At 38.6% G+C, this 72,089-nt stretch overlaps 2 protein-coding genes across 2 annotated transcripts; both read left to right on the forward strand.

Annotated features, from left to right (window-relative positions):
- The first annotated feature begins 1,626 nt into the window (after positions 1–1,626).
- LOC134535374 (uncharacterized) lies at positions 1,627–14,912 on the forward strand. The gene is made up of 3 exons (XM_063374447.1): positions 1,627–1,632; positions 1,858–1,982; positions 14,678–14,912. The coding sequence occupies exons 1-3, from the start codon at positions 1,627–1,629 to the stop codon at positions 14,910–14,912; spliced, it is 366 nt and encodes a 121-aa protein (XP_063230517.1).
- A 27,180-nt stretch (positions 14,913–42,092) lies between these two features.
- On the forward strand, positions 42,093–49,978 carry LOC134535375 (uncharacterized). The gene is made up of 4 exons (XM_063374448.1): positions 42,093–42,115; positions 43,001–43,148; positions 49,041–49,170; positions 49,884–49,978. Exons 1-4 carry the CDS (start codon positions 42,093–42,095, stop codon positions 49,976–49,978), a joined length of 396 nt encoding a protein of 131 aa, XP_063230518.1.
- The last annotated feature ends 22,111 nt before the right edge of the window (positions 49,979–72,089 follow it).

Genomic DNA, 72,089 nt, shown 5'->3' on the forward strand with positions numbered 1-72,089 from the left:
TTTACAAATAACTTTAGCTATTCGAGGTACTAGGACAACACAAAGCATAAATGCCCATGTAAAAATCCAAACCTAGTATTACTGTTAACTCTTATTTCAAATAAATGTACCAATGTACAAATATGTACCTGTAATTTAACATGAATATGTATGTTTCATTTTAAAAAATAAAAATTTACAATGCCTAGAAACACCTCAATAATAGACAAAAAAAAAAAAGGGCGAATACGCTAATCCATCTAAAACAAGCCAAAACCAGCAGTTGCCAAAAGTTTAATGCAAAAATTACATAGAGAATTCCATTGAAGGAATTATAAAAAAAAAATATATTACAGCGCAGACAAACACAGGGGGCTGACAACGACGAGACAGTTACAACAATAGAGTTCAGTTACTTAATTTACGCAATCACCTTTGGCATCGGCTGATTTAGGCAATTTTATGTATGTTAGCATATTTATCTTTTTTGTACGCTTTTAGACGTTTTACTGTGACAAACGTGTAACCATCAATGGGATATATAAAAAAAGATATGTGTAAACATCTAACCTGGTAAAGGGCAAATTCGTGTGTTCTAACGTAGGAAATAAACTAGGGCGACGGAAGACTACCATATCGGAAGACTACCATAATGACAGTATTCCGCCTGGCCTCTTCGAAAAAGGCGGAAAATTACCATAACGGAAATATGCCATAAGTCCGAAGGACGTGACGAAATTCTGTCATATTTTCTTACACCCTCCATGGAATGAGTACAGCAGCATTGTCCTCGAAGTAGTGCATAGAATACTCGGTAGGTAGCGCTGTCAACACTCTAGCTGTTTCTCAGGTTATTTTTAAAGCGTACAGATAGCGCTTCAGACGGTGATAGTTGCAATAAAAAATCATATCCAGATCGCGGACGAGAAGAAAGAAATGTTTCCCAAAATGTTATATAGCTAGCACTATATAATTATTACGACGATTAAAAAAATACATGTGGTTCCTAGTATTCCATTCTGCCAAAATTTCTTATCCATTCTACGGAATGAGGAAAACGGCCTTACTCGTAAAATTGTAATGTAAATAGCTTCATAGAATTTACATTTTTGCACACTGGAATAATTAAAGTAAAGTCGGTTTACGGACGATAGTTTAACGTGACAACGTCATAATAAAACATTGATGATATGATTGCATACTTTTATGAACAAAATTGAATCATTTTTATTGAATTATCACTATTTCGTATGGATACAAAGAAGGAGTGAAATGAAATCTACAATTTAATTGATAAATGTACTTTTATTTGCACTCATTAATTCAAATATGTTTATTACTTTAACGAAGAGATTATTTTAACTAAAACTTTTATACATGTCTGCTATTTAACTTCTTCCAATCTGTATTATTCTGTTAAGGATAGGACGATGATAGGAAAAGTAGGAAACGAATGGGAGTGTTTCAAGTTTAATGTGCCTCGAAAAAAGTCAAAATCGATGGTTGTTCCAATCGAGTGGAAGAGGGATAGATGCGGCGCAAGCGTACAATGAGCTTAACGGGACAGAGCGTAACGGGACAGAGCGTAACGGGACAATGTGTGTAACGGGACAATGCATGTAACGGGATAATGCATGTAACGGGATAATGCATGTAACGGGACAATGCATGTAACGGGACAATGAATGTAACGGGACAATGTGTGAAACGGGACAATGTTCGTAACGGGACAATATGCGTAACGGGACAATGAGACATCTTTTTTCGTGCGTGCAGCCGGCGTTCATCGATTTATTAGACGTTGTCACGTCAAAAAAAAAAATTATTTTCAATTTGACGTGTTGGCACGCTGTGACGGAGGCGGTGTTGGTGTTTCAGTGCTCGGCCAGCGTGCCGCAGCGGCTGGCGGGCGTGTTCCGGCCTCCGGAGGACTGCGCCGTGTGCCGCGGCCTGCGCCAGATCGACAGAGTCGCCAACACCTCGTGGGCGGCGCTGCGGCAGAGGTCAGTCAGCCACGTCCAGCGCGTGACCTCTGGGTGTCCCCGCCCCCCTACCCACAACACCCTCTGCTTTCGAAACACACTTATATAAATATATTATTTCAGGCCGGACCCCATTTATATATATATATATTATTTGATGCCGGGCCCCATCAGAGTCCCAACTCCCACTGCAAGCATCAACTCAGCCCGACCCCACTGCTCCATGTTCTGGTTTCGTCCATCGATGGTAGCGAGTGCCCACCAGGGCTCGTTTTTCACTCGCCAACAGTACTGTGGATAGTGGCAGTTCAGTGCGACTGAACTCTGAGAAACAGCAGTGAAAATGTCTTCGAAAATTAACCACAGGTGCGGGGCAAAAATAAGGGTTGGGCCGGGGGGGGGGGGGGGGGGGTTTGTCTGTAAAGTAGATTTACGGACGATAATTTTACGTGATAACGTCATAAGAAAACATTGATTAAAACTGCATACTTCTTAATTTTTAAATATTATTTACAGTTTGTGCATATTTAATTTAAATAATTTGTTTAAATATAATCACGAACAATTAGTTAAAAAGTCCACCTTAACCTGTTTGATATTATGGAAGATTTTCTCGCACCGTGGTTGGCCGGTTCTTGCACGCTCGGCTCAAGCGGAACGTGACAATTTTTCGTGCTTGCAACCGGCGTTCATCGATTTATAAAACGTTAAAAAGTCAAAAATACTACTAAAGAAAATTCACCTGTTGTATACCACACGTAGAAAGTTTACAACAACATGTAACTTAGGTTCACACTTCATAAATTCACAAATACTCCCCCAGGCATATAATCCCGTTAGGGTGTGGTCCTGGTTAGGAGAAAGAAGGGTCTTTTACATGCCTGACACTGTTGCCAGTGCCCAACATGGGTTCCAAGAACCGGGAAATAGATTCGCCATTTCCAATCGCGGCATGTTACTGCCGAGCGCGTGGCTAGGTCGAGAGGTTGAGGAGACCCATCCCAACTTCGGCCCCGCCGACCCGCCCCCAGCTCCACCGTGAACCCCCAGACCACCTACAGAGCTAGCCCCCATTTAATTTTTTGCAATAATAACCATAGCCATGAATAGTACAAAAGTTAAAATATCTTTTTGTAGTATTAAAAACTATTTTTTTGGCAACTGATTTCCAAAGGAATCGTTTGTGAAACCGGACACTGTTATGGAAGTAACTGTGTTCAAAGAAGGGAATCTCAAGTCATGCTCACACAAGTAGCTTGGCTTCTGGGCTGTAGCCGTGTCCTACCAGTTACCCACCGTTACCCACCAGTAGGTAACTGCTCCCTGATGACGGCGACTGCAATGTCTGCCGAAACGTCGGTGAATTATTCGCCAAGGACGCGGCCACAACCCAGAAGCCAAGCTACTTCAGACAATGGCCGTGGAAAGCCCGCGAACATTATTCACGCTCACGCAACCATCGTTGAGTGTTTCGGGGCACCGTGTACCGAGAGTGTTAAGGGCTCCGCCTACCCGGGCACACATACGGTGTGCAGAGCTTCAGGAAAAACAACGCGATGTCAAAACTACTCAAGATATCCGGGTGGAGTCTGCTTACGAAAAGCATTCAAGAGTTCGCCGAGGACCGAAAAGTACTTTTGATTTCGGATTAAAGTTTTGAACTGTATTTTTATTAGAGTTAAAATGGCTAAAACCCATTTTTTCAGAGTAATTTTTTAGGCATGAAAAACCCACACAGACCCTTGGAAGCACTTAAGGGACTTGCATTACACCTCTATCTTCATTTCTCCGCAACATAATGTTACGGTCACCGCTCAGATTTCAGTTATCCTGTGACGACGAGAAGACTGCGCGCCAGTCCAGAGGAGACACCGCGCTGGAAGCACCAGCGAGCGTCGCGCTTATCATCCAGCCTCACTGACACACATGCACCCCTGACGAGGCTGGCCCCTTAAGGATGTTGCGACGCTTCGATGGTGACGAAGACAAGCGACTTGAACCACGTCGCGGCATGCCGTCTCCTGGCGGTTCCCGACGTCATGCCGGGGGAAGTTCCAGCCGCTCCGTCTCACCAGCAACTTTCCGGGGCCCCGGGGGTGGAAGGGTGAGAACTTGGTGGTGGGTATTAAAAGCGAGCGCGCCGGGGAAGGGGGTGGTTTGACGCGACACCTGCGCGGAACAACCCCTTCTGGCGGTTCTCCTCGCGTGGCCGCAGCCATCGGGCAGGGCGCCACGTGCGCCACCCCTCACCCCCCTCACTCACTCACTCACACCCTCACCCATTCCACGGGTTACCCTTTTCTTTTACGCCGCCATAACGCAGTAAAATTATATGGTTTACCGCAGGCGGGGAACGGCGGTGAGGTGTTTTTTTTTCTTTCTTTACTGCCGTGGCGTGATCGTCCCTGGAACCCACGAGACCAGCGGCGGCACGAACAGTCGCGACGGCTTCATCGCGACACTCACCCTCAACGAGGCTACTCCGGACAAACAACCCGCAAGCCAGGCTACTCCGGGCAAACCGCCTACAAGCCGGGCTACTCCGGACAAACCACCCGCAAACCAGGCTACGCCGGACAAATCACCCGCAAAAAACCAGGCTACTCCGGACAAACCACCCGCAAGCCGGGCTACTCCGGACAAACCACCCTCAAACCAGGATACTCCAGGCAAACCACCTGAAAACCAGGCTACGCCGGACAAACCACCCGCAAACCATGCTACTCCGGACAAGCCACCCGCAAACCAGGCTACTCCGGACAAACAACCCGTAATCCAGGCTACTCCGGGCAAACCACCTGCAAACCAGGCTACTCCGGACAAACCACCCGCAAGCCATGCTACTCCAGACAAACCACCTGAAAACCAGGCTACTCCGGACAAACCACCCGCAAGCCATGCTACTCCCGACAAACCACCTGAAAACCAGGCTACTCCGGACAAACCACCCGCAAACCAGACTACTCCGAACCAACCACCCGCAAGCCGGGCTACTCCGGAAAAACCACCCGCAACCTGTACAGTGGTTGATTATTTTTTTTTGTTTACGTCGAGGGTTTTCGTCGGCGGGAGTTAATTACGGCCGCGCGACGGTCGACAGTTGTTGGTCGACCACTCGGTCGATGTCATCGTGCATGGGGCAGGTTTGTTCAGCGCGGTGAGGTCGGTAGAGGTGGGTGGAACACGTGTGCAGGGATGGAGAGAGGGGGTTGTTGTATCTCCACCGGGGTCAGTCCGCACATACGCCGACAAACCTCCCCCCCCCTCCCTTACGGTTTCATCCACCGACATTAATCCACCATTATCACATGAATACCACCTCCCCAACCCCAAATTTCGAACGAGTAAGCCTCGTCACGGATTCAATTAGCTAGTGGACGTGCGACTCCATGATATCAAACATGCAAATTTTTTTTTCGGCGGTCTCAAAATTGTCCCAGAATAAAAATAGGAGGGGTATTGTGACGTTTCGTGTGTCTGGGTCAAGCGGTCCCCTGTCACCGCTGTCCGGGAAGTACAGATAACAACCAGATAACACTGACAAGTTCTGCGGCGCCCGTGGTCTGTGGGCTAGGACGATTTAAATTTTTAGCCGGGGACAAGGGTTAAGAATTCGAGTGAAGCCATCTTTCGAACTATAAAAAAAAAATCAATGGCGTTGACACCAGGTGCAGACTCATTTTATATATAACTTTATATATATAACTTTATATACGGACATCCAACCGTGTGTTAGATGTACCCATTGCATTTTTGATGATGTTTTATTTATCTCCGGGCAACAACCATTGCGTTGTTGATGCGTTATTCATCTCCATGGCAATGCATTCTTCTCTGTTGATGCCCCAATTCACTTAAAGACATTTTTATGACAATGACTGTTGCATTTGTTAATTATTATGCCACCAAATATATATTTTCTTGGTTTAATCTTATAGCAGTAAAAATTCGAGCAAAAATTAATCATTAGGATTACTTCTGTGACAATTTGCAGCTGCAAATAAAGTTCAGTTAATATCCAGTGGCGAAAATTTTGATCATACAAGAAAAAATGCACCACATGAATTTCGCGCGGGTGTTGATAGTTACGAAGGTTGGGCGCTCATTTTTACACCCATATTATTACTCTAAGTGAAAATCTGTTGAAAATATCGGTGACTGAACAACAATTGAAAGGAAGGCATCGAGATAAAAATTTACCGATAGCCTTTAAATTAAATATTTTTAACGAAACAAAAAAATCAACATGCCATGTGTGGTGTAAGCGAAGTCCAAAAAATTCTCGTTATCTAGAAAAATATAAATAGTTTTCCACAATTCGAACATTTTCCACGTGTATCGTGTTAAATTAGCGAGTTTTAACTAATGTTTATTTTCGTTTAAATAAAATAACGGTACGTTCTCATTCCATTATAATTATTGTGCAAGTAATATGATTATGGTGTCTTAAAAATATCTCGCACGTGGTGCACGAGGATAAATGATGGTGGACGGTACCGAGATAATCGTACGCCATGAGATTCCTTTGCCTCTAGTTATCTGGCGGGAATGCTGGCTGGACCACTTTGTCAGGGACGGGGGAACTATCCCCAGGCCTCTTCATCGTGCTCGTAGGGGGGGGGAGGGGTGTAGGGGGTGGTTCCCCCCTCCTTCTTGTGACCCCCGCAGCACAGATCCTCATTTTCCCCAGCATCCCTCCACCTCCCCACACCCCGCAAGTGTCGGGAGTTACAACCCGAGAATTAGCTTCCCCTGCGAGAGGGTGGCTGCGGGCCAGATCCTCTATCACGCCGTGTGCCAACCCCCAGATCTCCCCTCCACCCCCTTCTAGTCCTCCCACCCTCCTTCTCACCTCCTACCCCCGGAACCCACCGCAGATAACAAAAAAAAAAAAACACTCTCTCGTTGGCTTTTCGCAGGTTCGCCGCGCCTTGCCAAGTCCAACACTTGCCGATAAATTACCTGCCCCGCCTCTCTCCCCTCCTCCCCCACCCCCCTTCTTATTCACTCGCACCACACACCGCCCTTGATTAGTACTGGGGAGGAAGTGGCTACCTGGATCGGGGCCCAATACAACCCCCTCTGCTAAAAAAAAAAAAAAAAAAAACTTTTCTCGAACTTGCTTGATTTCGTGCGGGCTCTTTGCTGTTCACACCCGAGTTCACGCTTGATTTCGTTCACTGCGCGAACTAATCCCCTGGCTGATTACAAAAAATGAAAGTGAAATGGTTTATGGTGTCGCGCATAGTTTAGTTTTTCCTTCGAACCGACGGTGAACTTTCGAAACGAAGTAAATGGTAATGACTACGGTTAGGTTTTCCTTCTGTGAAAACCCACAGAACGACTAGTTATACCAATCAGCATTTTCGTGGTACAAAAGTGACACATAAATAATTTATTATAAATGCTACGTTTATTAAATATGTTAATATTTAAGTTCTTTGAAATCCATATAATAAGTATGTTTTATTTGAAATCCAACCAACATAACAAAACTCACGCAGTAGCAAATGCATACGTATTTCTATAGTTTTGTATCCAACCTATTGATTCTGTTTCATCTATTGTTGTATTATCTCCGCTGTAGATACACCCCTTCTTTAAGTGTGACAACGTGACCCGGTATGCTACTGATATCTATAGTAGTTGAATGACCCCCCCCCCCCTCCCCCAGTCATCGATAAGAATGGCGAGACGACTGTAAACCAATCATAAAATTAATGCTATGTTAACTATTTTTTCAGTCCACATTGCAACCAAAAAACAAAACAAAAATAAGCAAAATTTTAGGGTCTTTTTAAATCCTTATTCTAGTTTCAGTTATGAAACGGCTCTGTCCATAATGGCACGAATTTCAATCTGAAAATAACCTCACTTTCTCCAGATTCAACTTCAGGTGGATTACATATGTTTCATTGTTTGTTACGCCGAACGGACTAAAAATAAACTCTTCGCACTTTATGCTAACAACTAAGCTGTCCTTGACGCCAAAATTATTTGTTAACTTTCATTTTTCATCTAACCTTGAACGTGATCGGCCTGCGTGTGGCGTGACTCTTATCATGACTGGGGAGGCTTGGTACAGTACCCGTCAAAAGTCAGGATCGTTACGAAATTCGTACAGAACGTTTCTTTCCTTAAGAATTTGGTGCAGTTTTTGACGTGACAACGTCTAATAAATCGATGAACGCCGGCTGCACGCACGAAAAAGTGTCCCGTTACGCACATTGTTCCGTTACGCTGTGTCCCGTAACGCTCATTGTACGCTTGCGCCGCATCTATCTCTCTTCCACTCGCCTGTTATAAAGTGAAGTGAAAAGGTAATGTGGTTTAAATTGCTTATTACAACAACAATTTCGGCAATTAAGGTTAATTATTCTTGCATTTTAAAAATCTGATTACTATTATAATTTCAAATATTTATTATTTTTATTAAAATAAAAATGATTCAATTTTATTCATAAAGTATGCAATCATTTCATCAATGTTTTGTTATGACGTTCTCACGTTAAACTATCGTCCACAAATCGACTTTACAGACAACCAATTTTTTTTAGTAAAATAACATTTTATGACTTTAAATTATTGAAGTCAGTTAATTAATTTACGAGTTATGAAATTATACAATATTGATAAAAGTTGAAATTTCGTGCATGTTATTATGTAGAAAAAATATGTGTTCACAATTATTTTTACGCTACGTTAGTGTAATTTATTTTAATTACATATAGATATGTACTGTAAATAAATATTAAAAAATGAAAAAAAAAATTGCATTATAGTTTTGACTGTTGAAATTAACTTTTGAAGAAATATCAGCCTTGAATTTTTCCATATTGTTAAACATATATTTTTTATGCCAACTGAACCAGTGAGACGGAGTTTCATGTGCTCTGTTGAGCCAGGAAGAAACTTAGGAACACTGACAAACTTATCTCATTTATTAGAATTGTGTGAAAATTATATATATATTTTAAATTTTGTAAAATTTAAACTAAGTACTCTTAAAATATTATTTCAAAATAATTTTAGAAAACTGTATGATTTTCTTTTGTCGTTTAGATAGTTTTGTGAAGAACATATCAAGAGGTAATTATAAATAATACAAAACACTAAGATAAAAGAAACATTATCGTGTCCACATGTTTTTCTACATATTAAATAAAATTGTTTATCTTGTAAACTAATAAGCCGATTAAAATTATTTGACTAAATAAAAAAAGTTCTTTATGAAAACGTTAAAGGAAAATGTATTACAAAAACATTCACGTAATGTTTAGGGACAGAAACGTTTTGTACGAATTTTCGTAATGGTCCTAAACTTTTGACGGGTAATGTAGTCTGAATTGCGTCTACTATACGCCACCTCTCATAGCCAACCATTTTCTTCCTCCCAGCACTCGAAAGGGGAAAATACATGCCTGGAAAAAAATTTGAATGAACATGGGTGAGCATGGTCGCGTGCGCCTGCCGCTCGTGAGCTTCTGCAACACGCACTGCAATCATGTCTGGCTCGGTTGCCGCACGGGGAGTGGTCAGGCGTTCCACGCCGCACGCTTATTATAGCCTCGGCCGTCAGACGGTAGGCAGAACTGTAGTTATAAAATGTGCCCGTTTTATCTGGAGCAGGTCCAACATCTATGTTTGGCGTTTGATTACGAAGAGATAATAAAAAAACCTGCTGACGTCTGATAGGGCGTGTTTTGTCCCAAATATGTATTTTGAGGAAGAGTGAAAGAACTTCGTTAAAAATTATATATATTATTTGTTTTCACTCTGGTTCTTACCTTGAAAACAATTCAAGGAACGGAAAATAAAAAAAATATGAAATGATGAATTCCAAAATTAAGTCGTTTACTGTTATTTAAGGGACTTTTCTGTAAATTTATAACTATGGATCTCATGTAATGTAAATTTTATCACATACTTTGTCTCAGGACGAACAGTGTCTACCTGAGAAAGAAATCGGTACTATAACGTCTTTGAAAACTGACGAAATTTGCATCTTATAATTTTTAAAGAAAAATGTATTACAATATTATTTGAGTAGAACGGATTTAAATAGTAACGATGGGTATAATAGTAATTTAAAATATATATAGATTTGTTTTAATTTTGTCTATAAAGTGAGTACACGTCACCCATCACTCTCAATTTATTTGAGATCAGTCGAAAGCAAAGTCGATGTAGTGGAAATCCCCATTAGACTGCAATATGGTATTCCCGCACCAGCAGTTTATTTCTTGTAAATCGCGTCTGGAATATAAGCCATTGCCTAATTTTGCCTGGCCATTCAAGACGCGTTTGCTTCCCCAATGAATTATTGTGATCGGCGTGACGACAGATAAAGCTATACCTAAAAAAAATCGACCAATCACGACGCACAGACGATGTTACAGTTTTTTTACTTTCAGCTAGCCTCTAAATCTTGTCGCGAACATGAATTACCTATTTATCTATTTTGTCAAAGATTAATTTAGATAAAATTAATCATTTACATCAAATGGTTTACTGTGCAACCATTTGTGTTTGATTAGAATCGACCGAGAAAACGAGCTCTTCCAAACATCTAGAATGTTTGGAATTTGTAGATGTTTGTTTTCATGTATGTGAACGTTTTTGACAATCGTGATTAGATTTTCACGGAATTTGGTACTTGGCTGGATATGACAAATGTGTATGAGCTAAATCGGTCAATTTGTTTTGGTGTATTTAGTAAATACACACGAAGCTTTCCCATTCAAACGCATTACTTTAATAACTGGCTTGGAATACAAAAATCATGATAATACATGCCTCAACGTGAACCAAAGAAAATAACAAAGCAAATAAATATGAATGTATTTAATTTATGGGTTGGTATACAAACATGATAGTGTCATTGGTGAGAAAGAATAGGTGGTGGTATGTTCTTACGTAGCGCTTGTAATATTCAAGCGGCTTGAATATGCCGTACCTATTTGATCAAGGATTCAACTCTGCCAGGCTAGAAAAAAATATTAAAGTTTTGTAGTCGAGAGTCAATGAGGAGAGAAAACTATCCTAACTTCCACATTAAATCTGGTAAAATCACTTATGATACACAGTCTCATTGACAGACATAAAATGGAGTTATAATTAGTAAGTAGTTATAAATAATTTAGATCATAACATAACGTAACTTCACGACGTCTCAGTGTGGGGCGAGTTATAGTTTTTTTTGTAGTTTTTTTTTTTTGCAACAAGCAGTAAAGTGTCAACGAAATGCAACTGTAACTCTACAAGCTTGTTGTTCATTCTTAGTTCCTGACCTTTACATCTAATAGACACGAAAACATTTTTTTTCTTGTGAAAACCTTACTTATTCCTTTTATACCTCATAAGGGTGGGATCCCACAAAGTGGTAACAAACGTTTGTGGTTAATAACTTTATGAATTCTTACCAACATTTTACGGCTGTATTTATTAGTTTTGGAGATACAGTTATTAAAAAAAATAAAAACTTACTGCCTTTTCAAACTATTAAATGTCATTTTTATATAAAGGGAAAAGAAACGATACGTTAATCTACATTCACGTTGTTGTTTCTTAAATTTGTGACCGTGTGTTTTGGTCACGAGACGTTTAGTGTTAATTTTATACATAAAAAATATTTATGGACACAAGAAAAACATAACCTTACCTGTTTACCATGTGGAATCATCATCTTGTGAGATCACAAGTCATAGATAGGCTATTGCTGTGTGTTGCAGTGCCCTTCAAATAATAACATGAGGGTTCCTTCCAAAACAGCTTCAAACTCAGGGGTACCAACCGAAATCTTAGAAAAAAAATACAACCGGAAGGCCCGCCTGTGTATCGATTGTTTGGACTACAGTTAAGAACCTTCTAGAACTTTCTGTAACTATTCCAGACTTTCTATTTCATCTTAGAGAGTTGAGTGACAATAGGCGGGAGAGAGGGAGGAATTTAGGGTATAAATACTCGGCGTCTTAGGCAGTTCAGGATGGAGCAGAAAGGAGCATTAAGACGACGCTACCATGAATCAATGATATCAGAGAGAGAGAGAGAGAGAGAGAGAGAAAGAGAGAGAAACCCGAGAGTAGATTATTGGAGAGCTTAGCATAATTTTTGTGTTGGTTTTTTTAAAATGGGTAGTAATTTTTCTAAGTTTTATTTGTTTACTGTTGTACAAGGTTACTTGTAAATTTCACTAATGTTTTCTGACACCTTTGTCCTTGGTCTTTTTGTGTGTAATGTACCTGGTAAAGAAAATATAATGTTTTTGGTGCTCACAATACTCTGCACTTGTTCGCACTATCTGCACCTTCTGTGCTGATTACTTGGTGGCCATATTTGTTTTAGTGTAGTAAATGTAACTTAAGTCTTCAAAGCCTTGAAATTATTTGTAATAGAATATAGGATAATTTTTCAGAGATTTAAGAACATAACGCTAAAAAAACATTTGTTATAAAGTAACTTGAGATATATATCTTAAACAGTTGAAAATGTTTGACATAATTTTGTAATATATATATATATATATATATATATATATATATATATATATATATAAACTCACTGCACTTGAAAAACGTGATCTGATCTAATTTTTGGTGTTGTTTATTTAATGTTTTGCATATATATTTACAAGTGAATAAAATTAATGGAACTTACTTGTTTTGTCTTGGTTTTCTGTCATCTAAAGTTTTCAGAATTTAGGGTATTTACTCTGATTGTTTTAATATGTAGGTTAGGCCTCCTTTGAATAAGCAAGTGTGTACCTTGTGCTTGCAGTGAGTGTTTGGGACCAGATTGGACCGGCCTCAGTTTCTTATCTCTAGTTTTAATTATTCAGAAGCATGAATTTTTCATTTTTTTATGCAATACTTACCCCTATTACTTAATATCACCGAATTTTCCAGCCATAGTCTGGATTTCCTTGGTTTTTGGTTTGTAGCCGCGTCGAAGGTGAATATTTCATCGACATTTCGTTAGCAGTTACCAACTGAAGTCCTTGAAAATTCTCCTGCCTTCAAATACGCTCGCCTAACAGACGGAGTGTTTCTTTATTGGCTGCAGCTATGGGCCAATCGAAGTTTTCTTTCCTTCTGGCTGGCTGGTTGGTTTGGACTATCGGAGATGGACTTCCGTGATTGGCGGGCTACTGGCCAGTCAGTGGCCTCTTCTTTTCCTGTTGGCTGGGCTGTGTTGGCCAGTCGGAAGTGATCTGACTTTTGTTGAATGAAGTGGGGATATGTGAACTTCTGGTTATACCATATTCTGCTTAATTCATCTATGTTTTATGTGTGTTTTAATATTTATACTGCTTCTAAAACGTATATATTCTTGTATTTTGGGATATTGTCAGCAGTTACCCCTTTTACACATTAGTCTTTCCGCCACTGTCTCTCCACACTGTGACAGAAATATTGACGGAAAAATTAAAGATAATTGTAAATTTTAACATTAACACGAAACTGTGTCACTTAAAAATAGTGCTCACGGTAATACTGGGTTCGGTTTCTTACCGGGAAAATTTATGCTTTGTGATGTCCCAGTACCTACAATAGTTAAAGTTATTTGAAAACCGTTCCCTGAATAGCTGCGAACAAAATTAAGCATAATAGAACAAACAAATGCCCACATAAGAATATTAAATTTTTTTCCATGATTTAAAAAAAAATATGCTTGAATGAAACAATTATAAAAATAAAATATATGCGCTAATTTTTTTAAGACGTATTTCATATATGCAAAACATAACCACGGTACGAAGTTACGATGTCTTTCTTGTGGTATTAGAAACTATCCCTTGGCAACTGGTTACCGAAGGAAAGTTCTGTAAAGGTACTTAAACAATATATACATAATATATATAATTAGAGACCTGAAAAATTCGCGGATTCATTTCGTGATATGCTACAATTCAAATAATTATACCTTAGTGCTGGTTCACTGTTTATCTGGGGTAATGAGGGCCAATTAGAGACCCTCACTCACAGAAGTGTCGAATCACAGACACTCGGTCGAGACGACTCACAAGTCAGCAGCCAATGAACAGGTGGCATTTGCCCGAATGTGTAGAGTATAGTGAAGTCTATCCTGGAGGTCATTGAACCCGCGAATTTTTCCGGTCTGTATATATAATACACAGAGACCTGCAAAATTCGCGGTTTCGATGGCCTTCAGGATAGACTGCACATACCCCTGTACACTCGGACAAATAACGCAAGTTCATTGGCTGCCGACTTGTAAGTCGTCTCAGCTGGTTTGTATGTGATTCGATCCTTCTTTGGTTGAGGATTTATAACTGGTTGAGAATCGTCCAGATGAACAGTAAGCCAATAGCAAAAATTATCTAAGAGGTGTATGTGTTTGAATTCTAGCCTATCACCGAATGAATCCGCGAATTCTTCAGGTCTCTAATAATTAGAGACCGGAAAAAATCACGTATTAATTTCGTGATAGGCTGAAATTCAAACATGTGTACAATTCTGCTGGTTCTGCTATTGGCTCGCAGTTTAATTGGATCTCTCTGGACCAATGAGAGACCTATCGACCAATGAAGCGTCGAATCACAAGCTACCCAGTGGAGACGCCTCAAATTTTATTACCCAATGAACACGCGTGTTTAGTTGAGAAACGCAGAGGATAATTGAGGCTATCCCAGAGGTCATTGAATCCGCGAATTTTTTTTCCTGTCTCTGTATACGATGCATGAATTATGTGGCCAGGTACACGTCTCCCGGCCGGCCCGTGGTGGTGACCGACGCGACGCGCAACTGGACGGCGCAGCAAGTGTTCAGCTTCCGCTTCCTGGAGACGGTGCACGCGCAGTTCCCGCCGCCGGCCGACTGCCAGGCGCCCGCCGCCCCCGCCGCCCCCGCAGCAACCCCCGCCGCCATCGGCGAGGACGACTTCAACGCCAGCTCGCGGCCGGGACTCGAGCCCTGGCACATCAGCTGGTGAGCGCTGCTCCCTTCCCGTCCGCGCTTACTTAATCTATTGAAATGAAAACTTAGGGCGCGGTTACACGGGACCCTGAACAACTTCAGGTGAACATGTTTAAGTAAACACGTTTACAAACGCGAAAGTGTACGGTTACACGGTAGTTGCTGAAAAGTGTGTTTAGCTCTAAAACCGATTGTCTACTGTCAACGAATGACTGTATTGTTGATCTCTATTTTGTAATTGTATCCAGAAAACGCGGGATTTTCTCACTTGTTTATACAGCATTATCAGCAGAAATGGAATGTGTTTACATATTGCTCAATATTTTTTTTACGAATCGGGAATTCAAACAACATACACAGTAAAATTTTTAAACTTTTTTTAATTATTTTTTGAGCGAGAATCTCAGTTTTAAGAAAATTAAGGTCAGGATCAATTAAAAAAAAATATATATATATATAATTATATGTTGATTTTTTTTGTTGCATACGGTAAAATATTACTCGAACTTGTGCCAGAAACACTTTCCATCTTGAATTTCTGCAAAAGACTTTATATTCTAAACAGCCAATCAGAGGCTAATGTAGAAGATATGTCGATCTGAACTACTTTGCCAACCTGTTTAAGTTAAATGGGAAATGGCCAGTAGGTGTATTTGGTATGTCCTGGGACAGTGGCTGATGGCTGGGGATCCGGGGATCCGCGGCCGCCATCTTGGATTACGTCACTTCCGGCCGCCATCTTGGATTACGTCACTTCCGACCGCCATCTTGGATTACGTCACTTCCGGCCGCCATCTTGGATTACGTCACTTCCGGCCGCCATCTTGGATTACGTCACTTCCGGCGGCCATCTTGGATTTGACTTTAACCTTTGACCCCGACGACCATTTTGTTTTCTAGAACATTCCACCTTATTATGACGTCATGTCCGCCATCTTGAAAATCCTTATTTATTATCCGATTTTAATTAAAAAAAATAAAAATTAATAATTTAATTTCAATTAAATGTTACAATTATCTAGCACCACACTCCTATACATTACGTTTACATCATCGAGCGCCCCACTCTTCTACATTACGATTACATCATCGAACACCCCACTCATCCCTGTCGCAATTTTTCGTAACACCACCATCTTTTAAAATAAATTTATTATAAAAACAATAATCTAAACCATTATCGTCTGCTGGAGGCAGCCATCCTGGATTCCGCCATATTGATTTCATCCGATGATGTCATCACCATCCTAAAGCACCTTAGTGTATGTAAGGCCGACTTTCTATCCCGTACCAATGTTGTTATGAACCTTATAGACAAAATCCACAAAAATCCAGTCATTTTGTTGTTGTAACCACCATTTTTTCTTAAAGGCATAATCATTTACAGGTTTTAACTAAAATATATGTTATCAATACTATCGTTGTGGATGCGTTAGTTAAAGTAATGATAATTTTAAAAACATTTATTACTCCATCTTAGCTGACCAGAAATTTTTCAGAGTCCTAACTCACAAGTAATAATCTCTTATCATGTTTGCGTACCCATGTTTTAAAAGCTGCACGGAAGCAGATATTTTAAATGTTTGGGTATATATCCATCTCCCTCCCCTAAAATTTTTAATGAAAGAAAAAAAAACAAGCAGCTTTAATCGTTCACGAGAATATTATGCTACAAACAAAAATACCGATTCACATTTGTACAGTATTAGATGATCCCCTATCTTCACGAGCGAGACCACATCCGACACATAACATTTTACGTTTCAACTTAATGTGTGATCGCTACAGTGTATATGATGCAGTTACAACACTCACCTCAGCCATTACCTACTGTCGCTACGAGCAAAAGCCATTACCTACTGCCACTACGAGTTGCACTTCATATCAAATGAAAAAAGTATTTTTTTAAGTCGTGGCAAGAAGTCGAAGTAAATAAAATATCAAAATAATATTTAACACTATTTAATAAAAAAACACACAATCCTTCACACCATCTTCTCCCCCTTGTTAACAGAAGGCGTTACCGACCCTCTTCACAACACCCCGCTCCGCAGTACTTTCCATACTAGCATCAAATACTTTGCCCACACAACTATACAAGCACAACACAGCTCCAAAGTCCTCCACAGTCAGAGCGGAGGTGTTCACAGGTACATCTGAGATGTCTTCCCTGGACTCTTCGTCTTCATTCATCGCAAGAACTTCTTCCTGGCCGCTAGCCTCCTGACAGCACGCATAGAACTCATCCTCAACAATCTTCTCATAGGTGGCCCGACACATCTTACTAGCTCTGTTGATAACTACGAATGATACATCCTAATGCTGCAATTGTTCAACTGTCCCCACCCCTCTACCCTTTCTATTGCAGTCCTGTTCGTGCGTGCCAAGCACACATGTCACTGACGCACGGCCTTTGACGTCAGCAGACCTACCCCCTCCCCCTCATCATGAACCATCCACACCCCAAATAGCTGCGTCATTTAGACCTGTCGCCACGCGTCCCCAGCCTCTTAATACCATTTTAAGCACCTTCGACGAGCATCCCGACCTCTGGTAACTAGTGAAAAGTTTCAAACAGCACATGAATAAATACATTTTTTATTTATTTTAGACTTGCATTTATTAATATAAAAATTTACAACATTTCAAAACATTATAATTTATATGGCATCAGTAGATTTTATCCAACTGATTTTCACATTTATCGAATCCTAGCCACTTCACAAACAAGGCATCATCTTTCTAATCTATCAATTTTTCTATTTAATAATCGCTTGGGTACTTGGTAGGCTGAATTTGTTCCCCATAGAATCCGCCACGTATCACCAAACCTCGTAAATCTTCCAAGTAGTAACATCTCGGATGGTAATTATGTGTTTTAACAACACGGAATATTTATGTTAACCATTTATAAATACATATAAAATATTCAATTTTAGCTCTAAGTTTTACTACGCCTAGATTATTTGCATCAAAATAAACAGTTTCCAGGAGTGAGTTATCTTTTACATTAACAGGCACCATGCCAGTTTTTTTGTATTTTCTGTAACATGTAAATCCACATAATATAACTCCCTTTTGCTGCGAACTCCCTTCACATGACTTCCTTTAGAGCAGGAATAAATCATTCATCCACCCATCCTTTATCTCGGTGAACATATAGTTTAATTATTTATTTCGAACAAGGCTACAATACTTCTTGGCTACAAAGCTACAACCTACAAGGTTCCAATCGGCTACGAGTTTACAATACTACCAGGCTACAAGACCACGAGGCTACAAGGATACATCAAACACATAGAAAAAAATCTGGGTATAAAAATACCAACTCAGCAAATTTAAAGCCTACTGTAGAGCAGAAATATCCCTGAAATATGTATTTTATGCTTCCTACAAGACCAAGGGGTTTTGAACCATTACATATTCAGCCCTGGCTACAGGCTTGACAACAGACATTCAATGAAACGGGCACACATTTGCATAAAACATTCAACTCAGTAGGATACGATATCTAGGATACATTAGCTAAAATACTAAAGGAAACGATAGGAACCAGCTCAAGCCGGCTACAATGCCTCCAACCACATTTGGCTCCAAATGATTTTAGTTACAATGTAGCACGTACCCGCCACAATTGACGGCAAGACGTTATTATGACTCTCCATTTTGTTAGTCATTTATTACGAATTTTACATCTTTAAGTTAGAAGTTGTTCTACGAGAACCAAACCTCAGCTAGAAATTAGATTACAATAAATAAAACAAACTTTTTTATCCAAAGTATAATTCGGTTTTTCACTTTTATACACATGCAGACAAAACAAGTTATTGTTGTATGTAGCATACATTTCTTATTTCACGAAGTATAGAGCATATTTGTTTGGTATTGGGTAAATTTTCTTCATTTTTGCGAGGCAAGTAGAAGTCTTAACCTATCTACCAATAGGATAGAATGTTTCCATGTGGCATAATAAATATCTTCGGCTTCTAACATCTTACGTAAATTTTCATTACTAATACTTTTAAGACCTCTAAAGTTCCGTTTTTAATACCAGCCTCAAAGCCATTAAAATTGTAATCACCCCACTGACCATCATAAGCCTAATCTGAATAATTTAGTTTAATAAGTCGTTTCCATCATTTTGGTCTCAACACTTTATCACAGTATTCAATCTTGTGAGCTTCAAGTTCTTAATCATAGTTAGTTCTTGTAAGCTTCAGGTGAATCATAGCAGTCTTCGACCTTTTCAGCTTTAGGCTGTTCTATAGTGCTCTCAATTTCATGGAGGCGACTAGAACTTGGTGTAATTTTTTTAATTACCCATGAAAATGCTACTTTCTTCGTTAACTTTTAATTCCAAATAATTAACAAGACCTGGGATAGTACTATTAGAATCATCATCTTCACATTTCTCGTGATCATTATAGTCGTCTAATATTTTGCTACCATTTCACTTCCTTGCTTTTATAGACACACAATTCTTAACATTAACCAGACCTCAAGGAGGGAGAGAATCATGTTACAAACGAGTGTTTCACGGCTGTACTTAGCCTATTTAACGAATGAGTAATGGATATTTTTATTCAAGTACCACCTGATTAAAATGCGGAAATTTCTTATTTGGTGTCAGGAAATCACAATACAAACGGATATCTCTCAATATATTCCAAGACCAATACAAAAAATAAAACTCAATAAAAGATGTATGACTCAAGAAAATCTGGAAGCTCATTCCATTAAATTAATTTATTAACTCAGAATCATTCCTCTAAAAGAATACAGACGTGTTTTTTTACTAATGTGAACACACATTTTAAACACTAATACTCATATTTCAAACACAATTCATCATATTTCAAACACATCTCAGCATATGTCAAACAATTATCCACACAATTCACAAAAACCGCATATTTCAAGGCCAAGAGCAGAAGTTTGAAAGATGATCTTTTCTCTTCTAGAGCGACTCGTGATGTTACAATCATCTGGTTTTCGTCGATGCTATAGATGTTTATGCAGGCACGAGGATTCTGTTTCTCGAACAGAGGTATCTGGCGAAGTGGATTGGGAAACTCGTTGTTAGTGAAGTTGAACTTCCCCTCCAAGTCATTGTAGCACTGATTAACATGCTCAGATGCTCACCCGCATTTAACTTGACCAGAATTGCACACTTAAAACATATGTGCTCATCTAAGTATTTACAGATTGACCACCGCATATTTTTCTTTGATGCAGGTAGGTATTTCGATGTAGGAGCTAGCTCGAAGTGGATCAAGCTTGTTAATGTGTAGTTGTAGTCGCCATAAAGAGACCATCCGGACCCCTTTCATAATTAGTATTCTTCCTCTTTACATATCTTAAAGATGTATTCAGTAATGACATCCTCCACTTCACGAACTGCAAAGAGTGGAACATTCGTGGTTTTGAAGGCCCTCTTGTCTTCACACGTACCCATTGGCTTTTCACAATTGCACTCAAGCACGATGTAATACTTGAGTGGACCATCCTCTTCAATTTCCTCTAGAAGTTGGCTTATTAGTTTAACCTTGATAGAGTCCAAGTATGTACATGTGTCCTTGACAGAACTGGTATTATTTTCTACCACACAAGTCTTCAAGTTACCCCAGATTCCCACTTCTGCAATGATGAAGTCGTGGATGTTGGACAAAACCCGCCTCTGTCACCAGCAATGTTCGGCTGGTGCTTGGCTTAGGTATGACTACAGGCTTAAGCGCGGTCATTCTATGCTTCTTAGTTGATAGTGGATCAGGACCCTTGCACACTTTGGTATGTGCTTTCAACTTACCAGCCCTGGCGAACACTTTAGCATAGTTCCCACACGAATACATGTTATGGCTAGGGTTGAGACCGCAAGCCGTCTTCTCATGATGTGTGACATGGCTGGAGTTTTCGAAGGTTTTGAAGCAGAAGCTACACCAGGTGACTGAAGTCGTGAGGGCAGCACCAGTACATGTTGTAAGATATTACCGCAATTTATCACTGCGAGCAACCATCTTTACACACATATGACACTGCTTGAGGTCATGCTGCTGGTTGCCAGCACACTGACGTTCATAACGGTAGCAGTTATTAGCTGCCATATAGGTAGCAGGGCAGAAACGTCATTTCTGCATGGTTGATGTCATCACAACAATCGGTAGTCTGTGCTCAATGCACGGAACACACGAAGGAAGCCCGACGTACGGAGAACTATAACAGAAGTCTTAAGAAAACAATGTAGCTACCCATTACATGAAAATGTTTGCATACATAACTTCAAACCTACAAAATACAGCTTTAACAAACCAATCCTTAAGTTAGCACTACCTTACCCCGAAAAAAATCTAAAAAATCACTAAAATGTTAAAGTACTGTAACTGACAAGTTACACAGAATTATTAAAAAAATATTCAAAGTCCTGGTAACTGGTAACTTTTACAAATTTTTAAGTACATAGAAGCATTTAGCTCAAAAATATTCAAATACCACACAACAAATGTTTAAGTACAGAGAAGCATTTAGATGAAAATATTCAAAGCCCTATATAGTTACATTTTCAAACAAAATATTAAGTACACAGAAGCATTTAGCTCAAAAATATTCAGAGTCCACACAACTCCCTCTCCACACAAATGTTTAAGTACAGAGAAGCATTAAACTGAAAAATATTCAAAGTCCGCACAGCTACATTTTCACACAATAGTTTTAAGTACACAGAAGAAGCTAGCAGAAAAAAATGTTCAAAGTTCTGATAGCTAACAAAATTACTTAAAAGATCATATAGATAGCTATCTAAAAAAGGGAAAAAATGAATACACAGCCTCAAATCCACTCATTTACAAGAAAACCAAAAAATTAACCCACAAACTACAACTAATCATACTAACCCTCAATATAACAAAGAAGCCCCTTGCTTGAAACCAACCAAACATAAAAATTGTTACAATTTTAGCACAAAACGTAGCTCATGTGCAGGTTTTCATAACTCCTGAGTTTCGGTAGGTATGTGATGTGTGCAGGGGTATGGGGTAAAAACATGTAGCAACCATGCAACTAGTATGATTAACCTCTATAGCTTTGACCAAGTACAACCACTTTTGGCTTTGCCAATTAGAGATGGGGTCGCGAGGTACTTTCACAATCATGACTCATCTCTCAAAAATGTCTGAGAGCCTGAGCTATCCACAAAAGTCTCAAGCAATTCACGGCATCGTGGACCCATGAGTCCATCAGCACACAACCATTATCTACACACACAGTTAAACTTCTGCATGTCAATACTTGACATGGTAAATGTTATAGTTGTGAAAGGAAATAGTTAGAAAAATTGAAATCCAATACTTTTTTGGATTCAGAACATACACATACATGTGTGAAACTAAGCATGGGACTTGAGCGAAAACACTAGTTGCTCACGAAACATTTTGTGTAAATAACTTCATACCTACAAACCCACTTTAAATCCATAATTCATAGTGATAAATTATCAAACCAACCCACAACACCATCAAATTATTCCGCACATTAGCATGTTGCAGCTACCCCCACCACCCTTTGAATTCAATCTAACATAAAAATCACTCAAATACCACCAATGTAAAAATTACAAGTCGAAAAATTATGCATGAGTTCAAGTATGGAGGTGATCTCATCCATATCAGTATAGGCTCCTACACAAAAAGAAACAATTAAATGTATCACCCCGGCCACCAAATCATTTAGACCATCCCAAGACACATATAATATCTCTTATGCTGCCATTATTCTGAAAATCACAAGATTCTTTGTTTTTAACACCAGCTACATAGTCATTATCCTCATCATCTTCTCTGATATCATCGACACAGCCATCATCGTGATCAACATACTCATCCAGATTACTGTCATATTTCGTAATCTTAGGCGTCGAAGCTTCTTCTTTGTATTGAAACATTCTTTATAAGTGTCCATCAATTCTCCAAGTTCGAAGGCTCCGGAGAAATGGGCTGAAACATATTCTCACTATTCACAATAATGATACTTCCACCATCTTCGGTCTTCCTTAAACCTTCAACATCCTTAATTTCAAGTTCTTTGTCGAGATCAGAAGAGCTACGAACATTCATCCCAAGGAATAACATTCATCAGTGAGCATAACTTTACAAGTCTTACAATGTATTTTTAAGCTCTCTCTTAGAACAAAATACCTGTCACACCGATCAAAACTTAACATTTTATATAGTTGGTTTTTGACATCATTCCTTCTCAATGTAAAACCCCTGTCACAATAACAACACCAGTGACCTTTCCATGACGTTAATAACACCGATCCAGATTCCATATTAGTTTCTACGACAAATGTCAGAAGCAACCTGAAAGTTAAACGCAAACACTAAACTTAAATAGAACATTAAAATAAACTATCAGCGAGAGTTAATTCCGAATTTTAAATAATACATGGTTAAGTAGTTCCGCTTCTCACCAACATATTTTGCAACATGCCGATTTAAAGTAATTAATTATTTATTTCTAATGAAGTAAACCTTATACAAAGTACACAATATTAGTTAAGTAAACATAAATGTTACCCACATATGACTACAAATGTAGTCAATTCGGCAGCAAATGTAACCAATTTTCTCCATCTGTCTACAAATGCAACCCTGCAGCCTATGTATTCCGATCTTCACCCCACTTCGTTTCAGAGTATGATGGGTGCATTCATACTGTTTATAAAGCTATGTTATTATGTAGCATGCAGGATGTATACTTGGTGTTCACAAGAGAAGTAAGGATTTGATAGGTCTCAAGGGAAAGAAAATCAAATTTGTGTTGTCCTCGTAACAAGCTACATTTTGCTTCTATGTAACAAAATAGTGAATTTTAATCAAGTGTCATCGTTATTTTCATTTGTTTAAACTAACTGAAATTCTCAGCACATAACCAGTCACATGTAGAAATAATCTGACAATGGTGGATTATTACCACAGAATTCACTGAAAAATGCTATGTGAGAATCAATTTTATTTCTAAATAAGGTCACATTCGCCAGTTCTAAGAGTGAACATTATGGAGGATGTATACTTGGTGTTCGCAAGAGAAGTAAGGATTCGATAGGTATCAAGAGAAAAATCATCAAATTATTGTCAGGAAATAAAGCATAAGCTCACGAAAAAAAAACAATTCTGACACAGTAAAGTTGAAGCAAACTTAGAAATCCATCGAAATTTCACGTGAAAAAATAGGAGCACTCAGATAAAACCATCAGGGAGACGATGTCGTTTATAAACATCATATATTATCAATTTTTTTAAAAAAGTTCAAATTTAATCTTGCTTAAGCAAAGAGTTCACAAGCTGACTTGTGCCAGAACTCTCATGTTGCTTAAGCAAAGAGTTCACAAGTTGACTTGTGCCAGAACTCTCATGTTGCTTAAGCAAAGAGTTCACAAGCTGACTTGTGCTAGAACTCTTTGTTTAAGCAACATGAGAGTTCTAGCACAAGTCAGCTTGTGAACTCTTTGCTTAAGCAAGATTAAATTTGAACTTTTTTAAAAAAATTGATAATATATGATGTTTATAAACGACATCGTCTCCCTGATGGTTTTATCTGAGTGCTCCTATTTTTTCACGTGAAATTTCGATGGATTTCTAAGTTTGCTTCAACTTTACTGTGTCAGAATTTTTTTTTTTCGTGAGCTTATGCTTTATTTCCTGACAATAATTTGATGATTTTTCTCTTGATACCTATCGAATCCTTACTTCTCTTGCGAACACCAAGTATACATCCTCCATAATGTTCACTCTTAGAACTGGCGAATGTGACCTTATTTAGAAATAAAATTGATTCTCACATAGCATTTTTCAGTGAATTCTGTGGTAATAATCCACCATTGTCAGATTATTTCTACATGTGACTGGTTATGTGCTGAGAATTTCAGTTAGTTTAAACAAATGAAAATAACGATGACACTTGATTAAAATTCACTATTTTGTTACATAGAAGCAAAATGTAGCTTGTTACGAGGACAACACAAATTTGATTTTCTTTCCCTTGAGACCTATCAAATCCTTACTTCTCTTGTGAACACCAAGTATACATCCTGCATGCTACATAATAACATAGCTTTATAAACAGTATGAATGCACCCATCATACTCTGAAACGAAGTGGGGTGAAGATCGGAATACATAGGCTGCAGGGTTGCATTTGTAGACAGATGGAGAAAATTGGTTACATTTGCTGCCGAATTGACTACATTTGTAGTCATATGTGGGTAACATTTATGTTTACTGAACTAATATTGTGTACTTTGTATAAGGTTTACTTCATTAGAAATAAATAATTAATTACTTTAAATCGGCATGTTGCAAAATATGTTGGTGAGAAGCGGAACTACTTAACCATGTATTATTTAAAATTCGGAATTAACTCTCGCTGATAGTTTATTTTAATGTTCTATTTAAGTTTAGTGTTTGCGTTTAACTTTCAGGTTGCTTCTGACATTTGTCGTAGAAACTAATATGGAATCTGGATCGGTGTTATTAACGTCATGGAAAGGTCACTGGTGTTGTTATTGTGACAGGGGTTTTACATTGAGAAGGAATGATGTCAAAAACCAACTATATAAAATGTTAAGTTTTGATCGGTGTGACAGGTATTTTGTTCTAAGAGAGAGCTTAAAAATACATTGTAAGACTTGTAAAGTTATGCTCACTGATGAATGTTATTCCTTGGGATGAATGTTCGTAGCTCTTCTGATCTCGACAAAGAACTTGAAATTAAGGATGTTGAAGGTTTAAGGAAGACCGAAGATGGTGGAAGTATCATTATTGTGAATAGTGAGAATATGTTTCAGCCCATTTCTCCGGAGCCTTCGAACTTGGAGAATTGATGGACACTTATAAAGAATGTTTCAATACAAAGAAGAAGCTTCGACGCCTAAGATTACGAAATATGACAGTAATCTGGATGAGTATGTTGATCACGATGATGGCTGTGTCGATGATATCAGAGAAGATGATGAGGATAATGACTATGTAGCTGGTGTTAAAAACAAAGAATCTTGTGATTTTCAGAATAATGGCAGCATAAGAGATATTATATGTGTCTTGGGATGGTCTAAATGATTTGGTGGCCGGGGGTGATACATTTAATTGTTTCTTTTTGTGTAGGAGCCTATACTGATATGGATGAGATCACCTCCATACTTGAACTTATGCATAATTTTTCGACTTGTAATTTTTACATTGGTGGTATTTGAGTGATTTTTATGTTAGATTGAATTCAAAGGGTGGTGGGGGTAGCTGCAACATGCTAATGTGCGGAATAATTTGATGGTGTTGTGGGTTGGTTTGATAATTTATCACTATGAATTATGGATTTAAAGTGGGTTTGTAGGTATGAAGTTATTTACACAAAATGTTTCGTGAGCAACTAGTGTTTTCGCTCAAGTCCCATGCTTAGTTTCACACATGTATGTGTATGTTCTGAATCCAAAAAAGTATTGGATTTCAATTTTTCTAACTATTTCCTTTCACAACTATAACATTTACCATGTCAAGTATTGACATGCAGAAGTTTAACTGTGTGTGTAGATAATGGTTGTGTGCTGATGGACTCATGGGTCCACGATGCCGTGAATTGCTTGAGACTTTTGTGGATAGCTCAGGCTCTCAGACATTTTTGAGAGATGAGTCATGATTGTGAAAGTACCTCGCGACCCCATCTCTAATTGGCAAAGCCAAAAGTGGTTGTACTTGGTCAAAGCTATAGAGGTTAATCATACTTGTTGCATGGTTGCTACATGTTTTTACCCCATACCCCTGCACACATCACATACCTACCGAAACTCAGGAGTTATGAAAACCTGCACATGAGCTACGTTTTGTGCTAAAATTGTAACAATTTTTATGTTTGGTTGGTTTCAAGCAAGGGGCTTCTTTGTTATATTGAGGGTTAGTATGATTAGTTGTAGTTTGTGGGTTAATTTTTTGGATTTCGTGTAAATGAGTGGATTTGAGGCTGTGTATTCATTTTTTCCCTTTTTTAGATAGCTATCTATATGATCTTTTAAGTAATTTTGTTAGCTATCAGAACTTTGAACATTTTTTTCTGCTAGCTTCTTCTGTGTACTTAAAACTATTGTGTGAAAATGTAGCTGTGCGGACTTTGAATATTTTTCAGTTTAATGCTTCTCTGTACTTAAACATTTGTGTGGAGAGGGAGTTGTGTGGACTCTGAATATTTTTGAGCTAAATGCTTCTGTGTACTTAATATTTTGTTTGAAAATGTAACTATATAGGGCTTTGAATATTTTCATCTAAATGCTTCTCTGTACTTAAACATTTGTTGTGTGGTATTTGAATATTTTTGAGCTAAATGCTTCTATGTACTTAAAAATTTGTAAAAGTTACCAGTTACCAGGACTTTGAATATTTTTTTAATAATTCTGTGTAACTTGTCAGTTACAGTACTTTAACATTTTAGTGATTTTTTAGATTTTTTTCGGGGTAAGGTAGTGCTAACTTAAGGATTGGTTTGTTAAAGCTGTATTTTGTAGGTTTGAAGTTATGTATGCAAACATTTTCATGTAATGGGTAGCTACATTGTTTTCTTAAGACTTCTGTTATAGTTCTCCGTACGTCGGGCTTCCTTCGTGTGTTCCGTGCATTGAGCACAGACTACCGATTGTTGTGATGACATCAACCATGCAGAAATGACGTTTCTGCCCTGCTACCTATATGGCAGCTAATAACTGCTACCGTTATGAACGTCAGTGTGCTGGCAACCAGCAGCATGACCTCAAGCAGTGTCATATGTGTGGAAAGATGGTTGCTCGCAGTGATAAATTGCGGTAATATCTTACAACATGTACTGGTGCTGCCCTCACGACTTCAGTCACCTGGTGTAGCTTCTGCTTCAAAACCTTCGAAAACTCCAGCCATGTCACACATCATGAGAAGACGGCTTGCGGTCTCAACCCTAGCCATAACATGTATTCGTGTGGGAACTATGCTAAAGTGTTCGCCAGGGCTGGTAAGTTGAAAGCACATACCAAAGTGTGCAAGGGTCCTGATCCACTATCAACTAAGAAGCATAGAATGACCGCGCTTAAGCCTGTAGTCATACCTAAGCCAAGCACCAGCCGAACATTGCTGGTGACAGAGGCGGGTTTTGTCCAACATCCACGACTTCATCATTGCAGAAGTGGGAATCTGGGGTAACTTGAAGACTTGTGTGGTAGAAAATAATACCAGTTCTGTCAAGGACACATGTACATACTTGGACTCTATCAAGGTTAAACTAATAAGCCAACTTCTAGAGGAAATTGAAGAGGATGGTCCACTCAAGTATTACATCGTGCTTGAGTGCAATTGTGAAAAGCCAATGGGTACGTGTGAAGACAAGAGGGCCTTCGAAACCACGAATGTTCCACTCTTTGCAGTTCGTGAAGTGGAGGATGTCATTACTGAATACATCTTTAAGATATGTAAAGAGGAAGAATACTAATTATGAAAGGGGTCCGGATGGTCTCTTTATGGCGACTACAACTACACATTAACAAGCTTGATCCACTTCGAGCTAGCTCCTACATCGAAATACCTACCTGCATCAAAGAAAAATATGCGGTGGTCAATCTGTAAATACTTAGATGAGCACATATGTTTTAAGTGTGCAATTCTGGTCAAGTTAAATGCGGGTGAGCATCTGAGCATGTTAATCAGTGCTACAATGACTTGGAGGGGAAGTTCAACTTCACTAACAACGAGTTTCCCAATCCACTTCGCCAGATACCTCTGTTCGAGAAACAGAATCCTCGTGCCTGCATAAACATCTATAGCATCGACGAAAACCAGATGATTGTAACATCACGAGTCGCTCTAGAAGAGAAAAGATCATCTTTCAAACTTCTGCTCTTGGCCTTGAAATATGCGGTTTTTGTGAATTGTGTGGATAATTGTTTGACATATGCTGAGATGTGTTTGAAATATGATGAATTGTGTTTGAAATATGAGTATTAGTGTTTAAAATGTGTGTTCACATTAGTAAAAAAACACGTCTGTATTCTTTTAGAGGAATGATTCTGAGTTAATAAATTAATTTAATGGAATGAGCTTCCAGATTTTCTTGAGTCATACATCTTTTATTGAGTTTTATTTTTTGTATTGGTCTTGGAATATATTGAGAGATATCCGTTTGTATTGTGATTTCCTGACACCAAATAAGAAATTTCCGCATTTTAATCAGGTGGTACTTGAATAAAAATATCCATTACTCATTCGTTAAATAGGCTAAGTACAGCCGTGAAACACTCGTTTGTAACATGATTCTCTCCCTCCTTGAGGTCTGGTTAATGTTAAGAATTGTGTGTCTATAAAAGCAAGGAAGTGAAATGGTAGCAAAATATTAGACGACTATAATGATCACGAGAAATGTGAAGATGATGATTCTAATAGTACTATCCCAGGTCTTGTTAATTATTTGGAATTAAAAGTTAACGAAGAAAGTAGCATTTTCATGGGTAATTAAAAAAATTACACCAAGTTCTAGTCGCCTCCATGAAATTGAGAGCACTATAGAACAGCCTAAAGCTGAAAAGGTCGAAGACTGCTATGATTCACCTGAAGCTTACAAGAACTAACTATGATTAAGAACTTGAAGCTCACAAGATTGAATACTGTGATAAAGTGTTGAGACCAAAATGATGGAAACGACTTATTAAACTAAATTATTCAGATTAGGCTTATGATGGTCAGTGGGGTGATTACAATTTTAATGGCTTTGAGGCTGGTATTAAAAACGGAACTTTAGAGGTCTTAAAAGTATTAGTAATGAAAATTTACGTAAGATGTTAGAAGCCAAAGATATTTATTATGCCACATGGAAACATTCTAACCTATTGGTAGATAGGTTAAGACTTCTACTTGCCTCGCAAAAATGAAGAAAATTTACCCAATACCAAACAAATATGCTCTATACTTCGTGAAATAAGAAATGTATGCTACATACAACAATAACTTGTTTTGTCTGCATGTGTATAAAAGTGAAAAACCAAATTATACTTTGGATAAAAAAGTTTGTTTTATTTATTGTAATCTAATTTCTAGCTGAGGTTTGGTTCTCGTAGAACAACTTCTAACTTAAAGATGTAAAAATCGTAATAAATGACTAACAAAATGGAGAGTCATAATAACGTCTTGCCGTCAATTGTGGCGGGTACGTGCTACATTGTAACTAAAATCATTTGGAGCCAAATGTGGTTGGAGGCATTGTAGCCGGCTTGAGCTGGTTCCTATCGTTTCCTTTAGTATTTTAGCTAATGTATCCTAGATATCGTATCCTACTGAGTTGAATGTTTTATGCAAATGTGTGCCCGTTTCATTGAATGTCTGTTGTCAAGCCTGTAGCCAGGGCTGAATATGTAATGGTTCAAAACCCCTTGGTCTTGTAGGAAGCATAAAATACATATTTCAGGGATATTTCTGCTCTACAGTAGGCTTTAAATTTGCTGAGTTGGTATTTTTATACCCAGATTTTTTTCTATGTGTTTGATGTATCCTTGTAGCCTCGTGGTCTTGTAGCCTGGTAGTATTGTAAACTCGTAGCCGATTGGAACCTTGTAGGTTGTAGCTTTGTAGCCAAGAAGTATTGTAGCCTTGTTCGAAATAAATAATTAAACTATATGTTCACCGAGATAAAGGATGGGTGGATGAATGATTTATTCCTGCTCTAAAGGAAGTCATGTGAAGGGAGTTCGCAGCAAAAGGGAGTTATATTATGTGGATTTACATGTTACAGAAAATACAAAAAAACTGGCATGGTGCCTGTTAATGTAAAAGATAACTCACTCCTGGAAACTGTTTATTTTGATGCAAATAATCTAGGCGTAGTAAAACTTAGAGCTAAAATTGAATATTTTATATGTATTTATAAATGGTTAACATAAATATTCCGTGTTGTTAAAACACATAATACCATCCGAGATGTTACTACTTGGAAGATTTACGAGGTTTGGTGATACGTGGCGGATTCTATGGGGAACAAATTCAGCCTACCAAGTACCCAAGCGATTATTAAATAGAAAAATTGATAGATTAGAAAGATGATGCCTTGTTTGTGAAGTGGCTAGGATTCGATAAATGTGAAAATCAGTTGGATAAAATCTACTGATGCCATATAAATTATAATGTTTTGAAATGTTGTAAATTTTTATATTAATAAATGCAAGTCTAAAATAAATAAAAAATGTATTTATTCATGTGCTGTTTGAAACTTTTCACTAGTTACCAGAGGTCGGGATGCTCGTCGAAGGTGCTTAAAATGGTATTAAGAGGCTGGGGACGCGTGGCGACAGGTCTAAATGACGCAGCTATTTGGGGTGTGGATGGTTCATGATGAGGGGGAGGGGGTAGGTCTGCTGACGTCAAAGGCCGTGCGTCAGTGACATGTGTGCTTGGCACGCACGAACAGGACTGCAATAGAAAGGGTAGAGGGGTGGGGACAGTTGAACAATTGCAGCATTAGGATGTATCATTCGTAGTTATCAACAGAGCTAGTAAGATGTGTCGGGCCACCTATGAGAAGATTGTTGAGGATGAGTTCTATGCGTGCTGTCAGGAGGCTAGCGGCCAGGAAGAAGTTCTTGCGATGAATGAAGACGAAGAGTCCAGGGAAGACATCTCAGATGTACCTGTGAACACCTCCGCTCTGACTGTGGAGGACTTTGGAGCTGTGTTGTGCTTGTATAGTTGTGTGGGCAAAGTATTTGATGCTAGTATGGAAAGTACTGCGGAGCGGGGTGTTGTGAAGAGGGTCGGTAACGCCTTCTGTTAACAAGGGGGAGAAGATGGTGTGAAGGATTGTGTGTTTTTTTATTAAATAGTGTTAAATATTATTTTGATATTTTATTTACTTCGACTTCTTGCCACGACTTAAAAAAATACTTTTTTCATTTGATATGAAGTGCAACTCGTAGTGGCAGTAGGTAATGGCTTTTGCTCGTAGCGACAGTAGGTAATGGCTGAGGTGAGTGTTGTAACTGCATCATATACACTGTAGCGATCACACATTAAGTTGAAACGTAAAATGTTATGTGTCGGATGTGGTCTCGCTCGTGAAGATAGGGGATCATCTAATACTGTACAAATGTGAATCGGTATTTTTGTTTGTAGCATAATATTCTCGTGAACGATTAAAGCTGCTTGTTTTTTTTCTTTCATTAAAAATTTTAGGGGAGGGAGATGGATATATACCCAAACATTTAAAATATCTGCTTCCGTGCAGCTTTTAAAACATGGGTACGCAAACATGATAAGAGATTATTACTTGTGAGTTAGGACTCTGAAAAATTTCTGGTCAGCTAAGATGGAGTAATAAATGTTTTTAAAATTATCATTACTTTAACTAACGCATCCACAACGATAGTATTGATAACATATATTTTAGTTAAAACCTGTAAATGATTATGCCTTTAAGAAAAAATGGTGGTTACAACAACAAAATGACTGGATTTTTGTGGATTTTGTCTATAAGGTTCATAACAACATTGGTACGGGATAGAAAGTCGGCCTTACATACACTAAGGTGCTTTAGGATGGTGATGACATCATCGGATGAAATCAATATGGCGGAATCCAGGATGGCTGCCTCCAGCAGACGATAATGGTTTAGATTATTGTTTTTATAATAAATTTATTTTAAAAGATGGTGGTGTTACGAAAAATTGCGACAGGGATGAGTGGGGTGTTCGATGATGTAATCGTAATGTAGAAGAGTGGGGCGCTCGATGATGTAAACGTAATGTATAGGAGTGTGGTGCTAGATAATTGTAACATTTAATTGAAATTAAATTATTAATTTTTATTTTTTTTAATTAAAATCGGATAATAAATAAGGATTTTCAAGATGGCGGACATGACGTCATAATAAGGTGGAATGTTCTAGAAAACAAAATGGTCGTCGGGGTCAAAGGTTAAAGTCAAATCCAAGATGGCCGCCGGAAGTGACGTAATCCAAGATGGCGGCCGGAAGTGACGTAATCCAAGATGGCGGTCGGAAGTGACGTAATCCAAGATGGCGGCCGGAAGTGACGTAATCCAAGATGGCGGCCGCGGATCCCCGGATCCCCAGCCATCAGCCACTGTCCCAGGACATACCAAATACACCTACTATGGCCTCGAACGAAACATGTTCAGACTGTGTGTAACCGCACTCAACAGCTGAACATGGTCACCTGAAGTAGTTCAGACTCCCGTGTAACCGCGCCCTTAATCAGCCGCGTTGAGCGATTATTTTGATAGGGGCAAAACTGATGGTTAGGGACCGGAAAAAATTCGCGGGTTCAATGACTTGCAGGATGAACTCCATACTTCTACATACACTCGGTCAAATGCCACCCGTTCATTGGCTGCTGTCTTGTGAGACGTCCCAACGTAGCAGCCTGTGATTCGATAAAGCTTTTGTTGGGTGCTTCTCATTGGCCCAGAGTCATCCAGGTGAGTTGTGAGCCAATGGCAGAGGCAGCACTGAGGTATAACTATTTGTATTTTAGCCTACTGCGAAATGAATTCGCGAATTTTTCCGGTCTCTACTTATGTGTTCGCGTCACCAACATGCTAGTGACGTGTTGCGCCAGACTGGCAAATCGCAGCGGCCTGTGTACATGTATACACACACACATATATATATACGTATATATATATACTAATACATTGTATATACTCGACTGTATCATGTGCGTGTTGGACTTTTTTTTGGATGGGTAAAATCTTGTGAGTTCGCATCACCGACATGCTGTAGTAGCAGTAAGTGAAGTTAAACTGACCACGTGAATACATGACCGAGGTCTGACATCACTGGTAAGTCATAGCTAGGTAATGAATTTTTACGTAATTTTTATATAAGTACCACTGACATCTGTTGTAACTAAAAAATGATGTAAGGATAAATTATATGCTGACATCGTACTGATATAATACCGAAATCATTTTCTTACGTACATTTGACGTAGAAATGATGTCATATTACACATTTAAAAACAAAGTTTTAAATCTTCACTTCTGTTGACAGTACCCATGACTGACTATTTTTTTTAATTTAATATTACTGGACCCCCTTTCAGGCTATGATACATGTCGATGTTTCACATAATATATAAAAAACAATAAATAAATTACATATAGATACATACAAAAATATAAAAACACATTACAATTACCTTCTGTGATTTAATTACAAATAACACTTATTTTGTGACAACTAGAAAGCAATTTATAGTAACAAAACAACTATGCACAGAATTTTATACAACCATGATGATTTTCATGAATTCTTATTTCAATAAAGTCATTTTACAGCATATTTGACAAGGTTGTGTCATTCTATTGCAAAACATTTTTTTTTGTTTTTGATAGTTTTAACTGATTGTGGTAGACTATCGTACAGGCATATGCCCACGTAGCTGAAGTTTATAGCATATTGGCTGGTGGAGTGAGAGGGTTTTCGGAGGTCCTGTGTGATTCTTGTTCTATATGGGTGTATATGTCAATATTTGTTCTGTGGAGGTTGTAGCAGCAAACCACGGTCTGATTACCATTTTTGTTTTGCTGGGTGGATCTTTAGGTTTCACAATGTTATTAGTAATGAACAGAAACAAGGTGTGATTCCGTCTGAAATATAATTACTCCATACTGAGTAAACTTATAACAGATACAAGAGAATATTAACGTACAATATTAATTACATTCTTAAACAGCTCTAAGGTATATTCAGAAAGAAAGAAAAAAAAATTATGGGCCGGCCTTACATGAAATTATCAAAAGTTTCATTTACTATAAATACATAAACCAATAAAAAAATACAAATATATTTAAACTATCCCAGCATATATACTTAAAGTCCAGAAATTATGTTTATCTGATGCATTGCGTCTGACGGCGTAATTTAAAGAAAGTTCAGAAAAGGGTCAAATGATACAGTGGCGCCGGAGGTCGGGGCTGCGTTTCCCGGAGATCACGCGGGAACATGATGCCAGGGCGCCTGTGTGTTGTTGTGGAAGGGAGATGAAAATGCCAATTCGGCGTCCGGCTCTCGGACCCTGTCTGGAACAGTCCGAATCAAAACTGATCAGAACTTGTACACAGACAGTATACGTGGGCAGAAAATTCCCGGAAAAGTTAAGGGGAGGTTTTGGGGAAAGTCGTGGATCGTCACTCACCAGACAGGGAAGTAGGCTTCGATTTACAGATGCGTCGCCCGCCAGGAACTGGATCCCGCGAATACGCGGCTGGGCGCGGTCGTTTTCATCATTTCAAAAGAAATAATTTAAAAGAAAAATAACTATTACTCTTGTACTAAGCAGACGGACTAAACTACTTGAAAAGGATATAGGGATAGCATCCCTTATTTAGGCGACTACATAGTCGGTTGCAGCCGGATGGAAGTCTTGCAGTGTCTCGCCGACTCGCCGATAATCGCAAAATGGTCCGTCTGCAGTCGCGACGCGAAGTGTCTCTCGAAGAACCGCATCTCGTAATTAAAAGTAACTGTTCTATCAAAAGTGGAGGGGGGGACTGGGAGTCCGGACCGAAAGGTCCCGAAGTTCCCCGAGTGCGCATCATAAAAAAACTCTGACTGATGTCTCGAAGTTGGTAGCACTGGCCGACTTTAGCGCTACCTGTTGAGGGGTGTCTGAAATAAAAAATAATCGACTCGCCCAAGGCGTCTGCTTATACCAAGGGTTAAAGGGGCAGTCAGGTGCTACACTCTGGCGGCCAAGATAATAAGTTACTGTTTCTGCCGCGAGATGTCGTGGGGTGGTCCATCTTTGCACACACATTTTTATGCGAGACGTCCTTGGAGACGGTCGCTGTCTGTAGGGGTTTCTGACCGGTCATTGGTCTTAGGCGAATTCTTAGAACTGAAGGGGGAAGGGGGGTGGAGTAAGGGGGGGGGGAGAAAACGCAACGACGCTGGGAACAAGCATCCATGACGTGCTTTTCGAGGAGAGAACCTAATACGTATTCGTGACGGTAAAGGCTATGGTCAGCTCGTCTCTGAGAAATGGTAACAGCTCGTCCAGAGCTGCTGTATGCAGTTTTAGTCATGAAGTGAAGTAACGTTACAGGCCTGGGACGTGCCTGTAAGCGAGGGAAATGTCAAACTGGCTGCCAGCAAAGTACTAGATCTGCAAAAGATCCTATAGGTCTCTGGGAAAGGTGCTTCAGACTACTGGCACAAAGTTTAACTTAGGGGAGTACACCAGCCTAACAAAGAGTAAATCGCCCTTTAGAAACCAAATTATAAAGAAAAAATAAAATTTCCAAAAATAAATTTAAATTATATAAAATTAGAAAAAAAAAGTGTCGAAATTCCTAATTTCCGGCACAAGGTGAATATTTTATTTAATCAAAATCAGTAGTTTAATGAAGTATTGGCAGTATAAAAGGTAGTATTTGTAGATTATGAAAAAAATTTCTACAGAATGATGATGGTTGTGGTTCGAAGTCGGGCGTGCCTGCGTCGGCGGCGCTCGCTGGTGCTTCTAGCGTGACGTCATCTTCCACCCCTTTGAGGACACTCGTGAATGTGTGGGTCATAGTGTGGCTTACGTTCTAGCGGACATCATTATTTAGGGTTATGAAAAAAAATATTTTAAATAATATGTTATATTTTTTAATATGCATCATAATTAGAGCTTAAGATGATTACTAGAGTCCCGGAAATTTCGCGGATTCCTCTGGCCTCAGGATAGAATTCAAAGTTATAGGTGTGCTCGACCCATGTTTACTTTCCCATTGGTTGATTTCTTAGCGAGAACATTTTTATCCTTGTTATTTGGCACTACTTGATTCGCTTACTTCTCTCCTAGATGGACATCGTTGGCTCACGGTCGTAGAGGGGCGTGTCCAGATAACTGCGGTCCAATCATGAACACAGTGCGACAGTGTGGAGGTTTGCATTTTAGCTTGCGACTAAATGAATGCGCGAAAATTCCGTGGCTCTAATGATTACTATTTAAAATATATAAAAAATAATTTAGTTGAAATAAAAAACATATCTTATGAAATTATAATTGGTAACTGAAAGACTCTTGAACTGGCGCCCAGTCTTCACGTCGTGCCTAGGGTAACTGTGATATTTAAGCGGCAACCGCTATATTACATGGCGTGGAAAAAATTGAAGATAAAATTGTGATGCAAGTCCCTTGAGTTTTTTTTAAAGAATCTCTAAAGGAGTTTTAATGCCTAAAAATTATTCTGAATGACACCTGTTTTGGCCATTTTCAATCCCCTAAAAATACAATTTAAAAAACGAAGTAAGGAAACAGATCTACTCGTCTTTTCTGAGTGTATTCTTGAAAGATTATTTTAAACAGGCCTCAATCGAATACATTGAACGGTTTTGTAATCCCGCGGTAGGTATGTGCCCTGGTAGGCGGGGCTCTTAACAGGATAGTATCCTAAATTATTTTGCTACTAATATTTAGTATTTTAGCACATGAGTTTGAATAAATTCATAATATAAAAATATTAAACTGTCCATAAAGTTTAATTTATAATAAAACTTCCTTAATTAATAAATTTGAGAAACTTAAAGGAAAACTTATGTGTCTGTTCCAGCATGTATTGAAATGATGATGTGGTATCCAGTTAGAGCAAACGAACAGAGTGGGATAGTAACGAGACAGTTGTAACACAAACAGCAAATCCAAACAAATATTAACAACAACCTTTGAACTGTGCATTTTCTGTTCTTGTTGAAAAGTTCTCGTTGTCATAGTTTTGTAGATTATGATCCAAATCACCATCGTGAATCAACATCATGGAAGGAGAAAAATTGTGGTGGTGGTTGTGAGGGGGGGGGGGGGGGATATTTCGTGACTGGCCGTGTGTTGAAACACTGTAACAACGTCTCTGTTTCTTGATTGGTCGGGCGTCTCTTCAGTCGCATGTCTGCTTTCGGCTCACCAGGGACAGCAATCTTGAGCGGCTCCAAATAAGGCCGTGGCTTTACCTGCAGACGGCCGCTAATCGCAAGGTAGAAAATCGCTTCCGCGGGAATACCCCGTTGCGATCTAGTGAGCGTTCAGATATACATATATATATGTGCATATACCTGTCATCTCCAGGAATGGGGGTTACGCCCGGTTGCCGTCACGCGAAGGCAGGAACTCGTCCGATCGCGAACGTAATTTGATCCCCTCGGTAGGAAAAGTTTCCGTGCCTCCCGCAAAGCGGTTCGGGAATCACAAACAAGACAGTCGAGTCGGTCGGTTGGTCACGCAGGTCCTAGCACGAGGGTTGTCTTCCTTTCTCTCTCTTCCCCCCTCCCCTCTTCGGCCCTTTGCAGACATCTGTGTTCCAACCTGTGGTCGGCGCCCTCCACCTGTCCTCCCGAATATGCGCCCTTTAAGGGTAGGTTTGGGAGTCGGCTTACAGATCGATGACTTGATGTAAGCTTTTGGACATACGCCATTGCTAAGCACATGTGTGTCTGCAGAAGAAAACTACAAAAAACCCAAAAGACATAAACAATTACTGTTATCAACAGGATATAAACATCACATAATATTCCATAACAGGAATATGGTCAACAAACAAAGAAAAAAAATACCCTCATTTTTCCAGCCCCTATTCAGTAGCACCTGTGTTTTCGTACCATGTGCGTCTCTGCCTGAGGACGGGAGCAGATAGCAGTTCCCGAAACGTCGCTTATTTCTGTTTTGGAAAACTATTGTGTTTGTTTCGTCTTTTCGTTTTGTCTCGATTCAACTGTTGTGCTGAATTTTTTTTTGGTTCAATATTTTTGTGCAGTCATCATTTGTGGTTTTTTTTTCGTTCTCTTAGACCTAACCTCCACACACTCTCGCACAGTGTCCGCGATTGGACCCCAGTTTCTTGTACACGCCCCCTCCACGACCGTTGAGCCAACGATGCCCGGCTAGGTTAGAAGTGAGCGAGTCAGGTGGTGCCGATTAACCAAGGGCATGCATGAATGTTTCCACGGAAAATATTCCGAGAAGATTCTGGAAGTTGAAACAACAGAAACATCGCCTGTGTTTCGTGATTGGTTTTGAGTTTCTTTCAGGTGCAGTAATTCGGTGCGGAAACAAACGCTTCCTGATTGGCTCGGTCAAACAAGGGAAACGAATGACTTCTCTCGCAGACGGTAGGCAATCACAAGGGAGAAACCGCTGTTGCGGGTACGCCTTTTGCAGTCTGACAGGAGTTCAGATTTTTTTCCTCGTGAAAAATGCCTGCCCCCTTCCGATTAAAGGGTACAAAAACATTACACTAAGAGAAGTCACTAAGAAGTCAGTGACAGTGTTGAACTGTTGCCTTTATATAAATCTTAAAGAGTACGTAATTTACTATACTATTTTTAACACTTTTCTAACAACTAACTAAAAAAAAATTATAAGTAAAATAAGTATCATCATCTCACTTCGAAAAAGGTTTCAACAACTCGTTTTATTCCAAGAAGCTCACCTTCTGTCCTCCACATCTTCAACATTTGGGTTAACAAAAACCTCTTTCGATTCCTTATAGTTTCGCATTTAGCTAATTTTGAAGGTAGCATTGTTCTTTTCTATAATTATACCTATAAACTCTTTTTAGCTTAATTTTTTCCCCTTTTCATCATACGTAAATTCAACCACAACGAAATAATTTTCTTGGAAAAAGCCGCATCAGACAGCGTTTTTACTGATGTTGTCGATGCAATGAATTTCGGCCTTGCGAAATTTTGAGGTCTTCTACAACTTATCGCAGTCATAGTGAGAGATCAGATCATTATTATTTTTTTTTATTTTTCCCGAAAAAAAAAATTAATGGTTGTGTCCCCCCCCCCCTAGCGATCATCTCCAAGGAACGTGATTGCACCCCGCGGTCGCTGTCACGCGAAGCGAGGAACTCGCCCGATCGCTGACGTAATTTGATCCCCTCGGCAGGAAAAGTTTCCCGTGCCTCCCGCGTGGCAGGTCGGTCGCCGAGTCGCGCAGGTTCCTAGCACGGGTCGTCCTCCTGTCCCTCTGTGTCCCCCCCCCCCCCCACCCCTTGGTACATCTGGGGGGAGGGGGAGGAGGGAGGGAGCTAGACGGTCGTCGTCGCGTGTCGCGGCGTCGTTTGCGGCCGGCGAGTCGCGGTGCCAGGAGCTGAGCAGCGCGCCCTATGCTCAGCCGGGTGATGGGGGGGGGGGGGAGGGGGAGGACTCTGTGCGATCAGCGGAGCCTTGAAGCAACAGTGGTCTTGATACTACACCCCCATCAACCCCCATCCCACCCCTCGCCGCGAGAAGAAACTCCGTGAACTTCTTCTTACCCGTTGGCGCATCCCACGCCGATCGTAACATTTCCGAATATTTGACTTCCGACGGAGTTTTTTCTTTTATTTTGTCGGTGCCAGGGCTTTCCTTCTGCCGGGGCAAAAATTGGGCGTAGACCAGCAGGAAACTACCAGGCAAATCTTTTTTGTTTTGCATCCACGCAAAATTTTAAATTAAATATTTTATTTTTCATAGGCCTACCCCGTGTGATATTACCAGTGCATAAGTGTGTACGTTTTATTTCACGTACTTTATTTATTTTTAATCAAATTATGGCAACTATCGTGACAGTTTAAAAGTTTATTTAAAATTAATGAACACTTGCGATTTCAAAGCTGGATTTGTGGTTTCGGGGAACACTGAACGGAAAATCTAGTTGTGAATGTTTTTGGGAAGTCGCACCGTTGTAGAAACTGAAAATTTGCAGCTTTCCTTCGGAAAATATCTAGTGGGTGGAGTCACTATTATTTCGCGGATTCATCTAACAGCAAAGTAGACTTGAAGAACATGTACATCTGCTTCGCGTAGATGATTGGACTGCAGCGCTCTTGAAACGCCCTTGACGATTCCGGGATAGTTATAAACAAGGACAACAAACGGTTGCCCAATCTCTTGCAACCCACCAAAGGGTTTGACCTTTGTTATCTGTAGAGACCTGTAAAATTCGTGGATTCATTTAGCGTTAGGATAGAGTCCAAATACTTTTGACATTATTTTGCTTCAGTGATTGGGCCACAGTTTATCTGAAGGACTCTGGGCCAATGAAAAATCTTTAACAGAATAATTAGCGAATCACGATCATTCCAGTCAACAGGTGTTACGAGTTGGTAACCAATCAGCAGATGTAATTTGCACGAGTGCATAGAGGATCATGGAGTCTATCCTTTAGGGATTTGAAATCGCGAATTTTACAGGTCTCTAGTTATCTGTCAATTAGCATTCTAAAAAAGGCTTTATTATGTATAGAACAATTGAGTCTAGCCTGGAGTTGGCATGCATACTTCGCAAAAAAAAAGAAGAATTTATTAGCCTTAGTTAGACTTGAATAAAATTATGTCCGCACCAACAGTGTCTTAAACGTAAATGCAAGATAATAAGGGCCATGTATATTTCGCGAAAAGATTCCGAGACTGGCTGAAAGTTAAAACACTGTAGCATCGTCTGTTTTTCGTCTGTGTTTCGTGATTGGGTGAATTTCTTTCAGGTACATGACGATTGTTAAAACACCAATCACAGTTATTCATTGCGGAACCAAATGCGTCCTGACTGCCTCAGCCAAATAAGGCAACTAATTATCTCGCAGACGGCCGCCAATCACAAGGAAGAAACCGCTGGTGCGCCTATAAATTGTTGCAGTCTAGTAGGCATTCTGATTTATTCGCGAAAAAAGCCTGCCCCTAAAGATAAGCCAGTGCCATCTTTAGCCAGGCTAATCAGGACGAGTGAACTTCTGAACTTCAGACTTGTTGTGATTCGTGAGCCTGAAAGACACTCGTCCAGTCACGAAACGCAGACGATGCTACAGTGGTTTATACAACACAGCTTTTCTCGAAATCTTCTCGCGAAAAAATACGTGCCCCTAATAATTCCGCGCGTTCATTAAGTCGCGAGTTAGAATGCAAACCTTTACACTCTCGCACTGTTTTTCATGATTGGATCGCAGTTATTTCTACGATCGTGAGCCAACGACGCCCAGCTAAGAGAGAAGTAAGCGAATCAGGCAGTGCCAACTAACAAGGATGAAAATTGTTCTCGCAAATATCCCAACCAAATGGGAAAGCAAACATGGTTTGAGCAAAACTGTGGCTTTGTAATATACCCTAAAACCAGACCAAGCAGCGCAATTTCCTCTCTACTAATGGGGAGAGACCCGGAAAAATTTCGCGGGTTCAATGACCTCCATGATCCTCTGCACGTTCGGGCAAAATTCACCTGTTCATTGGCTGCTGACTTGTCGAGTCGTCTCCACTGAGTAGCCTGTGATTCGACACTTCTATTATTGAGGGTCTCTAATTGGCCCCGATTGACAGTGAACCAATGGCAGAAGCAACATGAAGGTAAAATTATTTGAATTTCAGCATATCACGAAATGAATCCGCGAATATTCCCGGGTCTCCACTAATGGGTAGGGGCAGGCAAATTTCGTGAAAAGGTCTGAACGCTTATTAGACTGCAACAAGGTATACCCGCACCTGTGGTTTCTTCCTTGTGACTGGCGGCAGTCTGGGAGGCCTTATTTGACCGAGCCAATCAGGACGCGTTTACTTTCACACTGAATCATTTTGATTGGTGTTGCTACAACCGATATGTACCTGGGATAAACTAAACTCAACCCATTCACTAGGGCCATGCATATTTCGCGAAAAGATTCCGAGACTAGCTGAAAGTTAAAACACTGTAGCATCGTCTGTGTTTCGTGATTGGGTGAGTTTCTTTCAGGTACATGACGATTGTTAATAACACCAATCACAGTAATTCATTGCGGAACCAAATGCGTCCTGAGTGGCTCAGCCAAATAGGGCAACTACTTCTCTCGCAGACGGCCGCCAATCACAAGGAAGAAACCGCCGGTGCGCGTATACCTTGTTGCAGTCTAGTAGTCGTTCAGATTTATTTCGCGAAAAATGCCTGCCCCTACCATTCACGAAACACAGACGTTGCTATAGTGTTTGAACTTTCATCTAGTCTCGAAATCTTCTCGCGAAATCTGCATGCCCCTACTAGTGGGTCTCTTCGATGAGACTTGACGACCGCTTGACGTACCCTATCCTCCAACGAGCGTCCTGCTCGTCTCTTGCAGGAGGAACTGCGACGAGCGCGCGGCGGCCATCCTGCGGCAGCACTACGGCCGGCCGTACTTCCTGCCGCCCCCTGGAGGCGGCGGCGGGGGCGGGGGCAAGCTGGAGTGGATCTACCTCGCGGGCCCCGGCTACAGGGAGACGATTCACGTGAGTGCCGTCGCAGCGCCCGGCCGACCTTCAAGCATTCAGCTCTCTGCGCGCCCGGCATGCGGCGTTCGGGCAGGAGTAACTTCGGGAATGGCTACGGTGCCGCCATCTGTGCTGGAGGGAAGCCTTCTTTTCACAGACGAGAGAGCCAAACGCACAATCGTGCATCTTCGTTTTTTTTTTATTTTGGACAACTCATGATAACTAGAGACCCGTGAATTTCGCGGATTCAATGACCTCCAGGATAGACTCCAATATCCTCTACACACTCGGGCAAATGCCAACTGTTCATTGGCTGCTGACTTGTGAGTCGTCTCGACTGGGTGGCCTGTGATTCGACACTTCTATGAGTGAGGGTCTCTAATTGGCCCTCAGTCCTCCAGATTAACAGAGAACCAATGACAGAAGCAGCACTAAGGTAAAATTATTTGAATTTTAGCATAACACGAAATGAATCCGCGAAATTCACGGGTCTCTAATGATAACTAATGGTTAGAACCACGGAATTTTCGCGCATTCATTTAGTCGCAAGCTAGAATGCAAACCTCCACACTGTCGCACTGTGTTCATGATTGGACCGCAGTTATCTGGACACGCCCCTCTACGATCGTGAGCCAACGATGTCCAGCTAGGAGAGAAGTAAGCGAATCAGGTAGTGCCAAATAACAAGGATAAAAATGTTCTCGCTAAGAAATCAACCAATGGAAAAGTAAACATGGGTCAAGCACACCTATAACTTTGAATTATATCCTGAGGCCAGAGGAATCCGCGAAATTTCCGGGACTCTAATGATAACTAATGGTAAATTAGGTTAGGTTAGCTACATTATAAATACTTTAAAACATTGTGGACGGTTGATTTGGTTAGGATGACTACATTAAAGATACTGTGAAATCATGTAAACAATTTCCTAGCCCTGGATAGCTACATATTAAAAAGTTATTTGCTATGCAACCTTCGGGGAACTTCGGGTGTGGCTCTCTCGTCTGTGAAATGAAGGCTTCCCTGTGGTGGACGGTGCGAAACGAAGTTCACAATGCCGCTGGGAAACCTTTTAACCAAATGGGCACCATTTTTCAAAACAAAATTTCCCTTGTAGAAAATCAGGTACTGAATCAGAGGTTTAGTATTCTTTTCAAGTCTTTTTCTCTTCTATCTGAGCCGTTTCAGTATATAGTTTTAGAATTTTGTGTGCAAATGGAACGATTCTATGGTCGACGCTCCGGCAGCGAATTTTTTTTGCGATACATAGACCAGAAAAATTGGTCTTCCTCATTCACCACAAAAGCGGTAATGCCACACCTAGCTTTCTGATCCGCGTTTTTTTTTAGCCAAAACAATCCACGTCCAGTAAGGTTTTTAAATCTTGGCATCAACATTGGTGTATGTGCGGATCGCTAGCCAAGTATAGTTTTTAAGAAGGAGATCAGTTCAAATTTTTTTGTAAGCTTATTACTTTGTCCATAATAAAATTGTACCGCTTTTTTATCACACCTCTTATACCAATAGTGTTAGATATCATATTTTAGCTATCATAAACAGATAAAAATTATTTTTATATTTCATTGTAGACGTGGAAAAATACTAGTAAATAGAGGTCTTTTTTTATGGAATGACTACGCGTGTTTCAAATATTACAGTCAGTGGCATAGCCAGGGGGGGGGGGGTTAGGGGTTCAACCCCCCCCCCCTTTTAGCACTAAATCTTTAATTAATTTCTTATTCATCACTCAAAAAAATTTCATATTAAAATTAATTAAATTTTTACCATTACAATATTTAAATTTAAGTACCGAAAACTGCTAAAATAGCACAATTTTACACCTTAAAATCCTAATTTCCCCGGGGGAGGACTCCCCAACCCCCCGCTTTCATACGGGGGGGGGGGGGCGCCATGCTTCTTAACACCCCCCATACACAAATCCTGGCTACGCCACTGATTACAGTTCATATAAAAAATTTCCCATGGGTCTTATAGGCTATGTGAAGTTCAGTTTCACTTCTAATGCGCGTGTTGACCAAGTACTCATGTTTTATTTTATAATGTCGCAATTTTCAGAGCTGTTCTGCTGAAAATGCTAACCTTGACTGGTATTTGTTGTCCTTGTTAAATATTGAATAAAACTAGTGGTAGTGTAGTAGTGGTAGACTTGTATTTACTTAAATTTAAAAATATCTGTAATTTTACATCAATATTTGTTTCGTTTACAAAAAAAAACATTTTACAGTGTAGACGAGATGAGAATATTGGACGTGAAACACAGAAAAAGCGCATTCGACAGGCAGCAGAAGCAGCAAGCCCCAATTCCACCCTCTCTCTATCTCTCTCTCTGTCTATCTTTCTTTCCTTCTCTCTCTCTTCTAAGGTCCGTCAACCTGTCCTTGCCATTGCCAATTCTGCGTTCGGGATCGGTGCCGCACTGCCGCTACGTCTTTCCGTACCACGCCCGAGTAGCTCTCCAATCACCGCGTCTTTGGCGCACGACGTGCGTTCTGGAAGGAGAAGACAAGAAGACTCTTCTCTGTCGCCTACTCTTCACGTTCTTCCTACCGCGGAACAAAAAAAAACAGACCTTCGGAGGTTTTTTTTTTATTTCTAGCATCTCAGCTCTATAGGTATACGCCATTTGGCAGGAGTAATTTCGTGAATGGAACGGAAGTCGCCCGCAAAGGAAATGTGTAACCACGGTGCTGCCATCTGTGGCGGATGACTAGAACCAAAAAGTTTAAATAAGCCTAAAGGAAACTTTATAGTATTAACTGCTTAGTTGATTTTAACATGATGGGCAGTATTTTAATAAGATTATTTTTGTCGAAAATCATGTCCAAAGCCGGGGTTTACTATTTTTTCAAGTTTTTTTTTTTGCTTTTATCGCAGCTTTTATATTATATAGTTAAAAAAATTTGGTCTGCTAATCAAATGATTCAATAGTATACGTAACTGCTCCAGCAACGAATTCTAGCGGCGGGTGCGCAAACTTAGTACCATTCGCGTAAAGTAATGTTGTTTAAAACACGGTTTGCGTATATATTTATGACGCTCAGCATTGTTTTAAATAATTATACGTTAAATTTCTTTTCCGAGTTTCGTAATTTAAGTGTATTTTGCAACATGAGAACACATGCATTTTCTCGTTACCGAGGTTATGTGTCACACATCTATGGAGAGTAGTGAAAGACTCGCTCAAATGTTTTTTTAATGCATTAAATATTATTGAAACTTATACTTTACACAATATAAACATCTCCTGGACCGAAAGACAATGCAAAACATGAGAAACAACTAAATTAATCTGAGTTATTTTGTGTCTATTAAAATGTAAATTTCATTTCATAAAAGTTTTGTGTATGTTTTTTTATATACGGTGTACAAAAATTTATTTCAATTATAGTGTCTAGTTTTTCCTAGGTATAAGTGAAAATCGGAAAATAATAAAATTGATTTAGTTAGAAAACTTAATCAACAATACGCCAAAGGATCTGAAAATTTACTAGACTGCAATAAGTTATACTTGCGCCAATGGTATGCTCTTTGTAATTGGCAGCCGTCTGCAAGGGAAACCATTTCCTTATTTAGCTGTGTTATTCAGGACGCGTTTACTTCTGCAAAAAAAATTGCCGTGATTGGTGTGTCGACAGTAAAGTGTCCCTTAAAGAATCTCAACCAATCAAGAAACAAAACGATGGTTTCAGCTAGTATCAGAATCTTTTCGCCAAAAATACATGTTCCTAGTTATTTGTAGGGACGTGAAAAATTCGCGGATTCATTTAGCGATGGGCTAGAATCCAAAAACGTTTCATTTTTTTTTTTCCCGCCTCAGTTATTGGGCCACAGTTTATCTGGACACTGGGCCAAGTGAAAACCTAAAAAAAAAAAGAAGTATCGAATCACGATAATCCAGTAGGTATAACAGGTGTCAGGAGTCAGTAACCAATGAGCAGATGTAAATTGCCCGAGTGCATAGAGGATCATGGAGTCTATCCTGTAGGTCATTGGAAAACGCTAATTTTTCGGTCTCTTTAGTTATTTTTTAAGGGACCGGAAAATTGTGCGTAATCATTTTGCGGTTAGGTTGAAATTCCAACGCGTACGCTTTTCTACTGTTTCAGCTAATGGCTCAATGTTTTGTCGAAGTGAGAAACCCTTCACCAGTGAAGTATTTGATTATAAGCTATCCTGTTGAGATGACTCTTACGCCAAAAAAAAAAAACGAACTGCGAACACGTGACATTTGTGCGAGTGAGCAGAGGCATTTTGCTTCAGATATGTTGAAACCTGCTTTCAGAATGCATTGCTTAGAACAACGGGTATTTTTGTGCCCATTTATGTTATTTAAAAGAAATTAATGCTAGTAGCTTGTCGATTTGTTTATTCTCTCTCTCTCTCTTACTTCCCCTTTCTGTACGTTCAATATTTCTTTCGTCCCTCGCCCGGATGTGGAGAGAGATGTTGGTTTTTCCGCCGAAGCCACAAAAAAAAAAGCGCAAATGGATGTTAAAAAAAACGCAACGCACAAATAAAATAAGGGTAGTGAAAAATTATTCTAGCGGCGGCAGCATAGAAATCCACACTCCACTGCGCAACAAGAATTATGTATATAAAACAACTCCCCCTTCGGTCTGCAGACAAATGGAACTTAACCGCCACATGTTTTTTAACCCTCCGCTGGTGGCGTTTGTGCTAAGTGCATGTGCTAAGTGCTACGGTCATATTTATGCAGCGTAAAATACATTGTTCTCTCCACCTCTGCGTGAATATTCAATTTTAAATATTAAAAAGATTTCTACTAAACTAAATGCTGGTATTTCAAATATCTGTCTTTTTAAAGATGCATGAGCGTGCGTGTTAAAAAATACAATAAATGAACAGATTCAAAACATATACGTGAAGCATATATTCTATAATTTGCGTTTCTGGTTCACAGGTTTATAAATAAATGTTCATTTTACTAATAGTTGTGTATGCAGAGGCTCCATAATAAAATAGAAATTATTAAATGGCCACAAAGTGAAATTGTCGTTACTAGTTCAAACTTTAAAAACCCGTAGAAGTGTAACTAATTCAGCTGAACATTTGAAACGATCGAGAGTAAATATTTATTTGCGAAAATCCTGTGCATACACCTTCTTATGTACTGGCTGCTTCCGTTTTATGGATGTACTCGTTAAAAATTTATGTTTGTTTAAAGAACATATTTTTATCTGAGAAAAAAATTATCGGCACAGTAAAATATTCGACGTTGCGCTATAGTTTTCTCAATACGTGAATGAAAATAGTTAGCTCCCTGGGAAGTCATAGTGATTACTGGGAGGGTTGTCGACTGCTAGAGGGACCATTTATGTATATTTCACACTAATTCTTGTAGCCATTTCCGTAGCACTCGCAATAATTTAATTTTAGAAATTAGTCGACAGAGGTGTTGCTGTCACCTGTTTAAGTTCCAGATATTGCAGGCCATGTCAAAAGTAATTGTTCACTAGGTTCAGTGTCATTTTGCTTAAAAAATTTAGCACTCAATAATAAAGAGTAATTTTATACGATCAAACATATAAATTAATTGCAAGTGTATTTCTTACCGAAGATGCGTGTAAAAATACACAATATTATATTTATTTCATACATAACCATCAAACGTTTTAACTTTACACATTCATTTGTGTAAAAAACACCCAGTAAATTATTTTAAACTGTGATTTTTTAGTATATTTCAGTCATGGCTACATCACGTGTAAAATTACACGCAATGTATAAATGCTTTCACAACTTACCCATACTTACTTGTAAACGATACACTTACTTAAAAGGTGGAAAACTACGCCCTTTTTTTACAGTGTACGTTGTTAGTATTTCCACTTGCAATAAGAAATAGGTTTTTTTTTTCGGATGTTCCAGATGGACGTTGTGGACCAACCCTCGTGGCAAGCGCAGCTTAAGGGCAGCAAGAGATGGTTCCTGCATCCGCCACCAGAGTGCTACTACCAGTGCGAGTCGCTGGAGGTCACCCTTAAACCAGGAGAAATAAGTGAGTGTCACGTGACTGCAGGCAAAAACCCGCGCCAGACCACTCGGTTGGAAACTAAACTCACGCGAAATTATTTTAAGACTATGGTCAGGTTCTGCTGAATTAATTTCAAACATCTTTAGCCAAATATTTTTGTGTTATATTAGGCCGATGTTTAACACCGAACTCTCAAATAAACCCACTTCGAATACGTAATTGTAATGGTAATTTCCTTGCTTAAACATTGTGGTGTTCCTACAACGGTACATAAATGTGCCTTATAGGTTGTGCCTTTGTGAATGGGAAGTTATGAAAAAAATATTATTAAATACTAGTTAGAGGGGTTCTATGTCGAGTGAAATAAGTTTCTATTTTTTTATAGAAAAAATTAAATACTCCTTTTTAGGTATGGTTACAAAATGTTTTTGCTGCCCCAGTAAATTGGGCATTCATTGAACTGTGGAATATATTTTTACTAACTTCAAAATAACCATGTGAAAATAAAACTGTTACCTATTATGCCATGTGTTTCTAAATAAAACCATATCAATAACATCTTAGGTAACAGCATTATTTTTTTTTTTCAGTTTAAAGAAAGCCAATATCAAGTTTCGAGCAAAACTTCACCAATAGCCAATGCGTTGCTTGAAATGTTTTTTCGCTCCAGCCAATTAACTTTTGACACTATAAAACACTCTGGAGTAATTATTTCCTCTGGTGGTTTTTTTTTTCAGTTGTGGTGGACCCCACCAGGTGGTACCACGAGACGACAGTCATCTCCAGCGAGTACAGCATCACAGTGGGCGCGCAGTTCGACACGACCTGGTGAAGGATTCTCGTCCGGACGCCAGGCACCAGTCGCCATTTGAAGACCGGCGAGGCGGCGAGGCAGCGAGGGATCGTCTTCGCGAAGATCGCATTCAGACACAGCATCGGCTGGAACACGCAAGGGACGGGACCGGTGGCCGTACTGTGGACTTGTGGCCGCACCAAGCGCCAAGAGAGCAGATCTGCGGAGGAACACAACTGGCCCGTCAGCAGGGAGCCAGGATCCATCGTGGACGGATTTTTCGCGTTGATGCGGAGAAACTCCAAACTATTCCATACATTCGAGCTGCACCTGCAATCGAGACACGCTATACGTATAATGACCACCATTATTTGACTTTAAAAGTTGGCTTAAAACAGCCATGCATTTTCTTTCGTTCCGTGTGATCTAACCATCGTAAACCTCACGCGCTCATTGGGAAACAATTACTTCTTGTTATGCTGGGTTCCTCGATGCTGGCTTGAACAGGGGAAGTGACTTCTAGCATTTAAAGCAAACAATGAAAGAAGAGACTGGTTTTTCGAGTATCTGCAAAATTATGGCAGCTAGCATCCTGGAAAACAAATATTCCTCGAAATGGTAGTTCATCTAATTATGTTGCACATTCTATCCGGCAGATTATTGAGCTAATAGCTGATATACTGGTAACAAGTATCAAGTGTTATCCAATAAAGATTCCCCAGATGTTTAGCATTTGCACGATTTAAGACCCGATTTCGCACACGAGTGCGGAGTCGAACCCACAGGACATTTAACCAACGAATTTGATTCCAATCCCTAAAGGGTGAAATTGTAGCAACTAAGCATATCCGATGGCATGTTGGAACCATCCAGGGTCGATGCCCGTCTCTGCATCTCCCATGCAACCAATATTCCATCGAGCATGCCTGCATAGAACCAGCCACCACATCTCTCTGCTTCTGTGAGGTTATTAGTAGACACCCTATTTTTTCTAAATATGTTTTACCACCAGGATTCCCTTAAAACCTATATATGTTTTTTTTCTCTTAAAGTGACGTTATCCAGAAGAACTCTACCCAAAAGAAAACCCTTACCTACTGGTTCACAAATTCCTTGGCTCGATTCAATGAGAAAAAATGACATCTAACACAAACAACAGAAAATGAAACATTTAACCATCATTTGTGTATGAGCATAATATTTAATTATAACATGGTAGTAAAAATAAGTTTTAGTTATCGGGGCTATAATTTTAAACACAAAACATTTAACTATCACTAGACCGCAATACAGTATATGCATGAGAAGCAGTTCTTCTTCAATTGCGATTCACGGCTGTCTGCGAGGGAAGTCTCTGCCCTTATTTGGTCATACCATCCAGAATTCGCTTGCTCCAGCACTGACAGACTAACCAATAAAAAAAACACAGATGATGCTATCGTGTTTAAACACACGACTATTCACGAACCTTTTCGCGAAAAATCAGTGCCCATATAGATTATTTATACTATGAAACAGACTTACCTTCAACTCCCACTGGTCGTGTATACACACAGGGAAAAGTCACTACAAAGTCTGAATGATTGTTGTTGACCGGTCGCAATGCGCGCCATGGTTTCTTTTAATACCCATGATATTAAGGCATTCAGAAGTGAAACTGTCCTTTTTAACGCGATCCACATTCACGCACTCCTCAAAATGGCGCAACTGCCCAGAAATATGGGCGAAGACAACCCACCAGTCATTTCCCCAGATCTCCACAGCAGGAAGTGACCAATCAAGTGCAGGGCCATTCCTGCAGCCCGACTCAGCCAATGGATGGACAAATTTGCCTTCCACCAAATGAACCACCTAATCTATTTCGCTTCTGAATGCTCCAATATTCGCGGTCACCAGATTATGCTTGTGGATGCTTCCTGACTCACGAAACGGCCACTGCCCTGTTTGACTACAATGCTTGTTCGTGATTGGCCATTTTAGGTCTAGGTTCCCCCCATGACTGTGCTGGTGTCAATTGGCTCTTGTTAAATGCTGCAAAAGTGTTCAGTTTCGAGCAAGTTTAGACTATTTTTAAAGAATTCCACAATAGACACGTCATCTGCTTAGGTGAACTAAAATCTATTTTAGGTTCATGATTACACAGATTTATGTACAAACCATATATAAGCCGAAAGGACTGGATCCAAAACAACGATGTAATAAACATAATTTTAAATTATATAAATGAATTTTAAGTACTACAGTGAAAATTAACTCTGATTATTCACTCCAAAATTGTCAGTTTCATAACGCAAAAATGTACGTGTGACTATATTGTAAGAAACTAATAAACATTTATAATTTCGGTCTTAATTAAGTGGTCTGGCCTGTATGTTTAAATTTTGGTGTTTTTTTTTTTGGAATCAATTGACTTTAAATAAAATGTACTGACAGTCTTTCCATGTTATTGTTTGAAAAAAGCCTTTCACATTTTTATCTAACTTCTTACTTTCGTATTTTGCAGCTAGGAGTGTATGAATTTTAAACAAAAGCTTACGTTCACTAATAAAGACGTCTTAAAAAATTTATTGATGAAGACTCCAATGTAAACCCCCACCTTTAGAGTGACACCTATGGCATATTTTGTAACTTTAATGAGCACCGCACTAATATTTTGGCAGAATTTGGCAATGATTTTTAAGTATGTGTTTTTGTCAGCAAAAATAAAGCAGTTTACGAAAGGTGTTTTCGAGGTGAAACCAGCAGTAGTTTCAACAGTTCAATGTTCAGAGTGCGCAGGGTGACTGAAATGGGACGTGCCAACAGATCTTCTTCAGTGGCAAGAACGTGGAAAGAGCCTGCAGCGATGGAAATTCGTGGGTCTCCCGCAAAAAAAAAAAGGACGGGAATCGTCGGCACTTCCGTTCACGTCCCAGCGAACCGGGTAAATGAAATGCAGCTCTACCGACGCGTCTCGGAGCTCCAATTCTATTAGCGCTGCCCCTGGTCCAATGGGAGTTCAGGGCTGCGCGATCCCCCCACGACCCGGGTTGAAGGGAGTGACTGGGGGGGCGGGACAGGTGGAACCCCTTGGGCGCATGGGACACGTCTTCCCTGCACACGAACATCTTCAACTGTTTCCGTTACGCGCCGCGAACGCGGTAATGAGGGCCTGGTTTGAGGAATGGAGCCGTCGGGAAGGGGGGGGGGAGTGTGCTTGGCCCCTTTCGAACTTCCCTTCACGGGGAAAGTTATCTCCCTGCCAGCGTACGGGAGAGCCTCTTGCAGCCGTGAATATATTTACATCCATTGAAGAGGAAGGGACCGTTGCCAACCGCTGGGTAATAATTACTTCTCGCTGGGCTCTTGAACTTTCTCTCTCCATCACCACCTTTTTTTTTTTCTCCCTCCCCACCACGGGTCACTGTGAGCTATCGGTGCCATGGTTGAGTGTCCCTTGGTGACTGTCTGACGAGGTGTGGTAGCTGTAACGAACAGAAAAATTAATGAAAACACAACATTAATACTGCCATCACTACCAATACAGTTCCAGAAGACATGAGCAACAAATAACAGGGGTTAGGAAGTTAGAGAGTTGGTGTGTGCAGACTTTGCCATGTTAAAATTAATAAACAAAAGGAGAACGAACCACTCACATCCTTTCCCCATCTGGATATCAAAATATGTTTTGTCCTTAATGAAGTTTTAAATTTTTAACTATACTCACTTTCTGATTACATTATTTCGATTCTTCGTGGCGAGTTATTTTTAAGGCCTTATTCAAATTTCTAGCATATAAAGATTTTTTTTCCCAAGTTTTTTTTTTTTCAATTTTAGAACAGGCACTCACTCCTTAGACTAATGCATCCATATTTGGTGAGTTTCATGCAACTTACAAGTTCAAAAATAAAACCACTAGCGAATCCACGTGACACCAACAACGTGTATATCAATATGAGTTGATAATCATGAGTTGGTTTGTTGCCTGCCTGCGATGCTTTCTTCCGCCTCATGTCAGCATCCCTTCTCGAGTCTACCTACTTTACGGATCAAGGTACGAACTTTTTCAGTTATTATTTTTTACATAATTAACCTATCATGAATCCACTCTCATAAAATCTGCAAGGTTGCATTTGTTTTTTTTTTAAGTGTGGGTTTGAATGTGGTTAGTACGTTAGCCCAGATAAATGGGGAGATCTCTACGTGTCACCACTTGGATATTCCCGCAATGTAAGTGAATCAAATTCTAGAATTTTTTAACGGTTTTCCAGTGAAATCCACAAATATGAAGAAATCAACACAATTTGATAATTGTATTTTTTTGGGCAGATTTTTGGAGAAATGATTCCGCGGTGGTTAGATGTTGACTTCCGTAGTATAAAAGAGCTCAAAAAATGAATTCAAACAAAGTGAAAATAAAAAATATCCCGTTTATGTATAAACCTCTGGGTGTTTGATCCCCCCTAACCAATCATCTTGACATCTGGATCAACCCGTCTACAAGTTTTACATTTCAATATTCCATACTCCGTCTCTTAAGGTCTCTTTTCTTCAATTAAGTACATGTAAATAAACTATCCGCAATTTGAGCAGCTTAATTCCATGATGTAATTTGTTTTAAGTTACGAAAATTGTTTGATGAAATGTATCATCAATTTTTTTAAGGCGCGGGCATTTTAGCAAGTTGCATTCATTTTGGTTGTCCATCCACAATTTCACTTCTTTCAAAATATCTCACTTCCAACGTGTTATAATTTTATATCTCATACCACCTCTCTACAGAATAACTGAGAAACAGTCGCAAATTAATATTTATTAGGAGTAATAAATTTTCAAAAGGATAGAAATGGTGTATGGTATTAGTGTCTAATTGACACCTACAACCGTTTAGTGCTCTTTTTCGGCTGTTAGACTCTCCGTCAACTTTCTGGATGATGATAAATTCAGATTATGTCCTTGTGAGTTGTTGCTAAAACAGTATGGTCATTAACTTTTGACAAATAGTCACTGATGTCTATTACCTTAGTATTCATTCTCATTATTACATTCACTAATTTGCATTTCTTTTACCCTATTAAGAGAAGCACTGACAATATATAGTGTAACTTTCATTTCTATAAATATTTTCATTGCAAAAAATGTTATTTTTTTGTTGTTGGTACCATAATATTCTTGAAATGTTTGACCTTGTATTGATCTTTTTATCAAAGAAAGGAGAAGAAATATATATCTCAAAAAATGAAACTTGGCCTAATTTAGAATATTCATAATAATAAAAATTTATATGTGGACAACTCAGGAAAATAAAACCTTCCCGAACTTTATAAATCGTGACATCAATTGTGGCAAATTTTATTGAAATATGTTTTTATGATTAAACTGAGGAGTGAGAGAATGTCACTACGTGATCATCGTAATATTATACGATAGCGTGAATGATTATGAAAGGTTGTAATTTATTCAAAAATAATGGAAAATGCAGGTAAAAACATTCTCCTCAGACAAAATGCGAAAAAAAAAAGAAAAAAAATTATTTCTCGAATGGAATTAATGCAACACTTTTAATGTAACGTTTCAAGAGCCAGTTCATACCATATTTCTGCGTTTCAGAATAGGCTCATAAGAATGTCTGACCACGCTGCATAACCAACCATGTCATACTAACTCAGTATAGAGTGCTTTAGGCATCTTTAATCATACATATCTATATAAAAAAAAACAAGAGAGCTTTCATCAAGACTTTGCTTCTTGAAAGTGGAGAAAAAGACGTTTATACAGGCCTACATTAATCGAATTGCTTGGATGTGATATTATAAGCCATAACCTACTTTACTGTGATGTTTATTGATACCACATGCTTGATAAAACCTTTGCGGCAACAATGAATGTGATTGTGATTTGAGACGGTGCAGAAGTCTATTGATACTCGGAAATAAAAACCGAGTTTGGTACTTGTATATATATATATTTAAGACCTTTCGTTTATTGTTATAATGTGTTTGTCAAATGTTTTGATGATAAAGTATAGTTAGATTTAGTATGGTGCTTAAAATAATTGTAGTAACATAGAAATGTGAACTAAAATATGAATTCTTGAAAATAAATCTTGTCTAACTTGTGTGAATTGGGAATTCAAGCAGGGAAACATGGAGGGAAAAAAATGCGACTTTGTAAATAAAATCCTGGAAGCCTAATAAAAAACCAAGAAAATAATTGCACTGTGTTTTCTTTTTTCTTCCTAACTAATTTGTTACACAAACGAGCCAAGCCGACATGAAGATGGGAGCTTCTGATAACAGAAGGAAATTTATATTTTCTGGTCCGCTTATTTTTTTGCATGTGACACTGCTTCGGGCAGGCATGTTCGTCGTATCAGTAATGAGTACGGCGTTTGGTCCACGAATTAAGCGGAATCATGTCCAGTTTTATGACCTAGCAGTGAATTCACGCATTTATCTGGAGGTGTTATAAATATTTATTTTTTTGACCCAAATCTCTTGCGTTTTAATTTTTGTCTCTCATTTCTGGGCAAAAAAAATTGGTTATAAGCCGTGCTATCAGCATTCCTGAAGGACTGATATGACAGATGCACTATTAAAAATATACATATAAGCTATGTCTTGAATAATCAGTTTTTAAAAATAAAAATAATTTGAGTTTACTGAACAGCACTCTGAAAAGGTTCTCCTTAAAAAATATATTTGTGGGCTATAGTATTAGAATTTACGATATATATATATATATATATATATATATAAATGAAAACATTTTTGAAAAAATTAATCATATCTACACTGGGATAGCATGTTTCTGTCTGCCTCGAGACGCGAAACGATTAGAGGTGTTGCGACACAGCTGTGACAAAAAAAAAAAAAAAAAAAAAAAACTGGGAACGAAAAGTGCTTCGGAAATTTTTCACGAATGTTTTTAAGCATAATTTACGTACTAAATATAATAAAAATAATACAAGTTTCATGCACGTAGAAACAGTTGAAACCACAGTTTCCAGCTTCCTAAATCCTCTGGTTAGTACAATAATATTCTTGGAATTGACTTGCGAAATCAGAAAAATTAAATTTTTGATTCAACCCCTTCATTTGATTTTATATATATATATATATATATATATATATATATATATATTACAGTGGACTTCAAACAATTTATTTGCACGAATGTGTTGGTTCAGGACAGCGGGATGTTATAAAATGTATTTCCATAATTATTTAAAGCCATTAATACCCTTTTATGACGTAGCAGTATAGGTATATTAATACCTTGAAGTATTTTTGCTTACCAGACATAGTTTACTATAATGAGCAATGCTAATTGTAACTTATACTAATTTCTCGCAAATATCTCACCTGCACAATAGCCAACAAGACAAATGTTGTTAGTTTTGATTTGTAGATAAATACTTCTTAGTAAAAAAAATTAAAAACAGCATAAGCGTTATTATTTACAGGCTGAAATCTGGTGTCACTCCTCATTAAAATAGTGGCGAAGGAATTATTTTAAAAACCAAATGACAGCATATGTTTAGTATTGCTTTAATCAAACAATAAACAAAATTTTTTTTAAAAACATTATCTCAGTTAATTTATTTGGTTTATTTACGAAAATCTACGTTTCAATTCCCTGCGGCTAACCAGAAGGAGGGGGCTAATAAATTAAAAAAATATTGTTATATTTGGAAATACATGTCCCAAAGAACAGCCGTAATTAATTAACTATAATGTATTTATTGACTAATATTTACACTCTTTCCTAAATTAGGAAAACAAATTAATCACACTTTAATAAGTCCACTATTTACTTTTCCCAATGGAGCTCGGCTCGACAGTGGCTGTCTCTACTGTTATTCTCTCACCACGCACCTCGGTCCCAACACACTACATCTCACTACTCACTCGTCCGACCGCCGCGACACCGTACCACATGCTCCGAACTTCGCACGCGAAGCCCACCTCTCGTCGCCCGCTATCGCTCGCCAAGGCACTCACTCGCCCTATTCGCTTCACTGCAGCTCACATTCTATAACTATCCTGTCCGAAGTGTCACGTCACCAAAGTCCCCTCGACTGAACGCTCGGAAGCAACATAACACAATGGCGTCCTAGTTAGATCTTACTTCGGCAGTGGAGGAGTCGCAGCCAGAGTCCAGGCGGTGCTCGTCGCTCTGGCGGTCGTGCAGTCTCTCTGCACTGGGGCGTTGAGCGCCCCACTCTCCGACGAGTGCACACCACCAGGCTTCACGGAGCAGACTCTCCTGCGGCTCCGACTATCAGCTCCACACTTGGGCACCGCGCATGCGCAGAGCGCATCACTCGCGCATAAAAAAACACCGGAATTATGGTATGAGTCACAGCGCAGGGTGGCACACCCACGCACACATTTCTCGTACACTTCTGGTACGCCGTTCCTGCGCTGGTGGCACCCCTACTCTAATTAATAAAGATTATAAAACATTACAATAATATTCCCGTTAAAAATGACAATATTTTTGAGGAGAAAATAAGCACAGTCCAATAATTATATTCAAAGATAGTTAATTACTAAAAAAACAATGTGCCAAAACTAGTAGACCTTGAAGTGAAAATATGAAATAAAATCAATATTTAGACAAAACGCAAGTCATGAGGCGTGCCAACCGCCTCAATACGCAAAAAAAAAAAAAAAATTCTGATCAATGTACTGTTGAAGGGAAATACATAAGCTTCTGAAAGGTCACAAGGATGCGTGCAAGGGTGGAAGCCACTCGCCCTATCACGAAATGCTGCATCGGTGATTCTGTAGAGCTGAAGCCACAATGCCACGACGGACACGACACGACACATCCGATTACAAGTCGTGCATAGTTCCAGCACGGCAGAGTTAACAGCGTGCGGTCACAATACCACTACAACATTAACACGACGAATATCAATATGGCTGTCGGCAAATCTTCCCATGCCAAATGCGTCCATAAAATGCAATACTTATAGAATGCGCCTAAAACTACTTAGGCCTGTAGAAATCTTTTATTTCCTGTTAATAGTTGGTTCCTAACCCTGTAACATTTAATAATTTCTGAGTCTAAGTGAGATCAAGTTTATTTTGGATACAAGGAAGAAAAATATGGGAATGTTACAAAGGGACAGAAAAAAAATTCGCTGTTTGCTATGCGAAGAATTAAAAGAAAAAATAATACACCGTTGTAATCACCCTGTACTCAAACGTAAAACGAAATTTCATTTTTCAGCACAAATATTTACTTTGTAAATATTTTAAGTAAATAATTTTGAAGTCTAGTTCTGTAAGGTTTCCCTTTCGTCTAGCGGCATGACACGACGAAACTACATATAGAATTCTCTTCTCGCGACCCGCGATGACGTCACGGCGACCTTGTGTTTCATTGGCTAATGAGTGTGTTGGGCCTATCGTGGCACTGTGACTCCAACATAAGTAACTATCCAACTATTCGGAAGTTAAACGGTATTCCCCAACAGCCTATCCCAGCTGCCCCATCTGCCCCGACCGAGGAAAAATTCTTTTAGGCTAAAGATTTTTTTTTAAATTAATTTTTAAACAGAACGTGAGTGGTGTTTGATTTAATAACCACTTAAACAACAAAGCTTGTTATTTTACTTATTTAAAAATAAATTCAATAAATTACTATATATTTTTTTCCTGCTTTTCGTGACATTTAATAAGTTTTAGTTGACACGTTTATAAAAAAGTACAAAAAGTGTAATGGAAGATATCAATAAATAAAGCTGTGTAGGAAATTTACCATGGTATCTTTCACAAATGTGTTTAGGACAAAGTAAAATATAGAGCACATGTTTCATATTTGACGATTTTTATAATAAAATAACTTCCATTTCATTTGTACGGAATGTTACCATGAATGTCTTAATAAGAGTACTAAAGTGGAGAAATAGAGACAAGACATTGTGCATTCATCAAATTTATCCGGCGTCACACACGACACACAAAAGTTATACCCTCTTTCCGAGACCTGAAAAGATAATGTAGTACCTTTACCCACTTTATGTCCACGATGAATTTGAGATATTCAAGCATTAGATGTTGTCAGAATCCAATTTAATTTTTTTTCTCATGGTTTTGCTCTACAGCTCAGTACAAAGTGAAATGCTACGCTGGTTGACTCGCCGACACATAGAGGGGAGAGACTTGTAGGTGAGGCGTAACAATACAGTTCTCGCCGGTGAAAAAGAAACGCGGTGAAAGATCACCAGGTGCGTGCCAAGCCAAAGAGGAACGCGGGGAAAATGTAATTGACTTCTTCAGAAGCAAGGACTCTTTGGTAGCTCACTGGCATTTTACAAAGTGAAGTTTTCTCCCCGCTACACACAGAAAAAGAAATTCTGTGCTTTTACAAAAGATTCGTTTGGGAACCAGTTACCAAGAAATTATTTTGTAACACTACAAGTAATATATTGTAACTTTGTACAAAATATGACTGTGGTTTATTTTTTGCATACAAGAAATAGTTTTTTTTTTAGATAATACTGAGTATTTCTTAAGAAAATTTCCACACGATTTTATATTTTAATTGATGTTTCATTCGAGCATAATTTTTAAACCAATGAAAATGTACTTAAATATTAATTGTTTTATTATGTTTTTTAACGTGCGCAGTTAATACTGTAAAGCTAATCAGGGAACGGTTTACAAATAACTTGAACAATTGGGGGTATTGGAACATCACAAAATAATATACATAAAATAATATATAAAATAAACGCCCGGGTAAGAATCCAAACGCAGTATTATTACAAATACTCTTTTCAAGTGATACAGCTGTTTTAGTGTAAATATACAAATTAAATAACTTAAGTAATTTAACATTAATATTTCTGTTCCAATAAAAAAATTACTCTTGATGACAACACAATTTGCGGCACGCCCTGTAGCGATGTTTGTCCGGCTAAGCAAATGCTCTGAGCAGAGCAATAGTAGAGATAATAATGTTTTGAAAAAAAAAATAATAAACAACTTCTAATGAATTTAAAACCTCACTTTATAACATACAAATTGTAACCAGCTGCTGGTTAACTCTACTGAATACTTTTTTTATGAAGTCTCAAAATGAACTCCTAAATAAACCTATTTATAGAAAAGTTGTAGAATCATTCTATAAAGCTGAGTTTTTATGTGATATAATTGATATTAAACTCAGATGGTGTCATTTTACTGATTATTTAGCAAATAATAATAAAAACTACAGATTTTTACTCTGTTCGCATTTCATCGAGTAAATTTAGTTTAAAGGGGTTAGAAGTTGATATTTTGTATATGTACATTCGTTTATCAATTATGAATTAACTTTTGAGGAGCCTACAGACAAAATTTAAATTTTATTTCGAAAAAAGAACAATGCGCATAGTTCTAAATTTAAGTCATAAACACCCAGAAAAAAACATTTTTGGGTGCTTTAGTGATATTTTATACACTTCACACATACTTTTAAATTTCTGCAATAAAACCTCGGAAAGAAATATTGTCAGTTTCAGCAATTTATTCACCCAAATCCACAGTTGAAACAAAAAATCAAAATAATATTTAACTAAGTCATGCTAATAAACAAATGAAACTGGTTTCAATTATATGGTTAAATATTTTATAACAAGCTATCATCTTAACTTAAACCAATTATTTATAACACAATATTCCGCCATGAACTTTTTTAATTTCTTCAATTGCCTTTCGTATTATTGGTTTACAGAATTTATTTTACAATGGTGATAGTGTAAAACGATTTTTTAAGAAATGGTATATGTAATTGCAATTATTGATAGGTGATATAAAACACAATTTATGTATACGCTTTCATTGTATCAATTCTGTTTTCTTTTCGAATTTGGTTATGTTGACTGTATTATATAATGTAATTTTATTGTTTAGTGGCATGTCCAATACTGGTCATGTGACAGTCTAACCAATGGAATAAATCAATAAACTAGTTCCGATGTAAAAAGATTTTTTGTCAAAATCTCTCGATAACTGAATAAATACTACATTTCTGTCAGCTATAAGTAGCCAGCAAACAATAATGGCCATTACACAGAAATATAGTTTTTTTACTATTAAAAAAGATTCTTTTGTAAACCAGTTGCCAATAAATAGTGTGTGATAAAACAAGAAAAATTTTAAATATTTAAAACAAATTACTATGGTTCTTTGGGCATATATAAAATATGTTTTTGGAAACAATACTGAATATTTCTTTTCGTGCTTAAGAACATTTAAAATTTTAATTGATGTTTTGTAAAAGCACATTTTTCAAATTATGGGAAAATAAACAAACTTTCAAAAATTTGACTTTATTTAGTTTTACTATGCTTATTAATGTGTCCAGCTAATTCTAAAAAAAAAATTTAAGGGAAAGATTTACAATAATAACTTTAACTAATGTATTTGCCCTGACAATGCCCAGGCTAGAATTCGAATCCAGTATCACTGCGAATATAAAATTTTTGTCGCGATACAGTTACTTCCATGTAAATCTACATATGTAAAAATATCTACAAGCTAACACGAGTATTTAAGTTTCATTTATAAAAAAAAACAGTGAATGACAACAAGCAAAATGCTCACAGTGTTCTGAAAAGCTAGTAGAAAATCGGGATCTCTTGACTGCTGGCAAAGAAATTTAATCATCAGCGCTAGGAACACGCTTCAATTAACTTGAAAGGAATTCCCGGAAAGGGGGGTGGGGGAGATCGCTGTATGGGTGTGACTTGCTTTGCATTTCGGCATGAAGTGTTGTGTATCCTTTTGAATGAGTTCTCTTCAACTCTTAATCTCAATCGAGCAAAACCCAATCCCCATCTCTCTATCATTTCAAGAGCCAGCACTTATCCTTGTTTCAGACTTAAAAGTTAGGCGACGAAGAAGGGAACGCGATAAAGACCAATTACTTATCCGCGCTTCGTCGGACTTCGCCGGACAACAGAAGTCCAGAATCCGTATTTCGGGAGCCGAAAATACTTCGGGTCGGAAAGCTGAAAAAGGGGTGGGGGGAGTGTTGGAAGATGTGCCTCCCTAGCCTTCACTTAACGTTCATTTCTCCCAGAAAGCTCCGGCATTCCAGACATCTTAATTAAACCCCTTCCTTTTCCGAGACCCGGTCTCGAGGAGTCCCCCCCCCCCCCCCACCAAAGTTCCAGTGCGCATTCCACGCCATCTCATCGCGTCTCGACGTGAAACCTCCCACGCCTCGATATTTGTAATCTCGGTGGTCCCGGCTTCGAGTTTAGAACCAACGAGCCGATTATTTCATTACATTTCTAATCGTCATAAAAAAAATGTGCTGCGGTAAAATTTTATTAAAGTAAGAGTGTGGTAAATCTATTTACTGACCAACTTTATAATCCATATATTCGTGATATAATAGGGTCATTGGTTCAGAATACTGTGAAACTGACGAAGGCTTCAAGTGGCTTCTGCAGAAAAATATCGCAAGGATATATATATAAAAAAAAACTAAAATATCGCAAGGATATATAACGCCAATACACCATAGCATGTGCGGCTGATTGCAAAATTAAGGTTTCATGGTCTGTATAAAATTATATATATATAGACAAAATTAAATTTTTGTGTGTATTTTAATTAATATTTGTATGTAAAAGTATGCCTAAATGTAACTGTATTTGCAATAAAGTACCTCAACAGCATCAAAGACCTCGAGAAAACGGTTTAAGTCAAGCTAAAGAAAACTAGTAACATGAGAATAACAATAGAAAGACAGCATACTCCTAGCATACCCTTATAGACTTGGAGATAATAATGAGCCATAAGTAGGGACCGGAAAAATTCGCTGATTCAATGACCTCTAGGATAGCCTCCATTATCCTCTGCATTTCTCAAGTAAACACGCGTGTTCATTGGGTACTAAATTGTGAGGCGTCTCCACTGGGTAGCAGCTTGTGATTCGACGCTTCTTTGATTGATAGTCTCTCATTGGCCCAGAGAGCTCCAGTTAAACTGCGAGCCAATAGCAGAACCAGCAGAATTTTACACATGTTTGAATTTCAGCCTATCACGAAATGAATCCGCAAATTTTTCCGGTCTCTAGCCATAAAGGATAATCTGTCATTAAATGCCTGACGAGTGTGTAAAAGACACCTCGTCCTCCGTTCTAAAAATGTTCAGCGACACGGCACACGTTCTGGGGGCGTTGCTCAAGCCAAAGTTGAATCGAAATAGGTTTAGAAAAATCTGAAAGTGTGTTTCACTCACGATGAAAATTAAGAACCTAATATTCACTTCATTAAAATAATGCTTTATGTAATGAAACACTTTCTTTCAGAACATGGAATATAACTACACTACTAAAAATTTTTTTTTGAGCAATTCACTTTGGGTTTTGATTAACAAGTATCTTTAATTTTTTTCATTTTCTGGAACACAGTAAAAGTGTTTCATGAACGGTAAAGAAAAATATTATTGTAAACGGAAAATTCAATTCTGCACTTATATACATATATTTACCAGGGAATTTGAGTAATCATTCGTACATAAAGGGGAAATTACAATATTCATGTATTTTTTTATAAATAAAGTAAACTTTGTTTTGCTGTGTTTATTTTTACTGTTGTACGGCCTTTAAAAAATTGTAAGAAAAAAAAGGTAAAGTTTGTTAACTGAAATGAGAGGTCTGGCGGTTGCATTTGACCATCAGTCAAAGGTTAAACACGACCAAGTTGCCTCCAAGTTTCTTTCCTCTATACGCGGGCCACGGCAGAGTACATCAACGGTGATGTACAAAGGGCGCGTTGGAGGTGAAAAGCGTCGACCTAACGATAACGTCCAGTTCCAAAGGTATTTTTTTTCTTCTTTTTAAAGGTACGGAGTAGCCGCAAGTTTCATCCAGAAAATGCGCCCCGCTCCTCGCTTTCATCTCCCGTCCTTTTCACTTTCGGCTGCGAAAGGTTCCCTTCCCCTTTTCCTCTTCCGCGAAGCTCTTGGCATCCTTCTTCCTTTCCCCCCCCCCCCCCCCCAGTTAACGGAGTGTGTGCCCCAAACCTAGCCGGGGCTTGATTAATTTTTCTCTTTTCTTTTCATCCGCCGTAGTTTTCCGCCCGACCTCTTACAGCCGAAAGCGTAGGGAGTATCGGGGAAAAGAGGGAGACATTTAACATTTCCTACTACAAGGGAAGAGAGGGGAAAGAAAAAAAAGAAGGGGGAAAGTTCCGCGGAAGGTATTTTCCTTGAAAGCGAAAGTAACGACCCTCTTTTTATATATTTTTTTTATTTTTTTCATACCGGAATATTGTTTCCTTATAATTATTACTTTTTTTCCTCTTCCCCCCCACAATACAATAGTTAATACTTTCTGAGAGCAGCGAAGTACGTGACACCTGTTGACCCCCCCTCCCTACCATCCCTGGACATTAAAGGGCTTCCAGCTCCTTGTCCGAGCTAATTGAAATCTTCCAGTCGACGACACCAGAAGCACGAGAGACGCAACTCCAGCAAGAAAAAAAAAAGGGGTGTGGCTGTATCATGGACACGGCCGTGTTTTGTACCTGAATACGTGTACGTAACAGGTAATATTCTCTATGCAGAATACAAAATACGCTAATTTTTTTGTTATTTGAACACCATATATTCACTGTAACTATTTCACACTAATGTTTTACATGTGCAATTGATATATTTTGACGAGATCTGACGATTGAAACCCAAACGAACGTCGTAGCTTCTCCGAGTCCAAAGTTATACTAAATGTAAATCTATAAACGCAGCAAAATGACCTCAAAATGGCGGCGCTTCCCCCTCCACCACGCGCGAGGCGTCACAATCCTCACTTAGCGTGACGAATTCTTTGATCCTTTAGCTATCCAGCGGTGTAATTAAATTTTGGATGCAGATGATAGATATGTAGCTGAAACACCAAACTGTATTCCCCAAATTTGTTATCATTCGTTTTTTGAATTGCCTCCCACTATGGAAGCAATTTTAAAGACGTATTCACGTCAAAACCGATTTTTTTTTGTACGCGGAAACTGAATAGGACCTGTTTTGATTGACACCTTCCCTTAACCTACTCCTTCAACGCTGTTAGAAATCACAGTAAGCTTAACAAAAGTTTCACCAAAGAATTCGCCTGAAATGAATGAATAGTTCTTTGCGATTCTAGACAACTCGATTTTCGTGGAAACAACGTCGTATTTCGACTTTCAATGTTTTTTTTTTTTTCATTTTTTATTCAGCATAAACAGAACAAACACATACTTAGAAGAAATAATTGTTTTATTATTATTAGTTTAGTAGTCTTAAACAGTTTTTGAATGTTTTACCTGTATTATTCTTGTGGATTCATGTTTGAAGTAAGTGAACATATTGCCCGTAATTTTGCGAAGGTAACAAACCCTGGATGATTTGTAAACAGCTATATTCTGGATTTTATGGTGAAAAGTTTTAACGGTGTACGTACAACCCAACAGTCACTGTCCACTTTTCTCGTCTCCTTTCGATTTATCCTTCACATAACAAAAACAAAAAATGAATTTTAAAAAATAGGACTATGGTTTAATTTGTTGCCTCGTGGCTGTAGCTGCTCAACGCAGAAAGTTCTGGTTCTTCTTCAACCTGAAATGTTAAACGTTTCCACCTCATATTTTTTGAAGAAAACTGGTTGCGGATTATACTCGTGTCTTCGTAAATTTATGGGGCCTATATTACCTTTCTTATAACACAAAAACACCTTTAAAAATACTTAGCGTATAAAGAAATCCTTCGTCTAGACCAAAATCATCCTTCTTTCTCGTGAATTAATGCTTGCCCTGTTAACAACGGTGCAAAGAACCAGTACTTTTATAATAGTCTTGGTTTATAGAAACACTGAAAAACCTTAGTTTATTGTAAATGCGTAAATGTACTGTTATTTCTATTACTGCATTGTACATTGTAAAAAAAATTCTATTTTTTTTTCTTAAAACGCAACGTTAGTTAATATCCTATCAATTGAATGGAAAATTTACCATACAAGTAAGTATGGTACATTTCCTATGCTTTGAAGTTTTTTCTAAACAAATGAGATATATTATGACATGGAGGTATTAGTCTATGGGGTGGGTGTCTGTTCTGAAGTTGAAGTCAACTGGTTAGCAATTGGATAGCAAAACTAATCGTAGCTGTATAAAAGCTAATATGCTGTAAATTTGTTTAAGAGTTTGGAAATAACTAACTAGTAAGAATAGTAAAGTTGCCATCATATAAATATTGCTAAATAAACATAATACCAACACATCTGCAAGAAATAAACGATAAACTTCATTATATCCAAAAAAAATGTAATTTATTGTGAACATAGGAATGGAGAAAGGAGGAATGGGATTCTCATTTTGACTTCAAGTATTAACATGGCAATAATTGTACACACCAACTCACTTATTCTTACCTCCATGTAATATGGCTTCATGGGAAATATATTTACCCAACCTACACCGTAGTAACTTACATGACCTTAGTTTTTTGCCGTCAATAATGACCATGTTGTCGTTGTCGTTGAACCATAATAGAAAACAACTTCAATTATATGTTTAGGGAAGTTTTCCATTTATTCTATTTAATTTCGGACTTTTTATAGATTAAGTCTATAGTGTTTTTGATTATGAGCTGTTTCTTAAAACTTAACTTAACTCGAAGTAAGTAACGAAGATAAGAAACTGATTTGAAACCCATCCATAGATAAAAAGCGTTTCGGTGTTAAAATCTTCAGTACTCAACGAAAATCGTCCTCAGGCGTTCGTTGTGATTATTTACAAGCAGCACAGTTCTCAATCCCTGTCAAATTTTACGTTGAAGTTTAGTAACCATTTACTTTATTTTCTCGGAATATCTTTCACCATTTTGATCAAGGAAGCCATAAGTCACAGATTTCTGACACATAAGTTTTCTTTAAAAATAAATAAGTAAGAGAGATAACATGGCTGTAACTAAGATTTTCTTTTTTTCAAGGTTGGCATGTATAAAAGTGACCTGTGGGTCTGTGCAAACGGCCCCATATCTCGAACGAGAGGTAAAGATATTTCCGTTTAAAAATCGGCTTAACTTTTCTTTTCTCCTGGATCTTATCACTGGTGTGGGTGTACTAGGAATTTTGTATCTTATTATTGTAATTATTAGTTCTCTGTCCCATGCTGCCATTTAGTTATTCTTAATAATACTGCTAGTAATCTACTAGGGCTATTGGGGCTACGAGGTATGTATTTTATAATGATTGTATTATATTATCTTTTTATATGGTAAATTCTATAAATAAATGTGAGGTAACCATAGCTATAAAAAACACTGGAATAAAAACGCTAATATAAGCGTGATAAAATATCATAAAACTATATATATATTATAAATGCTTTCGTCATACTTATATTAAGGGTTTGTATCTCCAACTATATCTCATGCAATGTCCTTATCAGTTTCTTCGTTTTCTTTATATCCATATCTATGATTCAACAATAACAACCTTCATCATAACCAACATCGTCGTTCTGTAACAAACTTTTCATCCATTTCCATTGTTCTCGTCGTACCTCAACTGCATCAGCCAAAGTTATTATGTCTTCTTCTTGCCCTTCATTCTTCAAATGCCATCAGCTTAATCTTCTATGCGCCTTATTTCTTCATCATCTTGACGCTCCACACGCTACGATCTTCCATCTTCCTGCTGTCTTCATCGTGATGCTCCAAATAACTACGGTATATTCTAGTTCCCATATCCTTCTTCATTTTCCATATCAGACGGAAAAATTCTCCAATCTCCTTTACTACTTTGATCTTCAAATTACAGTAACTAGAATCTTCTAAGTTCCATCTTCTTATTATTGCTCCCAAATGTTTCAGTTTTATTTTTCTTATTTCTTCTTCAAACGAAAGGTACAAACTTAGTATTGAGTTTTCCAAGCATTCATCCGGGGTTGGAATAGTGGAAGAAGGGTCGGGAAGGGGTGACACTGATTCGGTGAGCTGCCTCCTTCCCCGGCGAGATATTAAATTCATCCCTCGATCCTTATTCACGACGCTGTTCTCCACAATGACTAGGCCCGTCGGCGTCGACAGCTCGTCCCTGCCGACGGGAATTAATTCAGAAACAAAAGGGACTCGCGCTTTCCTGGGCCCAAGGAAGAAAATTTTCATCCCCCACGACTTCCTTTGCGCGAGCATTTACATTTTCCTTCGTCTGCCTTCACCTCTTTCAGCCCCATCCTCTCTCTCTCTTTTTTTGTCCTTCCCCTCCTCACCATCCTGTTTCACGCGTGAAGGAATGAAGCAGAGGGATGTCCTCTTCCCATCTTCGTCCTTCCCTTTCCAACCCCCCTCAGTACCTTTTTTTTTTCTTTCTCCCCCAACCGTGACATTTCTCATAAACATTCCTGTCTGGCGAGAGACTTCCCCGGATCACCCTCCGGCAGTTTTCATCTCGCTGCGACCTCGTTGGACCAAGGCGAGGCTGTGAATGCTCGCCACGACCTGGGGCAACAATGTCTCTCTCACACGCACCACATTACACCCCCTTACCCTTCTCCTGGAGAGAATCCTTCTCCTGGAATCTCCGGGACAGCGCTGGCCACTGGAACGTGCGCAAAGGTAACCGACATTTTTTTGCGGTTCTAATTTTTTGAGATGCTCATTTTTCTTTCTCTCTGGAAACCTGTAACCACCTAACAATGCTTAAAAATAATACCAAAATGCCGGGTTTATGAACACAGAAGTCTCAAAACGTCACCAACCGTATAAATTAAAAATTTTAAAAAGTAGAAAAATATATTTCTACCCCAGGATACTTTTGTTAATTCATATTTTTCACAAATAAAAAAAAGAAGTTTTAAATTATTTGATTTAAAGGGGTTATTTTCTATCACTGTGTGAATGTTTAGCAATGATGTATTTAGAAGAAAAAGAACACCGTGAACTTCTATACACATAACGTTTGCAACTTTAAAAGTTTTCGGAACAATCCAAAGAGCGTTTTTGCTTCTTGCGTAGTTCATAAATTGGTACACTAAAATGTGATTCCTGAACATTTCACTTCTTACGTTTCCTTAGTTCTTGTGTTTCTTGCGTAGTTCATAAAACCGACTTACGTCTGCCGAAATTACACGGAGAACCATGGATATTTTAGTCTATGTAGTGGGAGTCTTTTATAAAGTTAGCGTCACCTTGGTTAGAAAAAAGCCGTAGTTATATAAAGACTGGTGCTAAAAGATTTTTCACCAGCTTAAAAAGTAACTCCCCGTAAGAATCTTTAAAATGCCATCGTGATTTTAGAATTTTTGAAATATTATTTAAACAACATATTCGCAATGAATAAGTGTTATACTTCATTGCAAATAAAAGAAAAACCTTTTAAAAACCTTGATGAGAAAAGGGGGTGGCAGCTATTTATATTTTTGACTTCAATTTCAAGTGGCAAAGATTGCACAAATCCACTCCCTAACTCTTTACCTCAATGCAAAAGCAATATTATTCATGGCAAAAAAAAATTTGCTTATTACTAACAGTGACAAAAATAACATTTCTGACGTTATGATGAACAATAACAACTGTTTTCTTTTCTGGAAAACAAACATAAAATCATCTATTCCACTGACACGTAGCTTTTGAGAGATAATTTGTTTTCACGCAAATTTTAAATTTCTACTTAACGAATAACTAGATATTTATATACAAATTATATAAATTTATCGATTTTTATGTAAGTAAATGTAGCAACTGAGTGCCACATTTTTTTTTGTCTTGCGTATTTGCTCAGTCGAGTATGAATAATGTCTGTTTATTTGATGGACCAACTAGATTGACCAAGAATGGTCAAGTTGTCACATTAACCTTAATTAAAATAAAGCATCGCTTAGGGCCTCTCTAGTCACTCGCAGGTAAAAGCAATTTATTTTTTTGATGAACCAACATAGCTGATAGTTCGATACAATAAAACTAGGGATAATAATAGTCAATGAAATATCACACGATCACGCCGCTGGAATTCACTGCCTGAATTGTAAACGTTGCTTGCCACCATCATGCACAGATAGCAGCAAGGCTCCGATTGAAAAAATACCAAACGTCGGCTTTGGACCTGATTATCGACAAGTTAATTTTATTTAAATACTTCCCATCTTGTTAAAATACAATAAAAAACTTATACTTTCAAGTTTTCGCACACATTAGAAGTTATAGTTTTGTGGAATTACTAAAATATTAGCCTATAATAATATTAAATAAAATTAATGTTAATTAATTAATATTATTATTAAATTAATATTAGTTTTATAAAATATTATTTAAAAACACATTATAACACTAACTTTATTTTAATTTTTTTAAATAAATGACTGAAATCAGTCTGTAACTAATTAGTTCAAAAAAACCTTCACCTTATTGAGTTTATTCAACATTATCATATAATATCATAACGTTATTAAAAAAAGTTAAAAAAAATACAGTGACAAGATTTGAACCATGTCCCTATCTCTGTGCTACTGAGCCCGTTGGCATATTGTAAGGAACTATAATAAAAATTAAATTTAATGTCAGTTTTCTTAGGTATTTTAAACTTGAGATAACTTGTTACTGACTTTTTTAGTTTACCAAATATATTCCGGGGTAGTTTCACCATCGTGAGGTTTCATTTGGCACACCAACGTACCCTAAAGTTTGCGAAAGTGACTATATACGGGTTACGTTGCTACACGTGGGTCCTACATCTTTTTTTTTGTGTCACATTTCCGTTCATCGACACCCGTCCCATTTTCACGGAATTACCCCTACCAAAATGCCGTGTATCCCTGAAACACATAAAAAAAAATAAAAAATTGCATTTGTCCTAATTCTCGGTACGAAGTAGAAACTGGAGGAAATGCTTGCTGGCACCACTTCCTTCCGTGTTCTCGAAGGGAAACCAATTTTACGGCAGAATCCTGGGAGGATCTCAGGGGAGGCGGGGGCCACTCTACCCGCGGAAGACAGGAAGGGCAGGCTGGGGCACAAAGAAGCCTTGGGGGGGGGGGTGGGGGGTTAGCAGTGCGTGAGAGGTCGTCAGGGTAGCTGCTCGGAGCCTGTCCGGTCAGCCTGGATGAGAATGAGAGTGAGGGAGGGGGGGGGGGGGGTTCCCGAAGATTGCACCTGCTACTTTCTTCCGGGCACATATCGGTCGGTCC

Source organism: Bacillus rossius, chromosome 8, assembly GCF_032445375.1.
Source record: "Bacillus rossius redtenbacheri isolate Brsri chromosome 8, Brsri_v3, whole genome shotgun sequence".
Classification (NCBI taxonomy): Eukaryota; Metazoa; Arthropoda; class Insecta; order Phasmatodea; family Bacillidae; genus Bacillus; species Bacillus rossius.

What these genes read in the sequence shown, in the direction of transcription:
- LOC134535374 (XM_063374447.1), top strand. An exon ending in TGGGCGGCGCTGCGGCAGAG is followed by an intron (nt 1,983 to 14,677) that starts GTCAGTCAGCCA and finishes TTATGTGGCCAG; the next exon opens with GTACACGTCTCCCGGCCGGC.
- LOC134535375 (XM_063374448.1), top strand. Translation starts at nt 42,093, where the DNA reads ATGACCTCCATGATCCTCTGCAC. An exon ending in ACCTCCATGATCCTCTGCAC is followed by an intron (nt 42,116 to 43,000) that starts GTTCGGGCAAAA and finishes CGTCTCTTGCAG; the next exon opens with GAGGAACTGCGACGAGCGCG. An exon ending in GCTACAGGGAGACGATTCAC is followed by an intron (nt 43,149 to 49,040) that starts GTGAGTGCCGTC and finishes CGGATGTTCCAG; the next exon opens with ATGGACGTTGTGGACCAACC.